Raw genomic sequence first — 72089 nt, 5'->3', positions numbered from 1 at the left:
AGATGCTTATATCTTTCCTTTTCTCCTTTGCTTTTTGCTTCTCTTCTTTTCACAGCTATTTGTAAGGCCTCCCCAGACAGCCATTTGGCTTTTTTGCATTTCTTTTCCAATGGGATGGTCTTGATCCCTGTCTCCTGTACAATGTCACGAACCTCTGTCCATAATTCACCAGGCACTCTGTCTATCAGATCTAGTCCCTTAAATCTATTTCTCACTTCCACTGTTTAATCATAAGGGATTTGATTTAGGTCATACCTGAATGGTCTAGTGGTTTTCCCTACTTTCAATTTCAGTCTGTATTTGGCAAAAAGGAGTTCATGATCTGAGCCACAGTCAGCTCCTGGTCTTGTTTTTGTTGACTGTATAGAGCTTCTCCATCTTTGGCTGCAAAGAATATAATCAATCTGATTTCGGTGTTGACCATCTGCTGATGTCCATGTGTAGAGTCTTCTCTTGTGTTGTTGGAAGAGGGTGTTTGTTATGACCAGTGCATTTTCTTGGCAAAACTCTATTAGTCTTTGCCCTGCTTCATTCCGTATTCCAAGGCCAAATTTGCCTGTTACTCGAGCCGTTTCTTGACTTCCTACTTTTGCATTCCAGTCCCCTATAATGAAAAGGACATCTTTTGGGGGTGTTAGGTCTAAAAGGTCTTGTAAGTCTTCAAAGAACCATTCAACTTCAGCTTCTTCAGCGTTACTGGTTGGGGCATAGACTTGGATTACTGTGATATTGAATGGTTTGCCTTGGAAACAAACAGAAATCATTCTGTCGTTTTTGAGATTGCATCCAAGTACTGCATTTCAGACTCTTTTGTTGACCATGATGGCTACTTCATTTCTTCTGAGGGATTCCTGCCCCCAGTAGTAGATATAATGGTCATCTGAGTTAAATTCACCCATTCCATTCCATTTTAGTTCGCTGATTGCTAGAATGTCGACGTTCACTCTTGCCATCTCCTATTTGACCACTTCCAATTTGCCTTAATTCATGGACCTGACATTACAGGTTCCTATGCAATATTGCTCTTTACAGCATCGGACCTTGCTTCTATCACCAGTCACATCCACAACTGGGTATTGTTTTTGCTTTGGCTCCATCCCTTCATTCTTTCTGGAGTTCTTTCTCCACTGATCTCCAGTAGCATATTGGGCACCTACTGACCTGGGGCATTCCTCCTCTTTCAGTATCCTATCATTTTGCCTTTTCATACTGTTTATGGGGTTCTCAAGGCAAGAATACTGAAGTGGTTTGCCATTCCCTTCTCCGGTGGACCACATTTTGTCATGTTTAAATATGCATATTTATAATTCAAGCTAACAGAATTTTCTATGCTCTATCCTTCTATATGGACAAAAATAACTTCAGAACCACATAACTGAAAAATATGTAAAAGGAGCATAGGAATGATGAGTGTGTGATTTCTATTTTTTTTTTTTGATTCAACAGAAACTCAAGATATACTTCTCACAGAGAACAAAAAATATACAATATTGTAAAGTAATTAACCCCCAATTAAAATAAATAAATTTATATTAAAAATAAAAAAATAAAACAAACAAACAAAAATAGACATTAATTGTGTTATTTAAATTTTACAAGTGACCACTGAATATACACACATACAAAAGTTTATGTGTGTCTGTGTGTGTATAGATAAGAATCAAATAAGAAGAAGTAGGGCTGCTATTTTCCTCAGGATTTTTATTGATAATCCTCAGTTATCAGTAAGAAATTTAAAAGAGAGTATCTATAAAAAATAATATAAGCATATTTTTGATAGTTGCTTTTGGAACCACCAGAAAGCCACAAACAGTACTTTAACTTCATCCTTTTATTTCTTAGTGAGAAGATTTATTTTAAACACCCTTTATTACATTAACAAATATTTTGAAAATTCTTTTTTTAAGGCAAAACAAATCATCAGCCTTTTAGATATCTTATAAGTAAACAGCAGTCTTTCTGTTGGTGCATTTTGTATTGTGAAAGGTTGGAAGTTGCCATTCCAACATAAGCCAACCCAGAGAGAATGGCATGGGATTATTCACTAATAATAAAGTACAAAGCAGAGACCCTCAAGGTCAACAGGAAGACCCCCAAATAGGCTAAATATATTTAAATTCTCTAGCAGATAGAGGTTAAAGAAAACTATGTGTGTGAATTATTGAAGAAAAATAACGTAGCTCTAAAGAAGCTTGGATATAGGTGTGAAATCAATGCTTACTGAGAATCTGTAATGTAGAAAACAGCCTCACCATCTTTGTTTCTGGATATCCCACGACCATATTCCCCAGGTGCAAAAGTAGAGTCACTGGTTTAATGTTACCCCAGAAACTGAAGTGCATCAAATAATCTGCATTTTTAAAGTATGACCAGATAATGACAGCATTCTCACAAGTTACCAGGCCCTAGTAGTATTGATACATATGAGTATTTTGTTGTCTCTGTCAGGTTTAAGAAAAACAACAATGGTGATTGCAAGGCAAAAGGTGGGGTGCTTTAATACAAGTCCCCAACCTCCAGGATCTAATGCCTGGTGATGTGAAGAGCTGATGTAGCTGATGTTGAGCTGATGTAATAACAATAGAAATAAAAGTACACAATACATGTAATGTTCTTGAATCATCTCGAAACCAATCCCCACCCTCCGCCCCCATTCATGAAAAAATTGTCTTCCAGGAAACCTGTTCCTATTGCCTAAAGGGTTGGGGGTTTAAGAGAAATGTAAATAAGACTGTGAGGGAACACATAAGGGGAATTCAGTTCAGTTGCTCAGTCGTGTCTGACTCTCTGTGACCCCATGAATCCCAGCACGCCAGGCCTCCCTGTCTATCACCAACTCCCGGATTCCACCCAAACCCATGTCCATAGAGTTAGTGATGCCATCCAACCATCTCATCCTCTGTTGTCCCCTTCTCCTCCCCTCAATCTTTCCCAGCACCAAGGTCTTTTCAAATGAGTCAGCTCTTTGCATCAGGTGGCCAAAGTACTGGAGTTTCAGCTTCAGCATTAGTCCCTCCAATGAACACCCAGGACTGATCTCCTTTAGGATGGACTGGTTGATCTCCCTGTGGTCCAAGGGACTCTCAGGAGTCTTCTCCAACACCACAGTTCAAAAGAATCAAGTCTTCGGCACTCAGCTTTCATTATAGTCCAACTCTCACATCCATACATGACCACTGTAAAAACCATAGCCTTGCCTAGATGGACCTTTGTTGACAAAGTAATGTCTCTGTTGTTTAATATGCTGTCTAGGTTGGTCATAACTTTCCTTCCAAGGAGTAAGCATCTTTTAATTTCATGGCTGCAATCATCATCTGCAGTGATTTTGGAGCCCCAAAAAATAAAGTCAGCCACTGTTTCCACTGTTTCCCCATCTATTTCCCATGAAGTGATGGGACCGGATGCCATGATCTTGGTTTTCTGAATGTTGAGCTTTTTTTTTTTTTTTTTAATTTTTATTTTTTTTTAATTTTATTTTATTTTTAAACTTTACATAATTGTATTACTTTTGCCAAATATCAAAATGAATCCACCACAGGTATACATGTGTTCCCCATCCTGAACCCTCTTCCCTCCTCCCTCCCCATACCATCCCTCTGGATCGTCCCAGTGCACTAGCCCCAAGCATCCAGTATCGTGCATCGAACCTGGACTGGCATCTCGTTTCATACATGATATTTTACATGTTTCAATGCCATTCTCCCAAATCTTCCCACCCTCTCCCTCTCCCACAGAGTCCATAAGACTGTTCTATACATCAGTGTCTCTTTTGCTGTCTCGTACACAGGGTTATTGTTAGCATCTTTCTAAATTCCATATATATGCGTTAGTATACTGTATTGGTGTTTTTCCTTCTGGCTTACTTCACTCTGTATAATAGGCTTCAGTTTCATCCACCTCATTAGGACTGATTCAAATGTATTCTTTTTAATGGCTGAGTAATACTCCATTGTGTATATGTACCACTGCTTTCTTATCCATTCATCTGCTGATGGGCATCTAGGTTGCTTCCATGTCCTGGCTATTATAAACAGTGCTGCGGTGAACATTGGGGTACACGTGTCTCTTTCCCTTCTGGTTTCCTCAGTGTGTGTGCCCAGCAGTGCGATTGTGGGATCATAAGGCAGTTCTATTTTCAGTTTTTTAAGGAATCTCCACACTGTTCTCCATAGTGGCTGTACTAGTTTGCCTTCCCACCAACAGTGTAAGAGGGTTCCCTTTTCTCCACACCCTCTCCAGCATTTATTATTTGTAGACTTTTGGATCGCAGCCATTCTGACTGGTGTGAAATGGTACCTCATAGTGGTTTTGATTTGCATTTCTCTGATAATGAGTGATGCTGAGCATCTTTTCATGTGTCTGTTAGCCATTTGTATGTCTTCTTTGGAGAAATGTCTATTTAGTTCTTTGGCCCATTTTTTGATTGGGTCATTTATTTTTCTGGAGTTGAGCTGTAGGAGTTGCTTGTATATTTTTGAGATTAGTTGTTTGTCAGTTGCTTCATTTGCTATTATTTTCTCCCATTCTGAAGGCTGTCTTTTCACCTTGCTAATAGTTTCCTTTGATGTGCAGAAGCTTTTAAGGTTAATTAGGTCCCATTTGTTTATTTTTGCTTTTATTTCCAATATTCTGGGAGGTGGGTCAGAGCTTTAAGCCAACTTTTTCATTCTTCTTTTTCACTTTTATCAAGAGGCTCTTTAGTTCTTCACTTTCTGCCATAAGGGTGGTGTCATTTGCATATCTGAAGTTATTGATATTTCTCCCGGCAATCTTGATTCCAGCTTGTGCTTCTTCCAGTCCAGCATTTCTCATGATGTACTCTGCATAGAAGTTAAATAAACAGGGTGACAATATACAGCCTTGACAACTCCTTTTCCTATTTGGAACCAGTCTGTTGTTCCATGTCCAGTCTAACTGTTGCTTCCTGACCTGTATATAGGTTTCTCAAGAGGCAGATCAGGTGGTCTGGTATTCCCATCTCTTTCAGAATTTTCCACAGTTTATTGTGATCCACACAGTCAAAGGCTTTGGCATAGTCAATAAAGCAGAAATAGATGTTTTTCTGGACCACTTTTGCTTTTTTGATGATCCGGTGGATGTTGGCAATTTGATCTCTGGTTCCTCTACCTTTTCTAAAATCAGCTTGGACATCTGGAAGTTCACAGTTTACATATTGCTGAAGCCTGGCTTGGAGAATTTTAAGCATCACTTTACTAGCATGTGAGATGAGTGCAATTGTGCAGTAGTTTGAGCATTCTTTGGCATTTCCTTTCTTTGGTATTGGAATGAAAACCGACCTTTTCCAATCCTGTGGCCATTGCTGAGTTTTCCAAGTTTGCTGACATATTGAGTGCAGCACTTTCACAGCATCATCTTTTAGCATCACTGCAGACTCATATGCCCACTCCGCAGCCAGTGTACTTTTTAAAATATCATTTTATTTAACAACTTTTGTAACAGAATGATGAAGTCATGTGTTTAAATTGGGAAAGGCATGTTTTTTGTTGTCTTGAGAACCCCATGAACAGTATGAAAAGGCAAAATGATAGGATACTGAAAGAGGAGGAACTCCCCAGATCAGTAGGTGCCCAATATGCTACTGAAGATCAGTGGAGAAATAACTCCAGAAAGAATGAAGGGATGGAGTCAAAGCAAAAACAATACCCAGCAGTGGATGTGACTGGTGATAGAAGAAAGGTCCAATGCTATAAAGAGCAATATTGCATAGGAACCTGGAATTTCAGGTCCATGAATCAAGGTAAGTTGGATGTGGTCAAACAGGAGATGGCAAGAGTGAACGTCGATGTTCTAGGAATCAGCAAACTGAAATGGACTGGAATGGGTGAATTTAACTCAGATGACCATTATATCTACTACTGGGGGCAGGAATCCCTCAGAAGAAATGGAGTAGCCATCATGGTCAACAGAAGAGTCTGAAATGCAGTACTTGGATGCAATCTCAAAAACGACAGAATGATCTCTGTTCGTTTCCAAGGCAAACCATTCAATATCACAGTAATCCAAGTCTATGCCCCAACAAGTAATGCTGAAGAAGCTGAAGTTGAATGGTTCTATGAAGACCTACAAGACCTTTTAGACCTAACACCCAAAAAAGATGTCCTTTTCATTATAGGGAACTGGAATGCAGAAGTAGGAAGTCAAGAAACAGCTGGAGTAACGCAAATTTGGCTTTGGAATATGGAATGAAGCAGGGCAAAGACTAATAGTGCTTTGCCAAGAAAATGCACTGGTCATAACAAACACCCTCTTCCAACAACACAACAGAAGACTCTATACATGGACATCAGCAGATGGTCAACGCCAAAATCAGATTGATTATATTCTTTGCAGCCAAAGATGGAGAAGCTCGATACAGTCAGCAAAAACAAGACCAGGAGCTGACTATGGCTCAGACCGTGAACTCCTTTTTGCCAAATTCAGACTGAAACTGAAGAAAGTGGAGAAAACCACTAAACCATTCAGGTATGACCTAAATCAAATCCCTTATGATTATACAGTGCAAGTGAGAAATAGATTTAAAGGACTAGATCTGATACACAGAGTGCCTGATGAGCTATGGAATGAGGTTCATGACACTGTACAGGAGAACAGGGATCAAGACCATCTCTATGGAAAAGAAATGCAGAAAAGCAAAATGGCTGTCTGGGGAGGCCTTACAAATAGCTGTGAAAAGAAGAGAAGCGAAAAGCAAAGGAGAAAAGGAAAGATATAAGCATCTGAATGCAGAGTTCCAAAGAATAGCAAGAAGAGATAAGAAAGCCTTCTTCAGCGATCAATGCAAAGAAATAGAGGAAAACAACAGAATGGGGAAAACTAGAGATCTCTGCAAGAAAATTAGAGATACCAACGGAACATTTCATACAAAAATGGGCTCGATAAAGAACAGAAATGTTATGGACCTAACAGAAGCAGAAGATATTAAGAAGTGACAAGAATACACACAAGAACTGTACAAAAAAGATCTTCACGACCCAGATAATCATGATGGTGTGATCACTGACCTAGAGCCAGACATCCTGGAATGTAAAGTCAAGTGGGCCTTAGAAAGCATGACTATCAACAAAGCTAGTGGAGGTGATAGAATTCCAGTTGAGCTATTCCAAATCCTGAAAGATGATGCTGTGAAAGTGCTGCACTCAATATGCCAGCAAATTTGGAAAACTCAGCAGTGGCCACAGGACTGGAAAAGGTTAGTTTTCATTCCAATCCCAAAGAAAGGCAATGCCAAAGAATGCTCAAACTACTGCACAATTGCACTCATCTCACACGCTAGTAAAGTAATGCTTAAAATTCTCCAAGCCAGGCTTCAGCAATATGTGAACCGTGAACTTCCTGATGTGCAAGCTGGTTTTCAAAAAGGCAGAGGAACCAGAGACCAAATTGCCAACATCCGCTGGATCATGGAAAAAGCAAGAGAGTTCCAGAAAAACATCTATTTCTGCTTTATTGACTATGCCAAAGCCTTTGACTGTGTGGATCACAATAAACTGTGGAGAATTCTGAAAGAGATGGGAATACCAGACCACCCGATCTGCCTCTTGAGAAATTCGTATGCAGGTCAGGAAGCAACAGTTAGACTGGACATGGAACAACAGACTGGTTCCAAATAGGAAAAGGAGTATGTCAAGGCTGTATATTGTCATCCTGTTTATTAACTTCTACGCAGAGTATATCATGAGAAATGCTGGACTGGAAGAAACACAAGCTGGAATCAAGATTTCCAGGAGAAATATCAATAACCTCAGATATGCAGATGACACCACCCTTATGGCAGAAAGTGAAGAGGAACTAAAAAGCCTCTTCATGAAGGTGAAAGTGGAGAGTGAAAAAGTTGGCTTAAAGCTCAACATTCTGAAAACCAAGATCATGGCATCCGGTCCCATCAATTCACGGGAAATAGATGGGGAAACAGTGGAAACAGTGTTAGACTTTATTTTTCTGGGCTCCAAAATCACTGCAGATGGTGACTGCAGCCATGAAATTAAAAGATGCTTACTCCTTGGAAGGAAAGTTATGACCAACCTGGATAGCATATTCAAAGGCAGAGACATTACTTTGCCAACAAAGGTTCATCTAGTCAAGGCTATGGTTTTTCCAGTAGTTATGTATGGATGTGAGAGTTGGACTGTGAAGAAAGCTGAGCGCCGAAGAATTGATGCTTTTGAACTGTGGTGTTGGAGAAGACTCTTGAGAGTCCCTTGGACTGCAAGAAGATCCTCCAGTCCATTCTAAAGGAGATCAGCCCTGGAATTTCTTTGGAAGGAATGATGCTGAAGCTGAAACTCCAGTACTTTGGCCACCTCATGTGAAGAGTTGACTCATTGGAGAAGACTCTGATGCTGGGAGGGATTGGGGGTAGGAGGAGAAGGGAACGACAGAGGATGAGATGGCTGGATGGCATCACCGACTCGATGGACATGAGTCTGAGTGAACTCCCGGAATTGGTGATGGACAGGGAGGCCTGGCATCCTGCGATTCATGGGGTTGCGAAGAGTTGGACATGACTGAGCGTCTGATCTGATCTGATATTTTTCTAGAGGAGCAGTGAAATAACACAATGAAAAGAGTTCATGTAACTTTCCAGAAGTCAAAAAAAATAGCAATTTAAACCCAAAATTAGAATCAGATTGATCCAATTCCATAAGTGGCTGCTTCCAAAAATTCACCAGACATGGACCAACCACAGTGAAGTTACCCAAGCCTCTAGCAAGATTGAGTAAAACTTAGGGGATGGTCATTGATCCTTGTATATAAGCTTCTCAATTCCACAGAAATGAAAGAGTACTGGCTCTACAAAGCAAATAAAAGGTATGCACAGATTTTTGGTTGTCATAATTGCAGGTATTTCAATACATTAAAACCTAGAGAGTAATGCTGACCACCAACAAAAGTGAATCAGTGATCTAACAAAGGACATGAAGATGTAACTTTCTTTAAACATAATATAGCTTCATACATAAAATTATTCACAAAGAATTGCTTTATTTTAGGTCACATAAATGCTGGGGTTCAAAAGCAGATTCCAAAGTAACACAAAATATACCAGAATATATGTGTACAGATAGATAGGAGAGAGAGAGAAATATGTTTGACATAAATGCCAGGTATGGACATTCTGAGCTTTGTCCATATAGTGTCTCATCTGATCGTTGTATCATTTTTACAAGATTAGTACAATTTTCCTCTCAATTTTACAAAACAGACAACTGAGAAAGAGCATTTAGGTAACTTGCTCAAAGTTACACAAATAATAAATGTGTTTGAATCTATACAGACAATGTCTGTGTATAATTATTATTAATGATTGGTGTATAGGTTTTCTATAAAAATGAAAAGTGAGAGACCACTTCAAAAATAGCATGAAGTGCTATACAAGATAAATACTACTTTCTATGTGCTCCACTCAAGATGTTTTTCTTGTTAGAGAACAAAAAGTTGTCACTCATTTCATGATGTTCCTTGCCTGTGGATGAGTCAATTTTCTGATTTCTTTTCTGAACTAACAAGTTTGTCTACATTTATATTTGATTTAAACCAGTAGTGAAAGTTTATTTGGATTGCAAGAGCCTATTTTGATCATCAGTTGTTTCCATTCTATCTTGTTAGTCAAGCCCAGTGTTTTTTTTATAAGTGATGTATACAAGGATCTTGGTTTCCTCCTATTGATCTGGATTAGTTTACCACCTTTTCTATTATTATTCTGGAGCTATATATTGACAGGCATGACAACTGGATACACATGACAGTTAAGTTGCATAGAATGAATGAGAATAAAAGGAAGAGAAATAAAAATCAAATACAAGACAGCCTCAAAATGCTAACTTTCTTACTTGGGAGGAAAACTGCTAAAGGAAGTGAGGTATGGTAGGGGTGAAAGTACTGCTGCAAAGTAGCAGAAGGTTTGGGAGAATATGCAGAGTTTTATATCTGCAAGAGAGGGCATACATAAGCTTGTGTGTATATAAAGATACTCGGAGTTGAATTTTGTGGCATGCGTATTATATTCCAATACAAAAGATTTTTTAAATGTGCTTTTACAGAAATGAAAGAGGTTGTTTACTACAGTTTTGCCCCATCCTGTAATCAAGATATTTTTCCCCCGATTCAACTGGCACAGCCCGAGAATGGGTGGAAATAGCTAATGTCTGGCTAAAGTGAATGAAGTTGTTTTTAAATGACTGATCTTAACTCTGGTTGACGTCAAGAATCATTAGGCATCTAGCAGCTTCTGTTGTTTCCTCCTTACCACCTTAAAATCATGGAAAATATAAATAGAAGTAAAGAGGAGGGTAGGAGGGAGTCTCAAGAGGGAGAGGATATATGTATATATTTGACTGATTCATGATATTGTACAGCAGAAACTAATGTAACGTTGTACTCCAATTATATTCCAATTTAAAAAAAAAAAGAAATAGAAGTAGAGAAAGTCTGAAGGTGGCTTAAGGATGCATAATGAGACCTAAAAGTGCTTTTAAAGAAGTATAAGGATCGAATGAACCTAACAAAGTTGTAGTTAGTGCCTGAAATACGAACAAACAAGTGACAACAGCAAGGCACAAAAACAGAACAAAACAAAACCCCACCAGGCACAACAATTCATAGGGTTTATGTTAGACAAAATGAGTGAATTGTGTGCCAAAGGACTGGAATAGGCAACCTATAAAACTTCAAGATAAAGACAGTAAAGGGAAAAATTAAGCGTTTGATATGAATTGCAGATAACAATTGAAACCACTGATAAAAATTCCAATGCTGGCTACTCGATAACTCTCTTAATAAATAAATCTGATCATCTTAAAAGTTAAAGAGACTTCAGCAGTCACTTAACAAAACTTCTTGTCTAATGTGGTATTCCCAACTACAGCATTCCTAGCAGCCTGTATTAGAAGACCTTCAGTGATGAGAATATTTCTGCCTTTCAAGGCTGTCTATCTCAATTTTGACAAATTTTAACTAGAAGTGTCTTTCTTTAGTGAATGGATATAATGTCACTCATGATTTATTTAAAAGTGGATAAAATGCTTACACATATGCATAGAGTAGCCTTAGATCTCCAAAAGAGTTTCCAGCATTTCCTCATGGAATGTTCTCTAAGCTATGAACTAGCAGAAATTAAATTCAAACGAGAAGAATACAAAAGAAGTGGGACAGGAAAAGAGCTCGAGAGCAAAAGGACAAAAAATATTGAGTGTACATAAGTGCTTTTTATAATTTTAAACTGACCTTGCTGCTGCTGCTGCTGCTAAGTCACTTCAGTCGTGTCCGACTCTGTGCGACCCCTGAGACAGCAGCCCACCAGGCTCCCCCGTCCCTGGGATTCTCCAGGCAAGAACACTGGAGTGGGTTGCCATTTCCTTTTCCAATGCATGAAAGTGAAAAGTGAAAGTGAAGTCGCTCAGTCGTGTCTGACTCTTAGCGACCCCATGGACTGCAGCCTACCAGGCTCTTCCATCCATGGGATTTTCCAGGCAAGAGTACTGGAGTGGGGTGCCATTGCCTTCTCTGAAAGTGACCTTAGATGACCTTAAATATTATCTCTCTGAGCATTTGTTTCTGCATTTATAATATGAAGATAATTAATCCTGTGTTCTAGCTATTGTTATAAGGAATAAATAGGACAGAATCTATGAAGACATTTTATTTCATTGCCAGATTAACACGGAATTCTTGGTAAAGGGTAACTACACACATGTTTACACACACCTGTGTTTTGGGTGTGCATGTGAATGGACAGATGGATGGATAGATGGGTGTGTACATGACAGATAGAAAGGTACAAATAGATTACAGTAATAAATGCAAAAAAGTGAGAATCAGAAGCTTTATTAATATGTCTACATTCACATCATTAGAGGTTCCCTTTCACCACTGGTAACCAATAGTGTGTTTCCTATCTGTGAATCTGCTTCTTCTTTTTTCAAATTAATTAATTTGTCTTAATTTTGCATCAGGTCTTAGTTGCAGCAGGCAGAATCTTGTTGTCTTTTATGGGATCTTTGTAGTACATGAATTGTCTAGTTGTGAAGTGTGAGCTTAGTTGCTCCATGGCATGTGAGGTCTTAGCTCCCTGACCAGGAGTCAAATCCACGTCCCCTGCATTGCAAGGCGGTTCTTTTTTTTCTTTTTTTTTTGTAATTTTAATTTTATTTTATTTTTAAACTTTACATAATTGTATTAGTTTTGCCAAATATCAAAATGAATCCATCACAGGTATACATGTGCTCCCCATCCTGAACCCTCCTCCCTCCTCCCTCCCCATACCATCCCTCTGGGTCGTCCCAGTGCACTAGCCCCAAGCATCCAGTATCGTGCATTGAACCTGGACTGGCATCTCGTTTCATACATGGTATTTTACATGTTTCAATGCCATTCTCCCAAATCTTCCCACCCTCTCCCTCTCCCACAGAGTCCATTTGAATCAGTTCTAATGAGGTGGATGAAACTGGAGCCTATTATACAGAGTGAAGTAAGCCAGAAGGAAAAACACCAATACAGTATACTAACGCATATATATGGAATTTAGAAAGATGATAACAATAACCTTGTGTACAAGACAGCAAAAGTGACGCTGATGCAAGGCGGTTCTTAACCACTGGGCCACCAGGGAAGTCCTTGTGTCCTTTTTTGTGTCAAGATCCAGAAGACCCTGAGGTTGTTGCCTGCCCTCTAGTGGGTGAAACCAGGTCCTGGGGTTAGTGAAGAACTACCTTCAGGTAGAGCAGCCCTGGAGTCTGATTGCAGGGCCCAGGGATCCCAGATCTGGTGTCAGGCTGCTGGTGAGGGGGTGCTGGTTCCTGTCACGATTGGGTACACGGTCTGGCCTAGGGTGTCCTAAAGCTTGTGTTGGCCTGCTAGTGGTGAGGGCTGAGGTTAAGCTGATCCCAGGGCATGGTCTGGCCTGCTGTGAACAGGCTGTCTGACTATCATTTTCTCACCTCTGGTGTTTGCTCCCTAGTGGGTAAGGCTGACTCAGAGTCCAGAGTGGGCTCCTTGGAGAGCAAGATCACTGGTAGGTGAGCCTGGGTCCTGGGGCCCTCCTGTGGGCCAACCATGGCCATAGGCTACTGTGGGCTCGGAAGAACTTTATGCAGCCTATGGCCTGTCTTCTGTGGGTGGGGCTGGGTGGCCCCACCGAGCAAGGGGTGTGACCTGAAGCCTGCCATTACTGGCATCTACTTTCTATTGAGCAAGGTCAGGTCTTGGTGCCAAAGAGCTAGAGGGAAGATTCCAGGATGACTTCGTCCTACACCAGCATTTACCTGCCAGAAGAAGCTCCCAGTGTGGAAGCCGTTTGCTTCCACCAGTGTCCATGTCTCCACGATGAGATGCAGGCCCTCCCAGCCTCTACAGGAGATGTTCCAAGAGAAGCAGGTGGGTCTGGCTCAAGCTCCTATCAAATTTCTGCTTTTGCCCTGGGTCCTGAAGTGTGTGAGATTCTGTGTGTGCCTGCCGGGGTCTAGCCCTGGCTGATTCAGGGTATTCGAAGGGGAGACAGCTTCCGCAAGGATCAGGATACAATAGCTTCAATTATACATTAATTAGAGATGTAAAGAGTAATAGAATGTGGATAGCTCAGTAGGAAAATTCAGTGGAGAAAAGAGGCTGAGTAGCTTGATTTACGTGGGAGACCAATAAAACTTCAAGACAAGAAGCTTGCACCACTTACGTAGGCTGCAGGCGTCCTTCCATTCTCCCGAAGGAGAGGAGAAGGAGAGGAAACACTGAGGCCTCCCCGGTCGGATCTTAGAAGCCCAGGCATAATTAGTAAGCATGGCGGGTTCCACGCTCCAGATGGAGACTCAGCCAGAGTTTGAGAGAGAGAGAGAGAGACATGGGGAGACCAGTATTTCGAGGAACTGATCCCAATTCTTTATTTTCCAGAGTCTGTTTTTATACACTGAGATGTTATACAAAAGTCACCTGGGGACAGCAGTCCTGACTTTTATTAAAGTCAAGTGCTTCATACAAATGTATACAGAGGTCTTAGAGGTGTTACATCATCTTCTGGCCAGGGGGGCCTGCTGACAATTTTTGACCCTCTTCTTGTGACAGTGGTCAGTCAACCAGAACACTTTTTTCTCCAAGGGTGATTATTCTTAAAACAGACGCCACCCAAATAAAGTTACATTCCTACAGGGTGAGGGTGTAGTGGGTTTTGGTTAAGGAAAGAATTTACTTAGCCTAAGGTCTAATGTGATTTATATCAAAGATTAATACTTATTTCTTCTATATATTCATTAATGTGTGTAAGGGCAGGGGATGTGGAGTCTTAGCAACAAACATTGGCTCAACAAATGAAAAACCCTTCACCAATACAATTTCTAATCAGCCCACTATACTTATACTAATGGTTTTCTAAGGAACCTGTTTTTAGAAGATTTAAAGCATCTCGTGCCTCTCACGGTTGGGAGGCTGTGAGCAATCACATGTGGCCGGACAAGCCTGTCAGGTAGGCTAGAGAACCTTCAGAGGAGTTTGTAAGTTGAAACACTCCTGCCACGCCCAGGAATTATTATTAACTGGAGCTCTAAGTTAACTCCTTCTCCGAAAGAGGTGATGGGGGACAGCCCCCCGTAAAGTCAGAGGTGTAGGGTAGAGCACAAAGTAGTAAAGTAAGCAGGCTCTGGTTATGGGGGTAGATGCTCGAGAATTTCCAGGGGAACTCCTGAGGCTCGATCCCGCCTTTGCGTATGTCGAGCCTCCTTCCTCATGACCTTTGCCATGGGCGGAGTGCCTCATGCCGGCCCCCAACATGTGCCCTTTAAGAGTGACGGTTCTATTTCCCCAGTCCTATGAGACTCCTAAAATTAAACCCCGCTGAACTTCAGAGCCAAATGCCCTGTGTGCCCATCCTTCAGGTGCGGAATCCCTAGGCTGAGGGATCTGAGGAGCCTAAGGAACTCTCACATCTGTGGGAGAACCTCTACAATATAATTACTCTCCAGTTTGTGAATCACCCGCATGGGGCATACGGGACTTGACTAAACTGTGAGTTCACCCCTCTTACCCATCTCTTTATGGCTCTTTATTTATATCCTTAGTTATAGAAGATATTTTCTGGTAGGTTTCAGTCTTTTTCATTGATGGTTGTTCAGCAGGTAGCTGTGATTTTGATGTGCCTGTGAGTTGAGGTGACCCCAGGGTGTTCCTACTCCGACATCTTCACCCATCTCTCTTTTATATGTTAAGTTTATGCAGCATTTTTATGATGTTCAGTAATGAAATGTTATAGATTTAGGATTAAGAACAAGAAAAGGTGCTCACTCTTGTACCCTTCAACCTAGTGGAGTTCTAGCTGTTGTCAGTGATACAAGAAAATTAAAGGAAATAAAAGTTGATTCTGTTGGTGTTTCTTTTTATGTAATCATACTGTCTGAAATCATTGCAGATACATCTCTTCCATTAGAATCCTTTACCCTTTTTATTGTGATAATGAAACTGAAGGAAACCGGAACATGTCACCTCAAAATTTGCCTTTTGATATAAAAATGACTTTGAGTTGAAGGCATGTAGAAACCAATAAACAGCAGGGAAAATTCATTGTGCCTGCCTTTGTTTCTGCCCAAAGACAGGATACAAATTCTCTCAATTACTCTATTAATTTCTCCCTAAATATTTGCCTTCTCACAGTTGGCCACCCATAAAAGTCAAAAACTGCTTTTTCTGTCCTCTCATTTTTTCTAGAAATGTATTGTCCTTTGTGGAAGATGCTCCATTAGTTGGGGTTCTAAGCTATTGCTTTTAATTATTCTTCATTTAGGTTTTTCCCAAGTGGTGTGCACCATGGTCATTAATAAATTGTTTTTCTCTTATTAATCTGTCTTTTTGTTTAAAAAAAAAAAAGCCAGCTGAAAACCCAAGATGTGTATAGTTAAAGTTTTGCCTCCCCTACAAAACCTAAAAACTTCACTTTCAACCACTAAGTCTGTGATACAACTCTGAATAGAGACAGAGTGTATGACATCTTTTTTATTTTTTTCTTCAAATTTTTCTTTTTCTGGTATTAAATGTGTGTGTGCCTGTGTGTACACAATCTTCCCAGATTGTTTTTATATCTGCTAATGGTATGACAGAGGATGAAATGGTTGGATGGAGTCACCGACTCAATGGACATGAGTTTGAGAAAGCTCTGGGAGTTGGTGATGGGCAAGGAAGCCTGATGTGTTGCAGTCCATGGGGTCACAAAGAGTCAGACATGATTGAATGACTGAACTGAATAATGTGTCAGACATGGCGATCTTAGTCATTAATAGAATTATTACTGTTTGTTCCTAATGTCCTAACATTTCCACAAGTGCTAAATTCCTTCTCCTTTGTAATTTATTCTGCTCAGTACAAATTGCTGTTTTTAGCTTAACATGCTTTTGCTCAAAGAAATTAAACTTCTGCCCTCTGTTGCTTACCAAATTAAAAAAAAAAACAATTTATCTTACATTTCAATTCTTCTGTCATACATACTTATGACTTTCTTTTCTTCCCTATCTTTGTTTTGGTTGATTCATATTTCCTTTGTAGCCATTTGTCTGATTATAGCCCTTTTGTTGATTATGATGCTTTCTTGACTCTAATCTTTCATTCACACTATTTCCACCTTAGGGATAACCTTGTTTTTCTTTCTTCCTTCCATCAAATCTAAGTACTCTCCTCACTCCCCACTGCCAATCTGAGCAGTTACAGCAGTCACTGGGGCTTATCTTCCTTGTATTAGTACTTTGTAAGGCCAGTATATCCTTTATTAATTTAAAATGTAGATGCTTTTAGTGAGAGTTTCTTGATTGATTATTATGGCAGAGGAATAAATGAATAATCAGTTCCCAGTCAGAATTTCTCTGGAAATTTTACAATAATTTTTTTTTTTCATTTTACAGTTTGCAAGTTGAAAAAAGACTGGTGTAAGGAAAATAAATTTCTTATACTTGCCCTGATTTTTATAGCTGTCCTTGTAGTAGTAACAGGTGGGTGACTTGTGAATTTTCTTTGGTTCTTTATGCAGCAGGCTATGCATTTATACCTCATGCTTAGTCCCAAATCTCTCAACTCTGCAGTAATAAAAGGACTGTAGAGACAACCTCAGGTTCCTACTAGCTTGGCAGCTTTTGCCACCTTCCTTGGGGCTTTCCAGTAGTTCCACTGTGAAGAATATGCCTACAATGCAGGAGACGCAGGTTTGGTCCCTGGGTCGGGAAGATCCTCTGGAGGAGGACATGGCTGCCCACTGCAGTATTCTTGCTGGGAAAATCCCATGAACAGAGAAAGCTGACTATGTACGGTTCTTTGGGGTCACAAAGAATCAGACATGACTGAGGCGACTGAGCACACATATACCACCTTCCTTGCCTCTCTTAAAAATACTCTGAGAACTTAGTCATCTTCTTGACTTCGTAAGAGTTCTTGATCTTTGACTAAAATAATCATAAATTCTCAGATAACCCTCAGACAGCAACAGCAATTACTGTTTAATTGAGAGTATTTTGTGTGAACTAATAAATAATAATTTATTAATTTATTAATTAATAATTTAATAATGTTAAATATACTATATTTATTATTATATTTTTTATATTTAATCTACACAAGACTATGAAATAGTTACGAAATCCATTCACACCCAAAGAAATAGCAATCAGAGTGAGTTAGTCGCTTTTTACAAATAATAAATTCCAGGGCCAACCAGAATTGAGATTCTTTTCTGCTGGCTAAATTCCAGTTCTCTAATTTCTGATATTTTAACTACCATACAACACTGTCCCCATAATTGCATTATTTCTTTAATTTCTTTTGGATCAAGAGTGAGTTATATTACTAATAGTTGCTCTATGAAAATATTTGCTTATTTCTATTATGTTAAAAGAAAAAAGGAAAATATGGAACTAGGGATTTACTTCAAGATTTTCTCTGTTGGAGTAAATTTTCAAAGATGAAGAAGTTTACATTTTTTTCTGGATATCATGGGTCTATTTTGTGAAAAATACCCAAAGGTAGATTTTAATTTATGACTTGTAGCCTAATAGTCTCCAGAATTTGATTTTCCATCTGCAAGTTTTGCTGAATTTAGCTCTGAAATTAAATTAACAGTTAACATTCTTGAGTCTCGTTTTCTTTCTTTCTTTTGGTCATTCACAAAAGTTCTGATATTATTCCTGCTTATAGGCTCTTCTGTCATTATAAAGTTCTGAGAGCACAATACTAATTATATTTAAACATCTGTAAATTAAATATTTAGAGGGAAGAGTTTCTCTAAGACATATTTTCATTCATTTATTCACTAAAAAGGTAAAATTGAAACGATGTATTTTATTACCTGTTTGTGGTAGTCTGGATCCAGTTCTGAGTATTACAGAAGAGAAAAAGTCAGGAGTTAGGAGTTGGCTCTACATTTAAATGTTTACTTGACACTGTACCCGTTAATTAGCTTTAAACATTTGGAGGGCCAGGACTTTATCTAACCTAATTACTCAGCACCTCACTAAAATCCAGAAACAGTAAATTCTCAAAACAACGTACAGAGAAATAAAGTCATCATTATTCCAGCTTCTTTGGCACTAAATATTGGTTACATAGAACCAATATTTGATTAATTCAGATTTCAATGATTCATTGTCCTTTATGATGAATTTCACTTCCTTAGCTCATATGTCCTCTCCTGTCTTTAACCTTTACATTTCTTTGAGGTAAAAATAAGCCTTTATTTCTTACATTGGTCCTTGACACTATATTATATTTATGTCTCTTCCTTGGTTGCTAAATCTGCAGCATAATTTTTGGTAGGATGTCAGTATAGACCATGAGAGATTTGCAGTTCCACTTCTCAAAATAGAAGCCAGGAAAATAAAATAAAGTCTAGACTTCTCAACCACTAAATGGTCTTCGTTATGGACAACAGAGGAATTGAATTCATCCATCATTCCATGAGTGAAGCTAGTTTTCAGGTTTCAAACCATGGTAGTGAAAAATAAAATTGATTCACCAGAATGAGTACAAACACTTTGTAATTGTTTTTATTCATTTCTTTTTTTTTTTTTTTTTTCAGTATTATGTTTGATATCTTCAGAAAGTGCCAAAGCTATGGAATGTTCAGAGGAGTGGATTGGTGTAAGAAGGAAGTGCTTCTATTTTTCGGATGATACCAGAAATTGGACAGCCAGTAAAAGATTTTGCAATTCACAGGGATCAGAACTTGCTCAGATTGATACACCAGAGGATATGGTAAGAAAAGGGAAAAGTTTTCAATTATTTCAAAGCTAAATTTTGTACAAAGGGAAAAAAAAATGATAAAAGCTAATACTTCATGATTATGTCAGAGAGGGGAAAAAATTCCCCTACCCTTCTATGTTCTTCTGGCTGATCTAAGAATTCAACTGACATGAGACAGATTAACAGGAGAAAACCAAATTAATTATGTACATATGAGGGCTTTATAAGAAATGACTCTCATGGACAAGTTAGGCAATTGAGGCTTATATGTCATCTGAGAGAAGAAGAAAGGAGTAAGGGTTTGGAACATCAAAGTGAAAGAAAGCAATTCACATGAGATGGAAATACAAATTATTTATTTTTAATTAGCTTTTATTGTAGTATAATTGCTTTATAATGTTGTGTTAGTTTCTACAGTACAGCAAATTGAATAGGCTATATGTATACATATATCCCCTTTTTAAAAAAATTTTCTTCCCATTTAGGTCACCACAGAGCACTGATTCTGAGGTTCACATAAGCTATCTATTATATGCATATTATCAAAAGTGTGTATATGTCAATCCCAATTTTCCAATTCATTCCTCCTCTCCTCTTCCCACCTTGGTATCCATATGTTTGATCTCTATGTTGAAAGGCAAATGTTTGGTGGAGCGGTTTGTTTATTTATGAAGAAAAACTATAGGTTTGTGGTTCAGTAGCAAGGAATCAGTAGGAGAGACTGTGGAATATATTTTATTAGAAGAAATCATATTCTCCCAGAAATTAGATTTCTGATTATAGGAGACAATGTGCAATGGAAATTACATTGTCTCTTCTAGTTTTACTGAGATATAATTGTATAAGTTTAAGGTATACAGCATAATGATTTGACTTACATACACCCATCATGAAATGATTATCACAATAAATTTAGTGAACATCCATCATCTCCTGTAGATATAAAATTAAAGAAATAGAAAATAGTTTTTTTCTTGTGTTGAGAACTCTGAGCATCTCTCTCTCAACAAATTCTATACATAACATACAATATGTTAATTATATGTATCATGTTGTACATGACATTCCTGGCACTTATTTGTATCTGGAAGTTTTTACCTTTTGACCACCTTCATCCATTCCCCCCTCCTCCCACCCCACCTCTAGTAACCACAAATCCCATCTCTTTTTCTATGAGTTTTTTCATTTGTTTGTTTTTGAAGTTTAATTGACCTGTAACATATGTTAGTTCCTGTTACACACAATAGTGATTTGATATTTCAATACTTTTCAAAATGACCACCAGGATAATTCTAGTTATGATATGTCACCATATGATATATATCCCCAGATGCTATCAAGCATTTATAGATTATATTCCCCACTTTGTACATTTCATACCCATGACTCATTATTTTGCAACTGGAAGTTCAAAGCTCTTTCAACTATTTCTTTTCTCTCCCCACCCATCTCTGCACTGACAACCACCTATTTGTTTTCTGTATCTGAGACTCTGTTTCTGTCTTCTTGTGTTTGATCATTTGTTTTGTTGTTTAGATTCCACATATAAGTGAAATCATACAGCAATGACATTATTATTCTGGTATCTGTTGTTATTCAGTCACTAAGTCATGTCTGACTTTTTGCAACTCCATGGACTATAGTACACCAGACTCCTCTGTCCTCCACTATCTCCCAGAGTTTACTCGAATTCATGTCCACTGAGTGGATGATGCTATCTCACCACCTCATCCTCTGGCGCCCCCTTTTCTTTTGCCTTCAAACTTGCCCAGCATCAGAGTCTTTTCCAATGAGTTATGTCTTTTCATCAAGTGGCCAAAGTATTGGAGCTTCAGCTTCAGCAGCAGTAGCCACTGGTATCTATTCAAAGTAGTTTCTGAGTTTTCCTATTTTAACAGTACTTATACTTTCCTTTAAACACCCTCACCTCTCTATAATTTGGGAGAGAAGATCTGTGCACAGAATAAGACATGTGTTAGTCTTCTGCCACCCTTAAGAAACATGATATGCCTGTTCTTATAGAAATACTCAGCTCCTGAATTTGTCAGCCAGACATAACATCCTGTCAGTTTAGAGTCTCTGTCCTTTACTCTGTGAGAAACATACTGGTGTTTTATGCAGTAGAACTTGTAGGAAAGGAAGTCAAATATGATTTTTTCATCAGTTTCTCATTTGAGAGAGAGAAGTTATCCTTAATGGTAATTCAAGACATAGTAGCTCAAAGAGCTTTGATGACTTGTTAGAAGTCACTCTACTACTTAGATATATTTAAGAAGTAAAAGAGCAAAGTGAAAATTATTCTCATAAAGCTAACCTGAACATCACCATCTGTGTTGTTTGTTGCTATGGAAGCATTAGGGCACACAAATTAGGATGTAAATCATAAAATGGGATGTTCCAGTGAGAAGTATGTTAGCTATAATGCTATAAAATATCGAGTAATGGATAATTCTCTGATTTGTGTGAAAGAAATTTTTGAAGAAGCATGCAGGAACTTCTATGTACTGGATTGGATTAAGCAGAAAACTAGGAGAGTCTTGGAAATGGACAAATGGCACTACATTCAATGCTGGGTGAGTTTCAAATTTACTAGGAAAGGTTCTATTCTGGTGCTGTATAAAAACTTTAAATCAGTTTGAGTTGCATTATTGTAAATAAGTCTCCCTGTTTTCTATGTGTAATTGTCTTTCTCAGTTTCTACCCTGTGACATGTGTCTTCTTAGATTGAAACATACCCTAGACCAACCCACCTTCCTTCTAATTTTGTTATATGGCATGCAGTGAAATTTTCCATTTTTATTTTTGTTCCTTGTTTCATTTTATTTTTATTGTCAAGCTCTTGCTAATAAACCCTCCTATTGCTAACTGAAATTCAACTCTTCTGCAAATTCAAAGTCAATGCACATGTATTGTACTTTTAAAATTTTTGTAAGATCTCTTTTTTTTTTCTTTAAAGTGTTAGAGACCATATGGAAATAACCATATTTCCAAGTTAGAAGTCTTTAACTCTCCAAGATTTCTTGGAGGAATATCAGCAACCTCAGATATGTGGATGATACCACTTTAATGGCAGAAAGCAAAGAAGAACTAAAGAACATCTTGTTGAGGGTGAAGGAGGAGAGTGAAAAAGCTGGCTTAAAACTCAGTATTAGAAAAAACTAAGATCATGGCATCTGGTCCCATCACTCCATGGAAAATAGAAGGGGAAAAGGTGGGAGCAGTGACAGATTTCTTCTTCTCGGGCTCTAAAATCACAGTGGATGGTGACTGCAGCCATGAAATTAGAAGAAGATTGCCTCTTGGCAGGAAAACTATGACGAATTTAGACAGTATGTTAAAAAGAGAAGACATCACTTTGCTGACAAAGACCTGTGTAGTAAAGGCTATGATCTTTCCAGTGGACATGTATGGATGTGAGAACTGGACCTTAAAGAAGGCAGAGCACAGAAGAATTGATGCTTTCAAATTGGTGCTGGAGAAAACTCTTGGGAGTCCCTTGGACAACAAGGACATCAAACCAGTCAGTCTTAAAAGAAATCAACCATGAATACTCATTGGAAAGCCTGATGCTGGAGCTGAAGCTCCAGTAGTTTGGCCACCTGATATGAACAGCCAACTCACTGTAAATAAATTTTATCAATTTGCTTAGTTGATAATCAATCTTTTTCTTTTTATGCAATGAGTATAATCTTTCATCTTTCCATAGTTCTAAATTGGTTTCCATTTTTCTATTTAACAATTAATAATATTAAGGCAGGAAGACATGGATACAAAGTCAGGAAACAACATTCCCTCAAGAAATAGTTATATAAATAAATAATATTGCTTTTGTTGTTGTTCAGTTGCCAAGTCATGTCTGACTCTTCTTGACTCCATAGACTGCAGCATGCCAGGCCTCTCCGTCCCTCACCATCTCCTGGAGTTTGCCTAAGTTCATGTCCATTGAATTGGTGATGCAAATTGATAAAAATTATTATAATTAGTCTCCTTGGTTTCCATATCAGTATATTTCAAAAGTGCCAAATGAATATAAATCTTGTTCCTTACTTTCAAAACTGAACATTGGCTAAAAATATACCAGGTAATATGCTAGGGAACTGCTTTTAAAAAATTCCATATATCACTTGATTTAGAAACACTTTCTCTCTCTCGAAAGAAATAAATATAGTTAGATAAAGTTAGATAAATGGAGATAGATATAAGTTTTTATTTATATCTATTATTTCTCTTTGTCTATTTGTATCTCTGTCTTTCTACCTATTGCCCTAAATAAGTTGACAGATTATGCTAATAATAATAGTAATATTAAATACCTACATTGCTTTAAAAAAACAGATATTTGGGGAGTAGAGTATTGTGATAGGTGAGTAAAGCTCAGTGTTTTGTATAAAATGCTTCAAATTGCTCTATTCTTAATTATATTTTTGATTATAGCTGAAAATGGTCCCAAACTGATTTTTATTGTTTCTTTTCAGGTTTGAAATCAGTGGGAATGGACCCTTTGCTTTTTTGAATTCTGATGGAGTCCACAGTTCCAGGGGATTTGTTGATATCAAGTGGATTTGCAGCAAACCAATATCTAAAACATAGAATAAATTGAGAAATCAATAAAGAATTTTGTAAGTTTTTTTTTTTTTTAATCGAAGTGTAGTTGGTTTACAAATGTTAGTTTCTGGCATACAATAAAATTTTTCAAGAATTAAAGGAACTTAAAGTTATTGAATGAATGAATGATTATATATAGAATCTTATTAATTCAAGGCACATAATTGCCCATCATGAGCACAAGTCAGGAAACTTCTGTTAAATAGGACCAAACAAAGTTACAGTATACAATTAGATGACATTTACTGCATTAGTAGTTACGATAAATTTAAAGGGATTTATATTGATAGGTCAGCCAAGACCTACTGCTTAAAAGTTAGAGAAATATATGTGCTTAATATGTGTAAATATTACAAACCACTAACCATAGCAACTTTGGTTTAAATAAATGTTACAAGAGAGTCATCTATGAACAAACATGTACTTAAATAATATCTTACAAATAAGGGAAAGGAAGGACCCTAACTCTATAAGTATAACACAGATACATTATCAGAGTTCTATATTAAAATTACAAAGCTTAGATTACAGAAGATAAACTAGAAAAATAACATTAAAAGTTAATAGAGAATAGATTATTGAAAAATATTTCCCTTTTCCAAGTAAGAACAAGGAAATATGATAGGATGCAACCCTAGATGTGTCATAAAATTCAAACTCTGTAGGGTGTGGGGAAAATTATATTAAGCCCTTCTTTGTTACATTTGTTTGAGTTAACTTCCTGCCTAGGTAACTGTAACCTCTCAGTACAAGAAGGAAGGAGAGTGTAGGAGAATACATAGACACTTAGGATGGAGAAGCTGGAGAAAAAGAAAGAGTCTAGGTTACAGGATAAACATACAGAAACACACAGACTAATCTTTCTTCCATATCTTTTTTTTTTTTTTAAACTTTACATAATTGTATTACCTTTGCCAAATCAAAATGAATCCGCCAATGGAGGCTCACTCCTAAATTAGTTTCAGATGAAACTTTCTGATAAATGAAAAGGAGATTCTTGTGAGTCCCACCCATAAATGTTGTTCCTGGCACTACATGTGAATGCAAATACTTGGAAAATATCAGCATGTAAGCAAGCACAGGCATATTGTATCTATTCATCATTTGTCACCAAGAAAACTTGAAAATATGAAATTTAGCCAAAATTACATTTTGGCACAGATTAAGTTCAAATTTTGCTTGATTTATAATGTGTTTTATTTTTGTTGTTGGTTCATGATTACAAATTAATTTTAACTGCTTAATGGTTTAAAGTAATTCACTCCTTGTTTTCCTTTAAGTCATACCTATCAGGGTGAATCAATTCCTGATGGCTCAGCATGAACTACAGAGAACTTTCTGATGATGTTATGTCATACCTCCTCACCTACTTAGGGCACACAAACTGTTGAATTTACTTTGAAATATGAGTGCATTTTGGATAAATGAGAGAAAAAATAAGGTACTTTGTATAAAATTTCAGTTAGAAAACTAAGGGAGTGAGACAATTCTCAATATAACAATGTTTAAATGCAAATTTGATTAAAGGGAAATGAATTGTAAAATCACATTAAATACAAGATTGTATATTACTTCAGAAAGCCACTCATAATTACAATGGCTGAGTACTTTATTACCAGTTGAAAGTTTGATTTCTTTTTGATAAAAACTGAAAGTAATTAAGGACAAAGCCCACCATGAAGAAAAAAAATGTTGTATAACCACATCTATGCACTGGTCTATTATTTCATCAAATGCACAGGAAGAGTTAGAACCTAAGAAATAGAGAATAAGCAGGATTAGAAAATTAAATTTCATATTTTTTAGACACTGCAGCAACAGGGATAAATAAGAATGTCAAAGACTGAAGTCAGAAATCAACATTCTTCCCCAACCAAAACATGTTTTGTTTTGTGTTAGGAAATTGTCAAACATATTTAAAAGTAGAGAAAATAATACAGTAAGTCGCATATACTCATTATTCAGTTTTAAGTTATTAACTCATTGTCAATCTTGTAACCAGTCAATCTTAAAGGAAATCAACCCTGAATACTCATTGGAAGAACTAATGCTGAAGCTGAAGCTCCAATACTTTGGTTACCTGATGTGAACAGCTGACTCATTGAAAAAGACCCTGATTCCAGGAAAGATTGAAGGCAAAAGGAGAAGAGTGTGTCAGAGGATGTGATGGCTGGATGGCATCACTGATGCAATGGACATGAACTTGGGGAAACTCCAGGAGATAGTGAGGGACAGGGAGGCCTGGCATGCTGCTGTCCACGGGGTCAAGAAGAGTCAGATACGACTGGGTGACTGAACAACAACAACAACAATCTTGTATCATTTATAAATTAAGCAAATTCTAGACATAATATCGTGAATGTTTTCCTATCTGTCTGTACAACATAACCACAATACAATTACCACATTTAAAAGTAATTTATAATAATCTCTAATAGCATTATAAAAAAAATAGGGAATTATGTTTTCTAGTTTAAAAATAAGTTATTCCATTTTCTAATTTTGGAGTGTTGTATCTGTACAGAATACATGAAAATTTTTTGTTTGTATTAAAAAATAAGTTTGTATTCCAAAAAAAGATAGGCACTGTTAACATCCATATATTTCTCTTCCAATTATTTAAATGCACAGATTTGCTTTCGTTGTTCAGACAGCATCTCTCTGGCAAATGCCATTAAATTTGGAGTCACAGTCTTCGGAATACACCTGATTTCTTGTTATGACAGCACAGCTCATGTTATCAATGGGTCCAATCACCGAGAAACTAGAAGACACAAGGCAGACTTTAGAGCATTTATCTTAAAATAATGGTTATACTTCTTAAAGTTTCCCCCAGCCAAGTTGTGCAGGTAATTTTTTTTTTTTCCAGCAGTCAAAATGTTGCAGAGATTTTAGAAAAGACTCTTCTTTTGTTGCCAGGGACAACAAAAGATTTAGAATAACAACAACAGATTTGTTATAACAAATCTGTTATATTATTATAACAACAACAACAAAAGATTTTAGAATACATTCTTTTGTTGCCAGTGAGGCACTCTTGATTTGCTTATCCTACACCCTCTCCCTTCTGGGATGGCTCTTATTTGAGTATCAATACTATGGGAGTGCAAGTCTGAAGACTAGGCGCATTCCTGACTGTTCCTGCCCTCTTAACCCTCGAATTACATGCATCAGCAAGTCCTGGGCATCCCATCTCAAAATTAGTCCTGACATCCATTTACTTCTCTCCCAAGCTACCATTACCTCTCTTTCTCCCTGGTCATAGCCTTGTGATTGAAAGTCCATTTCCATGTCACTTTCCATCTACTCATTTTTCACATAGCAGCATAAATAATGTCCTTTCGAGACAGCTAAATGCTAAAATGAAAGTTTTTGATAAAGGTTATGTGGTGACAGATATTCTACATACCAGTGGGAGTTTCAGGAGTTTTGAAGTTGGAAACTAGGGATATTTTCAAGTTAAAACTGTTTAAATAACTGCTAATTCTTCAGTGGTATGATAGGGTTAGGAATAGGTGTGAATAGAATAATTTTTGAGAGAGCTATTTCCTTAACTATTTTTTCTAGTCATTGATTGCGTGTTTGTTAGTCACTCAGTCGTGTCCAACTCTTTGCAACCCCATGGACTGTAGCCTGCCATGTTCCTCTGTCAATGGTATTCTCCAGGCAAGAATACTAGAATGGGTTGCTATACCCTTCTCCAGAGGATCTTTCTGACTCAGGGATTTATCTGGCATCTCCTGCAACTCTTGCATTGGCAAGTGGATTCTTTACCACTGAGACATCTGAGAAGCCCCATCTGCATACCATTTTTTCTTAAATAATTAAATGAAAGCTTTTAAAATGAAATATGTTACTCGGTTATCTACTCTCCTTCTACAATAAATTTCTCTTTTGGCTACAGGATTAAAAGAGAGAGAGAGAGAGAGAGATGCTGCCGTAACAATATTCTGCTTTCCAAATAAAAGAATAAAAAAAGAGCCTAGTTATTTCTAACTAAATTTTGTCAAGTTTGCAACCAAAGCAGGTCCAAAGAATGAATACTACTTTATATTTTAGTTTAATGTTTGTGAAAGACAAGAATGAGTGGCGAATAGCAATCAGATCAGATCAGTGGCTCAGTCGTGTCCGACTCTTTGCGACCCCATGAATCACAGCATGCCAGGCCTCCCTGTCCATCACCAACTCCCGGAGTTCACTCAGATTCATGTCCATGGAGTCAGTGATGCCATCCAGCCATCTCATCCTCTGTCGTCCCCTTCTGCTCTTGCCCCCAATCCCTCCCAGCATCAGAGTCTTTTCCAATGAGTCAAATCCGCATGAGGTGGCCAAAGTACTGGAGTTTCAGCTCCAGCATCATTCCTTCCAAAGAAATCCCAGGGCTGATCTCCTTCAGAATGAACTGGTTGGATCTCCTTGTAGTCCAAGGGACTCTCAAGAGTCTTCTCCAACACCACAGTTCAAAAGCATCAATTCTTCAGCGCTCAGCCTTCTTCACAGTCCAACTCTCACATCCATACATGACCACAGGAAAAACCATAGCCTTGACTAGACGAACCTTTGTTGGCAAAGTAATGTCTCTGCTTTTGAATATGCTATCTAGGTTGGTCATAACTTTCCTTCCAAGGAGTAAGCGTCTTTTAATTTCATGGCTGCAGTCACCATCTGCAGTGATTTTGGAGCCCAGAAAAATAAAGTCTGACACTGTTTCCACTGTTTCCCCATCTATTTGCCATGAAGTGATGGGACCAGAGGCCATGATCTTCGTTTTCTGAATGTTAAGCTTTAAGCCAACTTTTTCACTCTCCACTTTCACCTTCATCAAGAGGCTTTTGAGTTCCTCTTCACTTTCTGCCATAAGGGTGGTGTCATCTGCATATCTGAGGTGATTGATATTTCTCCTGGAAATCTTGATTCCAGCTTGTGTTTCTTCCAGTCCAGCATTTCTCATGATGTACTCTGCATATAAGGCAAATAAGCAAGGTGACAATATACAGCCTTGACATACTCCTTTTCCTATTTGGAACCAGTCTGTTGTTCCATGTCCAGTACTAACTGTTGCTTGCTGCCCTGCATACAGATTTCTCAAGAGGCAGGTCAGGTGGTCTGGTATTCCCATCTCTTTCAGAATTTTCCACAGTTCATTGTGATCCACATAGTCAAAGGCTTTGGCATAGTCGATAAAGCAGAAATAGATGTTTTTCTGGAACTCTCTTGCTTTTTCCATGATCCAGCAGATGTCGGCAATTTGATCTCTGGTTCCTCTGCCTTTTCAAAAACCAGCTTGAACATCAGGAAGTTCATGGTTCACATACTGCTGAAGCCTGGCTTGGAGAATTTTGAGCATTACTTTACTAGCATGTGAGATGAGTGCAATTGTGTGGTAGTTTGAGCATTCTTTGGCATTGCCTTTCTTTGGGATTGGAATGAAAACTAACCTTTTCTAGTCCTGTGGCCACTGCTGAGTTTTCCAAATTTGCTGGCATATTGAGTGCAGCCCTTTCACAGCATCATCTTTCAGGATTTGGAATAGCTCAACTGGAATTCCATTACCTCCACTAGCTTTGTTCATAGTGATGCTTTCTAAGGCCCACGTGACTTCACATTCCAGGATGTCTGGCTCTAGGTCAGTGATCACACCATCATGATTATCTGGGTCGTGAAGATCTTTTTTGTACCGTTCTTCTGTGTATTCTTGCCATCTCTTCTTAATTTCTTCTGCTTCTGCTAGGTCCATTTCTGTCCTTTATCGAGCCCATCTTTGCATGAAATGTTCCCTTGGTATCTCTGATTTTCTTGAAGAGATCTCTAGTCTTTCCCATTCTGTTGTTTTCCTCTATTTCTTTGCACTGATCGCTGAAGAAGGCTTTCTTATCTCTTCTTGCTATTCTTTGGAACTCTGCATTCAGATGTTTATATCTTTCCTTTTCTCCTTTGCTTTTTGCTTCTCTTCTTTTCACAGCTATTTGTAAGGCCTCCCCAGACAGCCATTTGGCTTTTTTGCATTTCTTTTCCATGGGGATGGTCTTGATCCCTGTCTCCTGTACAATGTCACGAACCTCATTCCATAGCTCATCAGGCACTCTATCTATCAGATCTAGGCCCTTAAATCTATTTCTCACTTCCACTGTATAATCATAAGGGATTTGATTTAGGTCATACCTGAATGGTCTAGTGGTTTTCCCTACTTTCTTCAATTTAAGTCTGAATTCGGCAATATCTAGGACTAAATAAACAGATTGAAATGAACTGACATTTCATGGTCTTTGTCCCAAACTTGCCAAATCTCAGGTGCTCTAGCATGTTAGAATGTTAAGAAAATCAAAGCACAGAGAATATGCAAACATCTGTGACACCTAAGAATCTTAAAGCCTCTTACATAACGTAACATGTATTACGTTATAGTGTTCACACAAGAATATTGTGGGAAAAGCTTCATTTTCTTTTCATACATACAAAAAACATATTTTTTTCCTACATGCAAAAAAAATTATTCAATGAGATTGAAATAATTTTCTAAGGGCAAGATTGCAAATTCTCACTTTCTGATATCAGCTCAAGAGATGTTTGTATATATTTCAGGTGTTTTTCATTTATAAGTAAAATTTACCTTTGCATTTTGTATATGGAAAATATTTGCTTGGTAATATTTTAAAGGAGATTTAAATCAGTTTAACAATTTAAAAGTAACTATCATTTTTTGCAATTAATAATTTACATGTTCCATAATGAATACCTTCTATTCCCTTTGCATGCTCAGTCACTCAGTCATCTCTGAATCCTTGCAGTCCCACAGACTAGCCCACCAAGCTCCTCTGTCCATCAGATTTTACCAGCAAGAATACTGGAGCAGACTGCCACCTCCTCCTCAAGGGAGTCTTCCCAACCCAGGGATCAAACCTGTGTCTCCTGCATTGGCAAGCTGATTCTTTACCACTGAGCACCTGGAGACCCCCTCTATTCTCTTCAGTAAATGTTAAAAGGAGAAGGAGAGGAAGGAAAGAAAAGAGAGTAAAGGAAGAAAGAAAAAAGAAAGAAAGTAAAAAAAAAAAGGAAAGAAAATGTTTTTCAAAAGAAATGATAAAAGAAAGAAGAAAAAGACCAGAAAGCAAAGAAGCTTAAATACAAATACTTTTCTATAAATAAAACATCAATACCTCTACCATCTCTGCCCCGCAAATAAGTACTTACATTTCTTGTTCCACAAAAAGGTGTTCATTTATCCATACCCATTGTTTTCCTGGGGATGTAATACATAGTCCAAGCCAACTAGGTTGTCCAGATTTCAAACTCTTCTGTATGAACTTCTATAGGAAAAATAGTATATTCATTCGTTCAAAAAAAATGGGGATGTGAGGGCAATAGGGTTGTGACATCTGTCATCACATTGATCACCAGGGTTGATTCAGCTGATCTGGCTGGCTAGATGGGTGTCCCTTCCTCCCTTGCCACTCCGAGTGTGTCCCTCCAGAAGTTGCGAGTTCCATCAAAGAAGATGATCATCGCAATAGAGGAGGACTTGTCTGCTGTCAAGAGTATACAAGTAAATGTACTCCCCTGCTAGAACCTCCAAACAAGCTCTCAAAAATTTTTTTGATGCCTTTTATACAGTAAGGCACTGAGCCAGGCATTAATGAAATGATAAATAACCATTTCTTTCAGAATAATAGGGTTTTAAAAAATAAACAATAGTAATTGTAGGCCCCCCGGGGGGGCCAGAGGGAGCACAGAGACCAGGGTGCCCTTTACTCCTCCATGTCCTCCAAATTTGGCTCCAGCCTCTCCCACAACCCTTCCCAGTCACTCCAGCAGGGCCTTTGTCTGACCCCAGGCTGCTTGTTGACCAACACCCAGTGGCCAGTGAAGGTTTTACAAGGCTCAAAAGAGGACCAGCAGTGGGACAGCCAGGACACCAGGCATGTCATCCAACTACGTGGAGCAGCTGAAGGGCATGTCCCTGCTAGTTAGGGCCAGACAAAATGTGGTTCCCTGGAGAAGGAAGTGGCAAACCACTTTAGTATTCTTGCCTTGAGAACCTCATGAATGGTATGCTGGTTAAGGAATGTTCAAAAGCAATAACTATGAACCACCCACACTTAGAATTGTACCTAGTGATTCACCCTTGAACACTTAAAAACTGTTTTTGACTCCTCACCAGCTCTTTTGAATTTTGAATCACAGGTAAATGTGCCTGTAGCTTTAAACAATCACGTTGACTTTCATTCCAAGTTTTAGAAAAAGTTGAAAACCTGTAACATTTTCCTTGATTTAGTAGCCAGTCACTTGGGCACACATAATTATTTCCTGAAGGAAAATACAGGGGAAAGAAATCAGTTAAACTACAGTCATTAGAGAAAGTGTGAATAGTATCAAACATGATTGAGTGGAAAATAGATTTTTGCCAACTCACTTTTTGTAATTAAAAAGTACCTCATTAGCAGAAGGAGAATGAAATTAATTCAGAATCTGTATATTTCCTGGAAGGGAGGCATTGTTCGAGGCTATGGGTTGCAGAGAGCAAAGCTTATGAATTCTGACCTCATAATTAGGAGAGACAAATATATAATATTTTTAAGTGTTTATAACTAATCAAAAATTAAAAACCTGTTGTTTGATTCTTTCCCCTGTTTCTAATTTCTTTTCCTTGAAATTGTCCTTATAACCTGCACTTCCTTCCTGTGAGATTACTTTCATCATAGTTTCTTACCTTATTGTGTTGATTGCTTTTCAATCACACTGTTTCCGTAGTCTTGAATAGCCTTCCCTTCCTCTTCATCCTCTAAATTATGTGTATCTTTTAATGATCAACTGCATTTCTGAGGTACGAGATAGGTCCCTGAGCCAAACAGCTGCTGTTTGTTAAGTGTACTAAAATTGAAGTTTCCTTCTCACCCAGACCCTCCAAGGACAAAGCTAGTGGCAGAAGCTGAGCACTACTAAAGTAAAGAGATAAGATGACCACTTCTGAGGTCAAGGAAAACTCCCCTGTCTGCATGTATACAGGAAGACTCTTTGGGGGTCAAAATGGAGGGTGCACCATCCCATAATAAGTGTGGACGTGTACCCACAGGCCTCTGCTGTGCGATCCATCTCAGCAAAATGTTTTTGTGCACCCACGTTGGGGAGGGTCCAGGACTAGTCAAGTGTGGGAAAAGAACTGAGATAATTGGCCAAAGGTAAACAAAGACCCAGAAGAACTGTCCTATACCAGTGATGTAAATTGCCTCTTTACTGTGCTCTGCCTCATTAGCAAGGACGCCCACTCTCTTCCTCTATGGGTGTGTATCTCTGCCTTGATTGGGTCTTAAATAAACAAACTGCTTCTCTGGGTGCTTTCCCACTTTTTACACTGTTTCTAATAATAAACTTTGTGCATGTGTTTACAGTTTTTGCTTCCTTGAAACATTCTTGCTTTCAAATGAGGGAAAGAGCCAGGGCTGCTTTTCTTGGAGTTTGTAACCCCTGGTGGACTAGGGGCTAGGATTCCTGATTATCATCGAGGCTACCTAGGTTCGGTTTTTGAGGAGGGGAATAAGATCGCTCTTTAGGACTGCTCACTGCTATCTCTCAGCGATCATTTTTCACGTCAGGAACAAAGTTTTCAAACAGTCATAATTTCTGCCACCTCTAAGAATCAGAACACCCAGGTGCCACTTAACTAGGGATGAATTGTCCATGTCATTGTCACCTGTGAATGACTCCATAACTTTTATCTGATTGGAAGGTTCTTCAGGTAACTGACATACTCATCATTGAATCTCCTATCATACATCACTTTAATTATAGTGCCTGAAGGTTGATTGTTGAATGATTGAATTAAATATCCATAAGTTACAGCATGTCACACTTTTCATGGCTAATATTTTAGTCTGTCATCTATAAGCCTAAATTTTTAAAAAATTCATTTTAGGAAATTGAATTAAAGATATCTAGCTATGATGGGAAAACAAAGTTACATCAGCAGACATGACTTGAAGAAGACTATCATGGACTAATTTTCAATATATAAAACATCAAATATATCTTTAACTACTTTCTACTAGGGCAAGAGTTGACAATTCTGAATAATTTTAATCTTCCAAAATTATATGATGTATGGCAAAACCAATACAATATTGTAAAGTAATTAACCTCCAATTAAAATAAATAAATTTATATTTTAAAAAAATTTAAAAAAAAGCAAAAACGAAAACAACAACAACAAAAAAAGTATGTGATGACTCAGGGTAATTGGATTCTAATCTCAGCTATAGAAGTATATACATGCCTGTGTGTGAAGTCACTTCAGTCGTGTCTGAGTCTGTGCGACCCCATGGACTATATAGCCTGCCTGGTTCCTCTGTCCATGGGATTCTCCAGGCAAGAATACTGGAATGGGTTGCCATTCCCTTCTCCAGGGGACTTTCCTGACCCAGGGATTGAACTCACGTCTCTTATGTCTCCTGCATTGGCAGGCGGGTTCTTTACCACTGAGGCCACCTGGGAAGCCTGTACAAGTACATAGTCATGTGCTAAAATGACCTTAAATACACGTCTCAATATATGATTGGAGAGATGCTATTTATTCACTAGTGAAAAGGAGTCATTTGGACAAACTAATTCTATTACATGGATTCTGATAGACTAGTCAGTAAAGTACAGGTCTAGAGCTGCAAAACACACTGAAAGTACTCCAAATGATCAATGTAATATGTTAAAACGACAAAAAAATGCAAAATGTGGACACTTATTGTCCAGAAGAGTTATAAGAGTTAATTCAGTTTCAAGTACCACGTTCTACAATAAGGAGAAATATCATGAGGATGAGGATGGAGAAAAATACTTATTGAGCAACACTTTGTATCAATTCCTATCTCAGATGGTTTGCATAATAATAACTAACACAAAATGTCATTACTGTGGGCCAAGCAGGTTTCTAAGCACTTAACATATATTTATTTTTAAAAACAACTTTATAAAATAGATACATTCAATGAAGCAATAGAGATAGACACAGTAAAATCCAGAACATGAGAAATTAGACACAACCATAATCCATTTTTTTAACATTAAATAAATGTCTAAGAAGGAAACAAAAGGAAGTAAGGAAAATGCACAGATTTAGAGACTCAAGAGACATTTTAGCTGATGTAACTGGTCTTTGCTCTGATTCTAACAAATAAAATGGAAACAAAAATCTAATGCTGATGGAATAGTAGATGATATTAGGAGGTTATTGTCAACTTGGTTTTAGGAATTGTGGTAGAATTCTAAAATGGGCCCAAGGAGACAGCAAATCGTGCAGTTGTTTGGAAAACAGTGGCAGTTCCTCCAAATATTCAAGCAAAGAATTGCTATGTAACTCAATAATTCTACTCCTAGGCATTACCATATATGAAATGAAAACACACCCACACTCACGTCAAGAAAGAAATGGTAACTATGTGATGTGATGGAGATAGAAATCATCTTGCAATATATGTATATTAAATCAGCCCATTGTACACTGTAAACAAACACAGGACTTATAGTGACATTGTGATTATGTTAAACCCTTAACTGTCAGAATCACATACTAAAATATTTAAATATTAAATGGCATGATAGCTGGTAATTGCTTTAATAAAACCTAGTATGAGAGTGTGATGGAGGCGGAGATATAGATGAGATAATCTTCATTACATATTAATAAGTGTTGATACCAAATGAAAGGCACATGGAGATTTATTATATAATCCTTTCCACTTTTAGTTATATTTTGCATAATACAAATCTGTTGTTTAGTGCTAAGTTGTGTCCAATTCATTTGTGACCCCTTGGACTGTAGCCCACCAGGCTCCTCTGTCCATGGGATTTCCCAGCCAAGAATACTGGAGTGGGTTGCCATTTCCTCCTCTAGGGGATCTTCCCCACCCAGGGATTGAACCCATGTCTCCAGCATTGGCAGGTGGTTTCTTACCACTGAACCACCAGGGAAACGTAATAGAAATACAAGAATATAATAAAACAAAACCTTATGAAGTAGATATTATTATGCTCAATTTACAGATGAGAAAGTGAGTCACACAGACATTATCACTTTCCCAAAGTCATACAGCAGATAAATATTAAAGCTGAAGTTTCAACCCAGTTACTTTGGTTCCATAACCCACGTTACTAATCACTGAATCATGCCATCCTGCCCAATGCTAATTGGTATGTTAGGGTTCTTCAGAGAAATAGAACTAACAGAATTTTGTGTCTGTGTGTGCATGTTTAAAGAGAGAGAAAGAAAGAATCAGAATGAAAGGAGAGAGATTTTAAGGACCTGGCTCATGTGATCATTAAGGCTAGCAAGTCTAAAATGTTCAGGCTAGCAGGTTGGAGACCCAGGGAAAAGTTGGTGTTGCAGCCCAAATCTGAAGGTATTCTAGAGTCTCAATTTCCTCTTCCCTTGAAAACGTCAGTGTTTGTCTCTTAGGGCTCTCAACTGATTGGGTGAAGCCCACCCACATTCTGGAAGGTGATTTGCTTTACTCAAAATCTATTGACTTACATATTAACATAACCTAAAAAGTACTTTCACAGCAACATTTAAACAAGTGTTTGATCAAATATCTGGGTATTGTGCACTACCTAATCAAGTCCACACATATAATTTGAACAGTTATAATTGGTTCAATCTACACTAAAAGTTCTATGATGTTAGTTACTACATTCTTCCTTTGCAAGTTTTCAAAACTAATGTTTAATTTTCCTAAATTCATGTGACCAGTTGATTGAAATCTTTGATTCAAACAGAACAGCACATTACAGACAGATGATTACCTGCGAGGCTGGTGATATTAGCTTTCTGAAGGAAATCCATTTCTCTATCTGCATTCAATGCAAAGGGGAAGATATAAAGAGAAACTTAAAATGGATAGAAGTCTAGGTATATGAAAATAAGTATGCTAGCACAAAATAAAAACATACAAATAAAAATTCAAAATCTCTCTTTTCTGCTATGCCTCTATTCCTCTCTGTCCTGAGAGTTAACTACTTTTTACCATATCTACTTTTACTGCTCTAAGTACTAATCAAAATTCCAAATATTCTGTGCATTCTTAAAATTCATTTCTTTTACTTTTTTGTGTATTATGTTCTTCACTGAACTTTTTAATTGATATTATTTCATCTTGTTGCAGGCATACACTCAAGAATCTTATTAAGTTCCTTCAGCTTCTTATTTGCATTATCCATAGATTTTTTTAACACAGAGTGAATTAATTGCTTTCCAGAACACAGAACAGCTGATAATCTGAAAGGTCTTTAGATTACATTCCCAGGCTAGTTTCACTCTATCTAAAATTAGCCTCACCCCCTTATTTGTTCCAAAAGAATGCATAAAAACTTACATTAAAATCAAGTTGTTCATAATTTTTAGAACATTGCTACAGTGGTATAATTTTATGTACATTTGAAAATGCAAGGCCAATTTGCCTTTGAGAGGAAATGAATTCTTCATGTAAACATTTAGGATTGTGTCTTTGTCTATGGTGTTCTGAAATACAAATGAATCTATTCTGTCTGTCTATCTAATTGCTTTAGGAGCATTTTCATTTGTTTTTGATATGATATGATGGGAAATGCCACTATAAGCAGAGTAAGAGGCTGTCAAGACACCAGTCTAAAGAGCATTCCGTAAAGTCTTCCCATTAATAACTTTGCTTCTGCACTCTTATCTCTGAAATTGGGCTCCTCTTCAGGTTTCGCTGTGAGGAACCGCTTCATCTAGATTGAAGCCATCTATTAACGGTTTTCTTTTTTTTTTTTAATTAATTTTATTTTATTTTTAAACTTTACAATATTGTATTAGTTTTGCCAAATATCGAAATGAATCCGCCACAGGTATACATGTGTTCTCCATCCTGAACCCTCCTCCCTCCTCCCTCCCCATACTGTGGTTCCCTCCCTTGATTTATCAAATAATATTAACCCATCCACTTTTCATTTTCTTTAAAATTTTCTTCATTTACCCTTTTGTGTTTCTATTCATTATTCTACTTTTTTTTTTTTTTACTATTCTAATATAAAATCTTGGGAAAGAGTGTAAGTAAATATTTATGGTCAACACTTTGTTTTGAACTAGAAGCATGGAAAGTATTTTTAAACTGGTCAAAGTATAAGCACACATCTAAAAGAAATATCAATATTAAAATTGTCACTAATTTATTAAAAAAATATATATAAATAGTAAAGAATATTATCCCCACTAATATTTTAATTAATGTATTAAATTTTATCGGTTTCCTTGAGCCCTATATTTTCAAGAACTACAGTTTCAAGAAAAAGTTATAGAAACCATGAATTAGTCTTGTTACTTCAAAAAGAACAACTACAGAATATGCACATTAACTACTACTTCAGAAAAAAAAAAGTGTGTAGATACTTTTAAATCACTGTCCTGTCTCTCAAGGTGATGCCAATGAGCACATACTTTTAATAAAAATACAGTACTAATTCTTTAATAAAATGGTGCCAATCTTTTACTGGAGGTTCTTCATAAGAAGAGATATGGAGTAAGTGTTAATTTTATACTTGAGTGTTTCCTAATTTTTCTTAATTTAAAAATAATTTTGTTATATGAAATATATAACTGGTCAGCTTACCAATATTGAGCTACAGTGTGGAGGTTATCTTGATAGTAAAAGGAATTAAAGATCAACTATTATTTTTGAAAGTGAAAATATAAATTATAATTCCATACTCACTCCAAAAGTTCAAGCCAATTACTGCCATCATGAAAATAAGGATGCCAATGCATCCAAGTACTAGCATGAGACAGTAACACTGTAGATACAGGGCGAAATCTGAAATATTGAAATTAAAAAAAAAAGTTTTAGCAGTCTGTGACTATTTACTTTGTATACATTTTTCTGTTTTGTTTTTATTACAGAGAAAATCTGTTCATTTTAGATACAGCATTAGAATCTATGATTAATTTATGTATAAGCTTTTCACTTTAATTTATTTTTATTTAATCTTTAGTTTATAATTTTAATTTATACCCAAATTATGACAAAAAGTATGATTAATTGAAATTTCAAAATACAATACAAAAACAAAGAGATGCTATGGTTATTGAATGTGTTGGATTATGCTGAAATTGTCTTGCTTTGATTGTTTGGTGACTTTTGATGACTTACAATGACATTAAATTATCTCTGCATGAATAAATATAATGTATATATATATATGAATAATATATCATGTATATAATGTGCAGTAACATATTAAGGAGTTTGAGAGAGAATGGATTCAGATTTATGTACGGCTGAGTCCCTTTGCTGTTCACCTGAAACTACCACAGCATTATTAATAAGCTATACCCCAATACAAAATAAAAAGTTTAAAAAATTAAAAAAATTTAAAAATATAAAATAAGAGGAGATGCAAAAGTAATATATTAAAGACATGAAGCATTAGTGTATAAAATACAAAATATATAATTTATATTCTATATGTAGAATAATATATATATATCAGCTATTGTCATGTATATTATTTATTTTAATGACTCACTATAATAAATAAAAGAACATTTATTGAAGTTCTATTAATGTACCAGCCACTGTGCTGGAAATATTTCCATGTTATTCCACTTTTACATATGCTATACTGTATTTTCCTGGCTTTGATATTTTGGACAGAAATCAACATCAGACTAAACAGCATAGATCTCTGATTAGTGAAGCTTGTCTAGAATTTATGCCCTAGTACTCCTCTGGCTCAGATTTGGCAGGAATGGTCCCTTTACAGAGGAGAAAACAGGGAACTTCCAAATATCTTAAATAGGGATACTATGTTAAGATCCTCTTTTAATTTTAATCTATTTTTGGTTACATACAAAAGTAGAAAAACCTCTGAAAAAGTGAAAGTGAAGTTGTATCTGACTCTTTGCAACCCCATGGACTATACAGTCCATGGAATTCTCCAGGCCAGAGTACAGGAGTGGGTGGATAGTCTTTCCCTTCTCCAGGGGATCTTCCCAACCCGGGGATTGAAACCAGGTCTCCTGCATTGCAGGTGGATTCTTTACCAGCTGACCCACCAGGGAAGCCCAAGAATACTGAAGTGGGTAGCCTCTCCCTTCTCCAGGGGATCTTCCTGACCTGGGAGTTGAACCGGGGTCTCCTGCATTACAGGCAGATTCTTTACCAGCTGAACTACCAGGGAAGCACCAAAGATCTCTGCTGCTGCTAAGTCACTTCAGTCGTGTCTGACTTCAGTCGTGTCCGACTCTGTGCGACCCCATACGGCAGCCCACCAGGCTCCCCCGTCCCTGGGATTCTCCAGGCAAGAACACTGGAGTGGGTTGCCATTTCTTTCTCTACTTCACCAAAAATCCTCATAATACATTTTCTCAAGTTTATGACCACATAGATCTGCAGTTAATAGATTCCATACTTGCCAGAGAGGGAAATTTTAAGCTTAATGCCAAATACTATTATAGGTATAAATTAAAAGCCAATGTTCTTTTACATAAGCCACAACTTATATGTATCAAGCCAGATACCTGAAGTGCATTGTACTGGTCCATTCTATACCCACTTAACTGTTTGCCATTAGCCTAAATGGTTCAATATTAAGAAACTGCTCTTTGAATTCCATTATAATCACTCCTGCAAGATTATTAGTGCTGTTATTCATATCTGCTTTATGTTGGGAAATTTTCCTTGCCTGGTGGACTACAGTCCATGGGGTCGCAAAGAGTCGGTCACAACTGAGCAGTTAACACTTACTAGCTTACTTACTTACTTATGCAATAAGTGTAACTTTATTTTACAGTATGAGTCAAATAACTGGGCAGATTTTCTTTTCACTCATCAATAATAAGCAAGCTTAGAATCCAATTTATCAAACACAAACATGTTTAATATGTAATTTCTGCTGAATTACAAACTTAATATGGGAGAAGGCAATGGCACCCCACTCCAGTACTGTTGCCTGGAAAATCCTATGGATGGAGGAGCCTGGTAGGCTGCAGTCCATGGGGTCGCACAGAGTCGGACATGACTGAAGCGACGCAGCAGCAGCATAAGCATAATATATGTTGCCAGTACTTTTCATCTTTCACTCATAATTTAAATGGATATTATCTTACATTCTATGTATCTATACTAAGATTTCATATGTCTCTACTCCCTTGTCTATTACAAGATGGTTTATACATTAAAGAAGAAATAGCCAATAATTTAGTTTCATTTACTGTAATGTCTACATTAAAAAAATCACAATATAGGGACATCCCTGGCAGTTCAGAGGTTAAGACTTCACACTCCCAATTCCGGGGGCACAGGTTTGATTCCTGGTCGGGGAACTAAAATCCTGCGTGCTGCATGCTGCTGCTGCTAAGTCGCCTCATTCGTGTCCGACTCTATGTGACCCCATAGACGTCACACGGTAGCCCACCAGGGTCCTCTGTCCCTGGGATTCTCCAGGCAAGAATACTGGAGTGGGTTGCCATTTCCTCCTCCAATGCACGAAAGTGAAAAGTGAAAGTGAAGATGGCACAGCCTAAAAAATAAATTAAAAATAAAATAAAATAACAAGAAGAAATGTCCATAAAAAATAAGGGAGCATAAAATGAAAGTAGATATTTAAACAAACATTAAGAAGAGAGAGAAAAAAATCAGTATATATATTTGCTTTATTATAAATAAAAGAATTGAGATTTAAAATAAAAAAGAAATTGTCAAAGGTCAGTCACTTTGTGGGGCTTAGGGTCAAATTCAGTCAATTTGACTCAATTTGACTCTCATTCCCAATGGATTATTCTGCCAATTCCATGGATCTTTTGTGGACATTGAAAATAGATATGTATAAAAATGACTTTAAGGCTGTAAAACACTATATACCACTGCTACTCCCACCGTCAGTACTAGCTCTTTACTTTTGAAGTATAATAGATGTCTTCATGTACATAACACATCCAAATTGTCGCTTATGTTTTGTAAAAAAAAAAATGATTTATGCAAAATACTGTTTTTGACCTTTTAGTTGAAAGTTGCATTCTTATTCTCATATTGCTACTTTGAAGGGATTATACATTATCCTATTAGCATTTCTCTGTACCCATGGCTGCAAAAATCATCTTTTTATGGTTGATGCTTATAGAAGTCTGAACAATTTATCTTAGACGATTTATGATCATCTTTTAAAATCCCAGAATATGGTTAATTTTAAAACATTAGGGATAATTTTGCTTCTAAAAGAATAATGCAGTTTTAAACTGGAGTCTAAATAAAGGGGAATAATATTCTTACCTTTAGATTTTTTTCTTGATTCAAAGCGATTCTTGATTTTCAGCGTCATATAGCCATCTTCATTCTCCATTTCCTTAAACGTTTTCATATAATATTACCCAGAAAATAGGAAAAATAAAACAGAGAATAGCCTCAGCCTTGAATATTTCTCCCAAGCACGATATACCAAAAGCTAAAAGGAAGTCCAAAAATAATCAAAATTCACTCTGGCAGGGCTATCTAAAACCACACAGGATATGTTGGTGAATGAAAATGAAAAGACATGTTGATTTCTAGATAAAATTCTGTGTGTTGCAAGGTAAGAGTGGCTATTTTATTTGACTCTTTTCTAATACCCTGTTATAAATAGACAAATAACTTGGCTGAGTTAGGTTCTGGTGTTATGGAAGGTAGAAATTGTGAGAAGTGAAATTGAATATTTTGCTAAGGAGATGTATAAGCAAAGTGTTGAAGGTTCTTCCAGGGTGTCCTTACTATTTATAGTAATATGTAAGAGGAGAGAGATAAATTAAGGAATCATTAAGCAAAAAAGAAACCAGAAATTGAAGATTTGGAAAATTCTCAGCCTACCCATATAAAGGAAGTAAAAAAGGCATGCTCTGCAGAAAAGACCAAAAGTATGGCCAGACAATCATTCCATAAAGAGACTATGCATAATTTTAATTAGCCATATCATCAGCCCACTAGGGGTTGCAGTGGTAGAGAATCTGCCTGCCAATGCAACAGATGTGGGTTCAATCCTCGGTGGGTAGATCCCCTGGAATAGGATATGTCAACCTGCACCTGCATTCTTGCCTGGGAAATTCCATGGACAGAGGAGACTTGTGGGCTAGAGTCCATGAGATCGAAAAGAGTCGAACACAACTGAATGACTGAGCACACACACACAAACACACATCATCACCATCATCAGAAGCCATGAGTAAAGGTAGAAATATACCAACAGAGACATTGCAAGTTTGAAATAAATGGTGCAGAGGTAAGCTAATATAAAGGACGGTTTTCAGACTTCTGGAGCTATCCAGCTGTGAACATGATTTATCCTTCAAGAAAGAATGGTCCTGAAGACCATTTGGGAATCATCACGGTTACTACTCCCACCATAAGCCTAGAGCATGCAGAAACAGGCAGGGGTGAGGAATGGTGACAAGACTATTTCCTCCTGGATTTCTGAATGTGGGGCCACCTCGTCAGCTTCAGCAGACAAGGCCGCCCCCATTCAGAACCTCAGGGACAAGGCCGTCACTCAGATCAGAGGAGGCAGGGCCTCCAACTAAGACCTTGGAGATGACACTGCTGCTCCAGTAGACCCAGAAAGCAGAACATCCAGTCAAAGAGGATAATTCTTGAGCCTTCAGGGCCAGTGGAATTTGCCTCTCCAGGATTTGGACTGGCATGGAACCCATGACTACTTTATTCTTTCTGATTTCTCCCTTTTGGAGAGGGAGTATCTGCCTTGAGCCTGCCTGATCCTGTATTATAGAAGCACATAACTTGGATGGTTTCACAGCTACAGAGGCATTTTGCCTTGGGATGAATCACACCTGGAGTCTCACCATCTCTGATTTAGATGAGACTGTACACTTGGAATTGATGGATGGGTTGAGATTCTTGAGACTGTTGGGTTAAATGTATTTAACATATTAGAAAGACATGACTTTTGGGAGCCAGAAGATGGAAAATTATGGGCTAAGTTTTGTCCCTCAAAGTTCAGACATTGACGCCCTAACTTCAAATGTGACTGTATTTGGAAACAGGGCCTTGATTGAGATAATTAAAGTCGAATAAAGACACTGGGTGGAGCCCTAATCTGATTAAGATTGGTGCCCCTGTTAAAAGGGATGAGACTCCAGAGAGTGCTCTCTCTTCTTGCACACAGGGGAAAAAAAAAGGTAACATGAGGACACAGTGAAAAGACAGCCATCTGTAAACCAGGAAGAAAGATCTCAGCAGCCATCTGCCTTCTGGCACCTTGATCTTGGATTTTCAGTCTCCAGAACTGTGAGAAAATAAATTTCTATTGTTTAAGCCACCACGTATTTTTTTTTTTACAGTGACCTGAGAAGTTGCCATAACAAAAGTCACTTTGAGGGTGGACTCGGCATTTATTAGGATTTATACTAGTCGTGGTATTGAAGAGAACTTCCTTCTGAGGACCTGCTTTCTCTTTCAATAACTGAAGTCCAATCATTAAATAGAATCATTATTGAAAATTACATTATCTAAACTTAAATAACTCATATTAAATGCAAAGTATCTACACTACTATGTATAAAATAAATAACTAATGAGAACCCACTGTATAGCCCAGGGAACCCTACTCAATGTTCTGTGGTGACCTAAATGGAAAGGAAATCCATAAACGAGGGGTTATGTGTATATGTATAGCTAACTCACTTTGGTTTACAACAGGAATTAGCACGAAGTTGTAAACACTATGATCCAGTAAACTTTTTTTAAAAAAACAAAGGTGATTAAAAACACACAAAAATTCAAAGCAGTGGTTTCTCTAGCAGTCATGTATGGATGTGAGAGTTGGACCATGAAGAAAGCTGAGCACCAAAGAATTGATGCTTTAGAACTGTGGTGTTGGAGAAGCCTTTTGAGAGTCCCTTGGACTGCAGGGAGATCAAACCTGTCAATCATGTAGGAAATCAGTCCTGAAGATTCTTTGGAAGGACTGATGTTGAAGCTGAAGCTCCAAACTTTTGCCACCTGATGCAAAGAACTGACTCATTAGAAAAGATCCTGATGCTGGGAAAGATTGAAGGCAGGAGGAAATGGGGAAGGCAGAGGATGAGATGGTTGGATGGCATCATTGATTCAAAGGACATGAGTTTGAGCAAGCTCCAGGAATTGGTGATGGACAGGAAGCCTGGTGTGCTACAGTCCATGGGGTCGCAAACAGTCAGACATGACTGAGCGACTGAACTGAACTGAATAAAAACACAGAAGTCACCAGTTTTTTTATTAGTAGTAGTAGTATGAAGCTATTTATATCTATTATATCTATATAATAGAAATACTGTGTATTTATACACAGATCTGCTACTGCACATCTCTATTAAATTCTGGTATTCAGTAATGTCACAAAGGTAGCTTGCAATCAGCCACATTGGGCATAATTGCATCATAGAAACCACTGAATTATTACAATAAAGAGACTGACCATATCAAAAGTTGCCATTGATGTGAAATCACTGGAACCATTCTACATTAATGATGGGCATAGTACAATTTCTTTGGAAAATGTTATATTTTTATAAGCTGTTTTAAACATATTTTCATCTAATAAGAAAATAGCTTGAGGTAAAATTTATAACCAAAATGTTTGTATTTAATGCATGCAATCTGAAGAGTGTGGACATAAGCCAATGATAACTTCAGCACAACTAAGATGGTAGACATACCCATCACCTTCCATATCACAACTGGAGGGTTCTTATCACAAAAGAGAGGGAAAAGACAAAAATACATATTTTGTATGTGACCTAGCAATTCTACTCCCAGGTATTTCCTCAAAAGATAAGAAAATAAATGTCCACAGAAAGACTTTAACAGAAATATTGATGCCAGTTTTATATGTAGTAGCAAAAAGTCAGAAACAACTCAATGGGCTAATGATAAGCAAAACTTTATAAATCCACACAATGAAATACCATGTAGCAATAATAAAGAATGAACCATTTGTCTATGCAACCATATGGATGAAACTCAAAAGCCTTATGCCGAGTAAAAGACACTAGACTTACAAAGAATTTATACTGTGTGTTTCCATTTATACAAAATTCTAAAACCAGCAAAATTTATCTCCATTAATAAGAGGTTAGTGGCTGCCTGCTTCCACAGGGTAGGGAAATGAATTGCAATGATACATCAGGGAACATTTTGAATAAATGAAAATGTTTTATATTTTGAGTCAAATTTTATATCTTGACCTTCCTTTGGAACAAAAGTAGATTTCACTCAACCATGATATTGTGGTTTTGGTTTCAGACCACCACAATAAAGTTAAGATTGCCATAAAGCAAGTCGCACAAATGTTTTGGTTTTCCAATGCATATAAACTTTATATTTATATGATATTATAGCCTGCTGCTGCTGCTGCTAAGTCACTTCAGTCATGTCTGACTCTGTGAGACCCCAAAGACGGCAGCCCACAAGGCTTCCCCGTCCCTGGGGTTCTCCAGGCAAGAACACTGGAGTGGGTTGCCATTTCCTTCTCCAATGCATGAAAGTGAAAAGTGTGAAATAGTTATGTCTAAAAAATGCACATAGTTTAATTTTTAAATATTTTATTGCTGAAAAATGCTCACCATCTCTGACACACTCAGATCAGATCAGTCCCTCAGTCGTGTCCGACTCTTTGCGACCCCATGAATCGCAGCACTCCAGGCCTCTCTGTCCATCACCAACTTCCAGAGTTCACTCAGACTCACGTCCACAGAGTCAGTGATGCCATCCAGCCATCTCATCCTCTGTCGTCCCCTTCTCCTCCTGCCCCCAACCCCTCCCAGCATCAGAGTCTTTTCCAATGAGTCAACTCTTTGCATGAGGTGGCCAAAGTACTGGAGTTTCAGCTTCAGCATCATTCCTTCCAAAGAAATTCCAGGGCTGATCTCCTTCAGAATGGACTGGTTGGATCTCCTTGCAGTCCAAGGGACTCTCAAGAGTCTTCACCAACACCACAGTTCAAAAGCATCAATTCTTCGGCACTCAGCCTTCTTCACAGTCCAACTCTCACATCCATACATGACCACAGGAAAAACCATAGCCTTGACTAGACAAACCTTTGTTGGCAAAGTAATGTCTCTGCTTTTGAATATGCTATCTAGGTTGGTTATAACCTTCCTTCCAAGGAGTAAGAGTCTTTTAATTTCATGGCTGCAGTCACCATCTGTAGTGATTTTGGAGCCCAGAAAAATAAAGTCTGACACTGTTTCCACTGTTTCCCCATCTATTTCCCATGAATTGATGGGACCAGATGCCATGATCTTCGTTTTCTGAATGTTGAGCTTTAAGCCAACTTTTTCACTCTCCACTTTCCCTTTCATCAAGAGGCTTTTTAGTTCCTCTTCACTTTCTGCCATAAGGGTGGTGTCATCTGCATATCTGAGCTTATTGATATTTCTCCCGGCAATCTTGATTCCAGTTTGTGTTTCTTCCAGTCCAGCATTTCTCATGATGTACTCTGCATATAAGTTAAATAAACAGGGTGACAATATACAGCCTTGACGAACTCCTTTTCCTATTTGGAACCAGTCTGTTGTTCCATGTCTAGTTCTAACTGTTGCTTCCTGACCTGCATACAGATTTCTCAAGAAGCAGATCAGGTGGTCCGGTATTCCCATCTCTTTCAGAATTCTCCACAGTTTATTGTGATCCACATAGTCAAAGGCTTTGGCATAGTCAATAAAGCAGAAATAGATGTTTTTCTGGAACTCTCTTGCTTTTTCCATGATCCAGCAGATGTTGGCAATTTGATCTCTGGTTCCTCTGCCTTTTCTAAAACCAGCTTGAACATCAGGAAGTTCATGGTTCACATATTGCTGGAGCCTGGCTTGGAGAATTTTGAGCATTACTTTACTAGCGTGTGAGATGAGTGCAATTGTGTGGTAGTTTGAGCATTCTTTGGCATTGCCTTTCTTTGGGATTGGAATGAAAACGGACCTTTTCCAGTCCTGTGGCCACTGCTGAGTTTTCCAAATTTGCTGGCATATTGAGTGCAGCACTTTCACAGCATCATCTTTCAGGATTTGGAATAGCTCAACTGGAATTCCATTACCTCCACTAGCTTTGTTCATAGTGATGCTTTCTAAGGCCCACTTGACTTCACATTCCAGGATGTCTGGCTCTAGGTCAGTGATCACACCATCGTGATTATTTGGGTCGTGGAGATCTTTTTTGTACAGTTCTTCTGTGTATTCTTGCCATCTCTTCTTAATATCTTCTGCTTCTGTTAGGTCCATACCATTTCTGTCCTTTATCAAGCTCATCTTTGCATGAAATGTTCCTTTGGTATCCCTGATTTTCTTGAGGAGATCCTTAGTCTTTCCCATTCTGTTATTTTCCTCTATTTCTTTGCATTGATCGCTGAAGAAGGCTTTCATATCTCTTCTTGCTATTCTTTGGAACTCTGCATTCAGATGCTTATATCTTTCCTTTTCTCCTTTGCTTTTTGCTTGTCTTCTTTTCACAGCTATTTGTAAGGCCTCCCCAGACAGCCATTTTGCTTTTTTGCATTTCTTTTCCATGGGGATGGTCTTGATCCCTGTCTCCTGTACAATGTCATAAACCTCATTCCATAGTTCATCAGGCACTCTATCTATCAGATCTAGGCCCTTAAATCTATTTGGTACAAACCTTCAACCTGTAAAAAATGCTGTATTCAAAAAGCACTAAAATACAAAGTGGTCTGTATTTTCTTGTATGCGTTCCTAATAGTCCTATGGATAGAATGATTTGGTGATGGCATAAGTAGAATATGTTCATCTTCCCTCAAACATTCTGTCTTCTTTCTGTCCCCAAATGGAAACTGTGGAATCCTATACCAAGGTCACAAGTGAGAGGCCTTGTACGAAGGCCACGGACAAGGAACCCACACCAAAGTCATCTCCAGAACTTACTGAGCTCCATAGCAACTGTTGCCATGAACCCCCCTAATCTAAACTGGCCAGCTCCCTGATATCATATTAGGTAAATACTAACCAGTCACCTAATAACTTCCTTCCACAGGAATTTTGTTTGTCTTGAGGCTATAAAAATTGGCTACTAGCCCAGGAAAGTGTCAGCTCTTCCTTGAACTGGACGGCTGTTCCAAGAGTGTCTACCATCCTAATGAACTCTATTCTTCTCTCATTCGGTCTCATGTCTGGAAATTTTTTTCCAACCCATGCAAAGACCATGGAAAAAACAGTTTTATCTGTCCTTCCTTCTGCATTTTACCTTGCATAATTTCACTTCAGATGGTGACAGAACTGACCAGCAGAATATCTTTGAGACCACCTGGAAGAGTTTAAGCCTTTACTTCTTATTTTCATCACACTTTCTTACTCTACTTTCCTTTCTGTTCTAATTTCCTTCCCCTGCCTCGGTGTCCCTGTCAGACAAATGTAGTGTTGATCGCAAAGCAGTCACTGGGACACCAGCTGCTTTTCTTTAGTCTTCTGCCTCCTCTTTAATTTTTTAATACATTTTATTTATTTATTTTGGTTGTGCTGTGTTTTTGTTGCTGCGCCAGCTTTTCTCTAGTTACAGCGAGTGGGGACCTCTCTCTAGTTTCTGTGTGCAGGCTTTTCATTGTGGTGGCTTCTTTTGTTGCCCATATGGGTTCTAGGGCACTCAGGCTTCATTAGTTATGGATCCCGGGCTCTAGAGCACAGGCTCAGTAACTGTGGTGCTCGGGCTTAGTTGCTCCCCTGTGTGTGGGATCTTCCCAGATCTGGGATCAAACTACGTCTTCCACATTGGCTGCTGCTGCTTAGTCGCTTCAGTCGTGTCCAACTCTGTGCGACCCTATGGACTACAGTCTGCCAGGCTCCTCTGTTCAGGGATTCTCCAGGCAAGAATACTTGAGTGGGTTGTCATGCCTTCCTCCAGGAGGTTTTCCCAACCCAGGGATCAAACCCAGGTCTCTTTCAGACCAATTCTTTACCACTGAGCCACCAGGATTGGCAGGCAGATTCTTTACCAGTGAGCCACCAGGGAAGCCCTAGTATTCTTCTTAATGTAAATACATTTGACCCTTCATATTAGCAGCTTTTACACTGGGGAGTCAATCATGGATGGGGAACTCAGGGTAAACAGGGCACGTGGGAGAGCAGACTGTAAGGAACCTGAGTGTGCTCAGATTCTGGTATCTGTGGCATCCATAGCAGGGAGAGGAGGATCTGGGCCAAATTCCCCACAAATACCAAGAGTCAACTATATTTAGATGTATTGAGGGGAAACAGGAAATCACGTCAAAGTGCTGATGGGGAAAGATGTGAAAAGGAAACAAGAGCCCTGATAATATTGCAGCAAAAATAGAAGTGAGCCTTTTCTTAAACAAAAATAAGACTTTTCTGATAAGAAAAATAAGGAAACAATGAACAGGTGGGGAAATGACAGAAACAGGCCTGAGAGAGTTAAAGCAATCTTGATTACTCTTTAGCTGTTACTACTAACAAACACTTGTAGCTGTACTTGTCCTTCCCAAAGGTAAACAAAGTCAATTACTCTCTGACTCTGTATGAATTATACTCTGTATCTGGCATTCTTTTCCTCTTGTAACATTTTTCATTTCAGAAAGAAGGCCATAGGCGATAACTTCTGAAAAGACAAGCCCCAGATATCCAGTTGCCTGATGCCAGCTCTGGCTGTTTTGAAATTTTGCAAAAGAAAAAAAAAAAGGAAGACCTTCCTTAGGATACAAAACCTCTCCCTATTTCCCAGAGGCAGAGCAGTTTTTGAGGCGCTAGCCTCCTGAGTTTTGCATTTTGCCTGCCAAAGAGTAAAGCTCTTTTCTGTTTCTCCAAAACTCTGTCTCTGTAATTTTTTGCACATCAGTATACAGAGAAGGCAATGGCACCCCACTCCAGTACTCTTGCCTGGAAAATCCCATGGGCGGAGGAGCCTGGTGGGCTGCAGTCCATGGGGTCGCTAAGAGTCAGACACGACTGAGCAACTTCGCTTTCACTTTTCACTTTCATGCATTGGAGAAGGAAATGACAACCCACTCCAGTATTCTTGCCTGGAGAATCCCAGGGACGGGGGAGCCTGGTGGGCTGCCATCTGTGGGGTCGCACAGAGTCGGACATGACTGAAGCGACTTAGCAGCAGCATACAGAGAGTCCGGAGAGGGCAATGGCACCCCACTGCAGTACTCTTGCCTGGAAAATCCCACGGATGGAGGAATCTGGTAAGCTGCAGTCCATGGGGTTGCTAAGAATCGGATACGACTGAGCGAATTCACTTCCACTTTTCACTTTCATGCATTGGAGAAGGAAATGGAAACCCACTCCAGTGCTCTTGCCTGGAGAATCCCAGGGACGGGGGAGCCTGGTGGGCTGCAGTCTCTGGAGTCGTGCAGAGTCGGACACGACTGAAGTGACTTAGCAGCAGTAGCAGTAGCATACAGAGAGTCAAGATTTTTGGCATCAATAACACTAGCATAATAACATTATCATCTTGAATATTCATGTAACATTCTGAGTACTTTTTAAACTTTCTTTTTCTCTTTTTCCGTGTGTGTGAGTGTGCACGCATGCGAATATGCACACACACGCTTTTGTACACTTCAGCTCAGGATGTTTCTGTTTGAAACAGAAACTGCTTTTATTTCAGTTTCAGTAGCCATTTTAAAGCATACCTCTCTTCTCTTTAATTTCATCACCTTTGAGATGGCCTTTCTTAACACTTGATAATGAAACCATAACGTCCTAAAACTTGCCTTTTAATGAATCAAAGAGAGTCGTGTGTCACTAGTTACGTGTCACTTTCTTGAGAATTTAAGTGCCATTTGAAGGTTTTTTCTTTGTGGATCAGGTGATGATTCTTTGTTATGTAAAGAATATATGCATTTCTCTTCACTATTTACCATAACTTCCTTCCTTTCCAGTAATTGTTTTGTGTTTGTTTTCCAGGGAGCAAACTATATAGATAATTGTATGACTCAGTCTTCATCACATGATTTCTTTCCTTTTGAGACATCTACTTAAATAAACTGTGTTTTACTTCAGAGTAGCTTAACTCTAGTTTGGAGCTGTGTTGTAAAAACGTTGTTTTTGTTTTTGTTTTTTACATTAAAATTAAAACTTTGAAGAAAGGAGTCATCAAGTATGCAGTCAGCTTACAAAGATGCGAGCAAACAAGAAGCTGATGAAAAGAAGCGAGGTAAGAACATTTTCAGTTGTTCAAAATGAAAGCTATTTATTGAAATTATGAATCATAACTTCAAAACAAAAATTTTGAAAGGCCTGAATAGGGTTTTGTAGTTTTTTCCATCAAGGAAAAAAAAAAAAAAGAAAAAAATCCCTTTTTTCTGTTAAATTAAAATCGGTAATTGATTATTTTGTCCTTGTAATTCAGATTCACTTTATCTTAATTGATCATGGAGGAAGATTATCCATACTGTAAAATTGTTCAAGATTAGGTTTCACTTTTACTAAATATTCAGTTAAATCTGTACTTCAAGAGAGGTTAAATATGAACCATAGCCATTCAATGTCTAGAATACATATGTGATATGAAATAATTGGCAAATATTTGTAATATTTTAAAAGATTGTTTATGGGCCATGAGTAGAGTCAAAATAAACTACTCTTTAGAGGTACTTAATAGCAGGGTGATTATCTCCTTCTTCTATTCTTATCTAAGCAATTGCTGGTACCCTAATATTTTGAGATGTCTCTGGCAATTTTTAAATGGAGAAGGAAAGAAAATGTACTAAAACAACAACACAAAGCTTAGAAAACTATTTATAATAGCCAGGACATGGAAGCAACCTAGATGCCCATCAGCAGATGAATGGATAAGAAAGCTGTGGTACATATACACAATGGAGTATTACTCAGGCTTTAAAAAGAATCCATTTCAATCTGTTCTAATGAGATGGATGAAACTGGAACCTGTTATACAGAGTGAAGTAAGCCAGAAAGAAAAACACCCATACAGTATACTAACGTATATATATGGAATTTAGAAAGATGCTAACAATAACCCTGTATACGAGACAGCAAAAGAGATACTGATGTATAGATCAGTCTTATGGACTCTGTGGGAGAGGGAGAAGGTGGGGAGATTTGGGAGAATGGCATTGAAACATGTATAATATCATGTATGAAATGAGTCACCAGTCCAGGTTCGATGCACGATACTGGATGCTTGGGGCTGGTACACTGGGACGACCCAGAAGGAGGGTATGGGGAGGGAGGAGGGAGGAGGGTTCAGGATGGGGAACACATGTATACCTGTGGCAGATTCATTTTGATATTTGGCAAAACTAATACAATTATGTAAAGTTTAAAAATAAAATAAAAATTTTAAAAAATATTTAAAAAAAAGAAGTTCCAGCCTAAAAAAAAAAGAAAAGAAAACAATTTGGTAACATTGGGTGTTTTAAATAGAAAGTTCAGAGTAGGTAAGATCCAAATTCTAAATCTATTAGTAACAGGACAATCTTTCAAAGTTTTTTGAACAGGAGTCCTTAAATAGGTAGAAGCAGAGTTGAGGAAATGAAGCTAACATGCATTAAAGAAAGCAATCTGTGACTTAGTGATGGTGGTGAGTTTTAAAATTTGCCATTTATTTTTGTTTTAGTCTACCAGTGTTATGGGCTTCCCAGAGGATGCAGTGGTAAAGAATCTGCCTGCCAATGCAGGAGATGCGAGAGACTTGGGTTCAGTTTCTGGGTCAGCCAGATCCCGTGGAGGAGGAAATGGCAACCCACTCCAATATTTTTGCCTGGAAAATTCCACGAGCCTGGAGGGCTACAGTTCAGGAGCTCACAAAGAGTCAGACACAACTGAACACAAAAACATATACACCAGCATTATGCAACAGTCAAAAATATTGTTGCAGTTCATATTAGCATGTATAAATGCTTTATTCCTCATTTTTTTCACAATTTAATAATTCTAAAGTTAGATCAAAGAAGGTTAGGGACAATGGTATCAAATATTAGATAACATGAAAATATCTAAAATAAAGTTTTAAGAGTGTTTTCTACCCACTCATAAGACCAGTGTTAGTTTTTGCCTTATATATCAATAAACAGTATAAATTTATATATTTTATCTATAAATTTATATGTATCACATAAATATATAAATTAAATTTTATGTGGTATATATAATATCTATATCATGTATATGTATTTTGACATTTTAAACACCATTGAAATAGTAATAACTTAGTGTCATGTAATTCATTTCTAAACGCTTAATATTTTTAAACATTTTATTTTCTCTTATTCTTTCTGCATATTGGTATTTTGTGATTTTTTTCTATAGCTGTAAACTCGGAAAAAGGGGATTTTATCTGGTTTTAAATTCATTGGTCACCCTGGATCTTTTCTCATATCTCCTTGGAGAAGATCAGAGTCAGAAACAGAGAAATTAGTTGCCAGTAAAGCTTCTCTATGGGAAAAATAATTGGAACATTTAGCTATTTATAACAGCGATGAATGTAGAACTATTTTAGTTACATTGTTAATAAAATATATTTTTATTAAGCTGCCCTGGACTTTTTTTTTTTTTTTTCATTCCTTCATTGTACACACTGGGATTCCCCAGTGACTCAGCAATAAAGAATCTGCCTGCAATGCAGGAGACTCAGGAGATGTGGGTTCGACACTGGGTCAGAAAGATTCCCCTGGAGGAGGGCATGGCAACCCACTCCAATATGCTTGTCTGGAGAATCCCCAGGACAATCTTTCAAAGTTTTTTGAACAGGAGTCCTTAAATAGGTAGAAACAGAGTTGAGGAAATGAAGCTAACGTGCATTAAAGAAAGCAATCTGTGACTTAGTGATGGTGGTGAGTTTTAAAATTTGCCATTTAATTTTGTTTTAGTCTACCAGTGTTACAGGCTTCCCAGAGGATGCAGTGGTAAAGAATCTGCCTGCCAATGCAGGATCCCGTGAACAGAGGAGCCTTCGGGCTACAGTCCATGGGATTGCAAAGAGCCAGACACGACTAAAGTGACTGAACATACATTCATTGTACACACTATGACCAACTTCTTTGAAATTCATCTTTCAATACCAACTTCATACTGAGAGACCAACATTTTCTGTTGCTTTTGTTTTTTGGATATTTTTGCAAGTTGCAGGTATTGAGGATTGAGTAAAATAGTAGAAACAAGGAATTTTAAAGATGAAAACTAACTATACTGAGTGTGCAAAACTAGATTTTTAGGCTTAGGGAGTAGGCAGATTAAATAGAGAATAATTGTGTAGCAGATTAAAGTATGCACCTGCATATTCAGAAGTGAAATAAATTTCCAATTCTTTAGAGCTTTAAATCAAACTAAATATCACTCCAAGTTCCTACATCACTGAGCTGACAATATATTTAATCTTGGTGATTTTCCTACAGGGTTATATGAACTTTCCCAAATTTTGTAAGACATTGAATTTGAGGTTGAGGGTTTTTACTTATCTCTTTTCACTGATTACTTTGTTCTTTAGTCAAGAAATCTTGGGGGATTTTCCAGATAAGAATACTGGAGTGGGTTGCTATTTAGTATTTCCTTCTCCAGGGGATCTTCCCCACCCAGGGATCAAACCTGAGTATCCTGCATTGGCAGGCAGATTCTTTACCACTGAGCCATCAGGGAGGTATTTATATCAACATTCATAACCCCTTTGGTTCTAGTTCTGCTATTTCTGTGCTAATATAACAAAAGCCACTCTGTTTGCCACACTCATGACATGCATCTTTGTTGAGACTGGTTTTTCTGCAGGTAGGATATCTCCATATGCTCCACAAAGTTGAATGATTTAGTATTTTGCCAACTTTGAGTTATAAATGACTTATATCACTAGTACCTGGAGCATTTCTCATATTAGCAGGATGTGCACCATCTTCTTGTGGCTTATAAGTACTTCCTCTTTTTAAAGCCCTTTATGATTCTCAAAATATTCCCTTTAATAAACTAGAATTTTCTTTTCTTTTTTTTTAAATGAAGGAGTCACTAATTTCAATAATCATTCTGGAGAAAAGGATGGCAAATAGCTGAAGACCTCCTTGAAACAATGAATAGGAAAATGATTTTAAAATAATTCTGCTTAATAGAGCAATAATTAACCTTCAACTCCTACTCATATGGTAATTAAAATATGGAAATATGGGAGAGCTAACACAGGAAAGTTAATAAAAGTTTTGACTATCCCTTCTCCAGCAGATCTTCCCCACCTGCTGGAGAGGGGATAGTCAAATACTCACTCTGGTATTCTTGGGCTTCTCTTGTGGCTCAGCTGGTAAAGAATCTGCCTGCAATGCAGGAGACCTGGGTTCGATACCCGGGTTGAGAAGATCCCCTGGAGAAGGGAAAGGCTACCCACTCCAGTATTCTGACCTGGAGAATTCCATGGACTATACAGTCCATGGGGTCACAAATAGTCGGACACAACTGAACGACTTTCACTTTCTTTTATTTAATTCCTGTTATAAGCCAGATCTGAAAACATAGTACATAATATATCCTTTAACTTTAAAAAAGAGAGATGTTAATGGTCGAAGTCTCTTAAGGTCTATGTTCTGAAGTCCCAGAGTGTCACTTGTACCACATTCTATTGGTCAAAGGGAGACACAAGACCAATTCATATTCAAGTGTTGGGAAATGCAGTATATACCTCGTGGTAGGAGAAATAGCATGATTGTGTACCAAAGGGGCGGTGGACATAGAAAGGCATGATTCTTTGGGGGCCATTTTAACAATTTGTTACAGATAGGCAGAACAACAAAATGTTAACTGAAAATATTAGAATATAAAACAGTGGGCAAATGATGATCGTACTCGTTTAAAATTACCAGTATTTGGGAGGGAGGTTATATATGTAAAAATGGATTTGAAAGATCTATGTGTGGAGGGATCTTAACACAAATGATAACACTGGCTATTTCTAAAGAGGGTAAATTTAGATTTATTTTAAATTTAATTTCTTAGGAGGACTTCCCTGGCAGTTCAGTGGTTTAGACTCCAGGCTCCCAAGGCAGGGGGTTCAGATTCAATCCCTGGCCAAGGAACTAAGATCCCATGTGCCACATGGTACAGCCAAAAAAAAAAAAAAATTCATGATTGAAAATAATTATTTCTTTTATATATCCACTAAGGAAAAAATTTATCCAACAAAAAAAGCAACTAGTTCTTCACTAAGTAAAAAAAGACAAGGAGAATCAATTTTGTCAATAATTTTATTGTCCATCTTAAAGTATCTGCTATAATTTTTTACATTTCATGAAATTTTACATTAAGGATAAATATTTTATAATCACATGAAATAATAAAAAGTTTCATTTCAAGAAACTTGCATACCAATTTTATTTTTTCCTAAATGACCACTAACAAAAGAAAAACAATTCCTCACAAAGATTTGTTCTGTTCTACTGAATTTGTAGATCAGGACATACAGAACTAGAAAACAAAGTGACTCATCCAAGTTCCTTTGTTAGTGGTGAAAATCTCAATTCTAAATTATTTGATTGTTTATTGATAATTATTACTGATTATTATTATTATTATTGATTATTCCGTGGTCTTTCAAATATACTATACTGTCTATCCTTTAAAATTAAACTTTTTATTAGTTATAAAGTAGATTTTCTTAGAAATATTCAAGAATTGTTAGGATGTGCTAATATTTCACCATAGAAGGTTGTTGAAGGTCTGGAGGTGGCTTCAGACTTGAGGAAACCCTACCAGAAAAGTCATATGTTTTATCCCTTGGGCTGTGGCAGTAAAGTTCATAGTAACATCTGGATTTGATAAAAGGTTCTCCTGAGAAATTTCAGCCAAAAGGAAAAATTATGTTTCTTTTTTTTCCCATATGACAAACAGAGAAAGTACGTTTTGTGTCATCTCCTTGTGAAATATTGGCGTAAAGAAGTTTGTCAGGTATGGTTTTGAATGCAAATTAGGTCTTTCTTTTACCTGTTTCTTAATCTAAGTGGTGTTTTGTTTTGTTTTGTTTCAGATGTTAAAGACACACAGTGCAAGTGGTGTACAATGGGACTTATTTCTGCATTAGCAATATCTGTAGTTATTAATGTTTTAACAAGTATATATTTTTCAGGTGAGTAAATTACATCCTTTTATTTCTTCAATTTTATTTTTTGTTTTCAGAGCTTCCTACTGTATGATACTTTTCCTTTCTGCCTCAGTCATTATCTTTTCTCATTATTCTCACTCCCTTCCCATTATCCATGATATATATAGTGGGTATCAATGAATGAATGTTTATGAATTATGCAATCTACATTAAGGCACAGGGAGATGTAAAGATGATTACGACAAAATCTTTCACCCTGATAGTCTGAGCGACTGAACTGAACTGATGCATAGGTCAGTTTTTGTAGATAATACCACAGATAGGCCAACAGAAAGAGTATGCAAATGTCTGTTGCTCAAGAATTTTGTCAATGATTTGTTGTCAGCTTTACCCAGTTTAGTCATTCTTTCTTTCTTTTTTTTTAATTTTATTCATTTATTTGTTGGCTGTGCGGGGTCTTCATTGCTGTATGTTGGTTTTCTCTAGTTGCAGTGAGCAGGAGCTACTCTCTGGTTGCATGTGGGAGCTTCTCATTGTGGTGGCTTCTCTTGTGACAAACTACGGACTCAGTAGTTGTGGTACACAGGCTTACTTGCCTCGAGGCATGTGGAATTTTTCTGGGTCAGGGATCAAACCCGTATTCCCTGCATTGGTAGGTGGATTCTTAACCACTGGATCACCAGGGAAGTCCCATTTTAGCCATTCCGATGAGTGTGTGTTGGTATGTTTGTTGGTACCTATTGCAACTTTAATCGACATTCTCTTGATGACCAATACTGTTAAGCTCCTTTTCACATTTTGGTGCTCAGTCACTCAGTTATGTCCAACTCTTTGCGACCCCATGGATTACAGCACGCCAGGCTTCCCTGTCCTTTATCATCTCCCGGAGCTTGCTCAAACTCATGTCCATTGAGTCGGTGATGCCATCCAACCAACTTCATCCTCTGTTGTCCCCATCTCTTCCTGCCTTCAACCTTTCCCTGCATCAGGGTCATTTCCAATGAGTCAGTTCTTTGCATCAGGTGGCCAAAGTATTGGTGCTTCAGCCACAGCATCAGTCCCTCCAATGAATATTCAGGATTGTTTTCCTTTAGAAAATTCTTTTCACAGTTACTGCTCATTTAACTGCAATATTTTGTGAAGGGGTATCCTTACCCTGATTCTAGAGGGGAAAACCTCCAATTTTTCACTATTAAATAAGAAATTAGCTGTAGGGTAGTTTTGTTTGTTTGTTTGGTAAATTGTCTATCAGATTGGCATAGCTCCCCTCTATTCCTACTTTACTGAGAATTTTTGCTGTGAATGAGTGTTAAATTTTTCAGATGCACATATTGGTATGATCGTGTGATTTTTCTTTTTTAGCCTATTGATAAGATGGATTATATTAATGGATTTTCAAATGTTGAATCATCTTTGCAGACCTGGGATAAATCCTACTTTTTCATAGTGTATAATTCTCTTTGTACACTGTTAGATTTGTCTTACCAATATTTTGATAAGAATTTTTGGACCTATTCCCATGAGAGATATTGTCTATAGTTTTCTCTTCTTTTTGAATGTCTTTGGTTTTGTGGTTAAGATAATGCTGGCCTCATGTAATGAGTTAAGATGCATTCCCTCTGATTTTATACTTTAAAAGAGGTTGTCGTCAATTGCTGTTTTCTTCCTCAGTTGTTCGGTAGTGGACACATCTGAGCCTGTTGCTTACTGTGTTTTAGGACATTACTGATTATTAATTCAGTTTCTTTAATAGATATGAGCCTATTTACATTGTTTATTTCTTCTTTTGTGAGTTTTGGAAGATTGCATCTTTCAAGGAATCGGTCCATTTTACATAAGTCATTAAGCTTGTGGGCATTAACTTGTTCGTAGTATTCCTTTATTATCTTTTGTGGCATGTGTAGTGATGTTGTCTCTTCTATTTCTGATATGATTAATTTATCTCTCCTTTATTTTCTAAGTTAACTTGGCTAGAGGCTGACTGATTTTATTGTTCTTTGCAAAGAAAGGGCTTTTTGCTTTTGTTGACTTTCTCTATTAATTCCCTGTTTTCAGTTTAATTGTTTTTTTGCTCTGTGATTCTTATTATTTCTGCTCTGTTTTTCTTGGGTTTAATTTTCACCTCTTTTCCTAGTTTCCTAAGAAAGGAATGTAGATTGATGATTTTAAAACTTTCTTGTTTTCTAACGTATGAATTCAGTGCTATTTATTTTTTTCTAAGGACTGCTTTTGCTTCTTCCCATCAATTTTGAAGAGTTGTGTTTTCATGTTTGTTTAATTCAAATTGCTTTTAAAATTCTCTGTATTTCCTTTTTGACCCATGTGTTATTTAATAGTGTATTCTTTCATCTCTACATACTTTAGGGATTTCCAATTATCTCTCTGTTCTTTATTTCTATTTTAATTTCACTGTGATCAGAAAACATAATTAATTTTTCTTTAGATTTTGTTAGTGTTAATAGTTATGTTAACTATTAATTTTAATATTTTATCTTCATTTTCATTTGTATGTTTATGTAAGCATTCAGATTATCTGCAAATAATAGTGATTTTATTTATTGTATTGAAATACTTATATCTTTTTATATATTTATATTGCCTCATTTCACTGGCTAATACTTCCAATAAAAGGTTGAGAACTAGTGAGAACTTGCATCTTTATCTCATTCTTAATATACATAATAAAGTTTTAAATATTTCTCTACTAAGAATGATTATTTATGGATATTCTTAATCAAATAAAGATTATTTGATTATTCCTAATTAAATAATTCCTAGATAGCCAAAGAGTTTTATTCTAAAAGGACATAGAATGTTATCAAGTACTATTGAGAAATGCTTAGTTTGTCTCTTCTTTCTGTTAATGTGTTGAGTTACACAGAGTTTTACAAAATGTTAAAGTAAACCTTCCTATCTGGAGTAAACTCAATTTGATCATAAAATATTAACCTTTGTAACATTCTTGAGTTAACCTGGCTAATATTTTGTTTATAATAATATGTGCATATGCTCATGCAAGGCTGAACTATAATTTCCCATTTGATAATAGTGTTGTCAGCAATATTGAAATTATGTGAAAGTGTTAAGTGCTCAGTCATGTCAGATTCTTTCCAACCTCATGGACTGTAGCCCACCAGGCTACTCTGTCCCTGGGCTTCTCCAGGCCAGAATACTGGAGTGGGTTGCCATTCCCTTCTCCAGGGGATTTTCCCAAAACAGGGATCAAACCCAGGTCTCCCACACTGCAGGCAGATTCTTTACCATCTGAGCCACCAAGATTATGCTAGCCTCTAAAACTGAGCTGTTAAAGATTCCTTCCCACTCTATTTTCTGAAAAAGATTGGGTGACATTGCTACGTCTTACCTAAATAATTAGATGTGTTCACATCTGAAGCCACCTGGACTGGGAGATTTCTTTGTGTGGGATTTTTTTCATTAAAAGTTTAATTTCTTCACTACATAGAGTATTTATTCACATTTACCTTTCCTTTGTCAGTTTTTCTGTGTTGTTCAGAAATTTCTCTTTTATTCCTAGTATTGCTAATTTGTCTACTTCCCTTTAAAAAGGTGTTTTTCTTTTTTCAGCTAATGTTCTGTCTATTCTAGATTATTCAAAAAGCCAACAATGAGTTTCTTGACTTTTTAGCTTTATATTAGTTTCTATTCAATTGTTTTCTGGTCTTATTTTTTTAATGGAGTCTTTCTACTTTTTACTTTTAATTTATCACTCCAATTGTTTGAGAGAGCTAATTAAAAAAAAAACATAAATTTAAACCAATAAATTTTCCTCTAAGATTAAAGGAAATGTACTGTGTGGTTCAGTGGTTAGGATGCCTTGCTTTCATTGCTGAGAGTCTGGGTTCTATCCCTTGTCAGGGAACTAAGCTCCCACAAGCCAAATGGCATGGCCAAAAACAAAAGAGAAAGACCCACAAGCTTAGTTATATCCATAATTTTTAATACGATATATATCACATATATAAAAAGATATGTAATTACCTTTCATTTAAAACACATTTTATTTCCCAAGATTTCTTTCTTTTTTTTTTTCCCCTTTGATTCATGAACTATTTAGCATTGAGTTTCTTAATTTACAGCCTTTGGTGATTAAAAAAAAAATATTTTTATTGGTATATGGCTCAATTCCACTACAGTCAGGTGGCACACTGTTAATGTTTTCAACCTTTTAAAATCTGTAGTTAAAACTTTATTGTCCCACACTTTAGTAAATGTTTTGCGTGCTTTTTTGGGAATGCATATTCTGTAGTTACTGCTTTTAGCTCTCCTTTATGTCAACTCAATTTTGTTACTTATGGTGTTCAAATGTTATTATTCTTAGACATTTAGACATGGGCTTCCCTGATAGCTCAGTTGGTTAAGAATCTGCCTGCAATCCAAGAGGCCCCAGTTGAATTCCTGGATCAGGAAAATCCGCTGGGGAAGGGATAGGCTAACCACTGCAAAATTCTTGATCTTCCCTTATGGCTCAGCTGGTTAAAAATCCACCCACAATGCGGGAGACCTGGGTTCGATCCGTGGACTGGGAAGATTTCCCTGGAGAAGGGAATGGCTACCCACTCCAGTATTCTGGCCTAGAGAAATCCATGGCCTGTATAGACCACAGGATCGCAAAGAGTCCGACACAACTGAGCGACTTTCACTTTCACTTAGACGTTTGGACCGTTGTTTTATCAACATTTAAGAGAAGGGCGCTAAAATGTTTACCATCTACAGGTACCTGGTATGAGGTGTTTAGGAGTGATAATTAACTAATAGTTTTACCTCTATGCACCATAGATCACCAGCATCCCATTTACAACTGGTGACTGGGTAAATGCCTTTAATGCAGATCACATTGGAAAACCAATAGCATATCTCATCCTTAAGGTTCTGTTCCCTTAGAACCACTTTTGATACCAAAAACTGATTGTCTGGGAGTGTTCAGAAAAGTTGATGGCATAAATATTACAAGAATACAACTTTATTTTATTTTATTTCTACCATTTCTATATATTTCAAAATGATCACCACGATAAAACTAGTTACCATAGAAAAGACTTTAATATAAGAACTATGCATGACACAACTGGAAGGAACTGTGAAGAGATGATGTGGAAGGCTAAAGAGGAAATAGTCACTAATGATTTTGGCTTAAAGCACTAGTATGTTTGGAGATCCCCCAGGTGAGGAAAGTCTAGAAACATCTAACTGCAGCGACTACAAAAGGAAACTCATGAAAAGGCTTGTGAACTTCCTATGCACAATGCCTCCAACTACAATGAATTCTGCTTTATTTTCATCTTCTAAATTTCACATGAGTTCTTTCTGTTGATTAACCTAGAACCACACAATGATGGTGGTGTCTAGTTACAACTGGAAACCGAGTACATGTCTTGTTAGTTATATAGTGTTTTGTTATTTTCATTGCTTTTTTAGAGATTAAAATCTGTCCTAGATTTATAACAGTCTAAAATAAATCAGTATTTTTAGTACCACCTGATTTTGTTATATTTTATTTACCTGGAAATGACAAAAGTGACTTAACATGTGTGAAATCACATTAACTGCTCTAGGAAGGCCTATGAATCACTGAATTTGGAGTTGAGACCAACGTGAGTGTCCTGTCACATTCTGGACGGTTCTCGTTTAACCTAACATGAAGTCTGTTTTCAACTTGTTATGGGATAGACATGCAATTCTGGCCATGAGCATCATCTTTTTTGTCACAATCCCGTCCTTCTTCAATGATCTCAAAACACAGTGACATATTATTTCATCTGATTCTTAAAATACGTATTTATCTCCGCCCTAGCTAAAGAAGATAGGGGTGCTCAGTATTTCTGCCCAGATAATTGGATTGGCTTCCAAGATAAATGCTATTATTTTTCTGAAGAAGAAAAAGATTGGAATTCAAGCAGATACGACTGTTTGTCTCAAAATGCTAGCCTAGTTATGATTGCCACTACAAAAGAAAAAGTAAGTAATTTAATATGCATTCCTTATCAATTGCATTAATTAGAGGTACTGGAAGTATTCAAATTCCGTTATGGTCTTCAAAGCATTTCAAACATGCCTGTTTATATATGCAAAATGTCGCAGAAGTTTAGAACATGCCATAGAAGATACAATTGAAAAAGCTAGTGATATTTTGTTTGGATAGTTTAAGACTCTGATCAAGTTCTAGACTTGGTAGCTAGCTTTTCCATTTTAAGGAATATGAATAGAAGAGCTTAACACTATTTGGAAAACTTTTAAAACCATCGAAGAGGAAGGATGGCATTCTCCATTTCACTTCCTTGGTGAAAATTTCCTCTAGCTACTCAATCTTGCTTCCCCGTGTTTCTCTGAGATATCATGGCAGCCTTCTGTCAGAGTGCTCACTATCAACATTGCAATAGGTATAATTGAAAGTTTCCCTGTAGGCTGAAGTTATGAGTTTCCAGTGGCCAGATCACCACCATATTTTATCTGAAATTATATCCATTGCTGTAGCATATCAGTTCAGTCAGTTCAGTCGCTCAGTCGTGTCCGACTCTTTGCCACCCCATGAATAGCAGCACGCCAAGCCTCCCTGTCCATCACCAACTCTCAGAGTTCACTGAGACTCACGTCCATCGAGTCAGTGATGCCATCCAGCCATCTCATCCTCTGTCGTCCCCTTCTCCTCCTGCCCCCAACCCCTCCCAGCATCAGAGTCTTTTCCAATGAGTCAACTCTTTGCATGAGGTGGCCAAAGTACTGGAGTTTCAGCTTTAGCATCATTCCTTCCAAAGAAATCCCAGGGCTGGTCTCCTTCAGAATGGACTGGTTGGATCTCCTTGCAGTCCAAGGGACTCTCAAGAGTCTTCTCCAACACCACAGTTCAAAAGCATCAATTCTTTGGCGCCCAGCTTTCTTCACAGTCCAGCTCTCACATCCATACATGACCACAGGAAAAACCATAGCCTTGACTAGACGAACCTTTGTTGGCAAAGTAATGTCTCTGCTTTTGAATATGCTATCTAGGTTGGTCATAACTTTCCTTCCAAGGAGTAAGCGTCTTTTAATTTCATGGCTGCAGTCACCATCTGCAGTGATTTTGGAGCCCAGAAAAATAAAGTCTGACACTGTTTCCACTGTTTCCCCATCTGTTTCCCATGAAGTGATGGGACCAGATGCATGATCTTCGTTTTCTGAATGTTGAGCTTTAAGCCAACTTTTTCACTCTCCTCTTTCACTTTCATGAAGAGGCTTTTTAGTTCCTCTTCACTTTCTGCCATAAGGGTGGTGTCATCTGAATATCTGAGGTTATTGATATTTCTCCCAGCAATCTTGATTCCAGCTTGTGTTTCTTCCAGTCCAGCGTTTCTCATGATGTACTCTGCATATGATTTAAATAAGCAGGGTGACAATATACAGCCTTTACGTACTCCTTTTCCTATTTGGAACCAGTCTGTTGTTCCATGTCCAGTTCTAACTGTTGCTACAGGTTTCTCATAGGCAGGTACAAATTAAAAGGTTAATAAATCTTTGTTCAAAAAACATTGATGGAAACATGCAATAAATAAAGAGACTCTCCAAGAGCTTTAACAAGCAGGAGACTTTGTACCTCTGCACTTATGAAATCTGTTCTTTCCCTGGGTGACTTACGTGGCAAGTATATTTTTTACTTTTGTTTCGTTTCTTTTAAAGTAAAAGGTTAATTTAAAAGGTAATTAACTTCTTTAAAATTGTGGTGTTTTGTTGGTGGTCAACAAAGTGGTCAACATTGTTAAAAGTGGTCAACATTGTTAAAAGTGGTCATTTAAAGGTGGTCATTTTTAAATGACATTTAAACATTTAAAAGTGGTCAACATTGTTAAAAGAACTGTGTATTACTTTCAGGGTAAACAATGTATAGTTATGCAATCTACCTGATTGGTTCAAGTTTAAGTAGCTACAAACTGCTGCTGCTGCTGCGGCTAAGTCGCTTCAGTCCTGTCCGACTCATAGCGACCCCATGGACTGCAGCCTACCAGGCTCCTCCATCCATGGGATTTTCCAGGCAAGAGTACTGGAGTGGGGTGCCATTGCCTTCTCCGAGATACAAACTAGGCTGGGGTAATTTATAGATCAGTGTAAGGAAACTAAACCATTTTGGAAGCAAGAAAAGACAGAGAAACCTGAATAAAATGTGAAAAACTAGATATGTTAAGAGTAGATATACCAAGTCAAAAAGTAAGATGCAGGCTTAATTTAATACAAAGAACTTCTGTAGCAAATGGTTTCACTGCTGAATTTAACAAGACTCTTGATATGAACATTCTGAGAAATCCTTAAACAGTCCTTACAGTTCCTTTTGTGGAAAAAAGGCTAACTTGGCAGTAAGATGGAAAAAAAAAAATAACAAGTGACAAACAGAATGAGGTTGTTATTGCATATGGTATCTGTGAAGAAGTAATGAAAGTAATGTATAAAAGAATTTTAAAAGGCCATTTTTAAATAGTTTAATTAAAATATTACAAATGTTTATTTAAATTGCAAAGTATTTTCTTAGTTAAAATGAGATGAAGCTTGCTTCGTGAAAATTTTCCCCTATTTATTTGCACCTATTTAGAATTACCTTGTCTTTTTAACAAGCAGCTCCATGAGCTACTCTTTATTAAGCAAATAATGTTCAATATTTTTCATAGGACACTTCCCTGTACCTTGTCACTTCCCAGTTCCCTGTCATCAAAAGCTCAGCTCCACATCTTCATCCAATTTTTCCAGCTATTCAGTGCAATATATCCTGTTGTTTTCCAATACATACATCCTGTCTTGCTTGTTTTTTCTGCCTTAAAACAAGCTCTTTCCTAAGCCTAGAACATGAATTGTCCTTTTCTCCCTGGATTCTGTATTTGTCATGGAATCTTTTACTCTTTCCAGATATGCCTCTTACAGTGCATCCTGTGTGATGGTCTCCTGTAAAGACTGGGACACTTCTTCTATAAACTAAAATTTCACTCTGTATTTATTATACTCATAATCTTCCCATTTAGTAGAATGTTTTCTAAGTTTGCATGGATTTGCTCACTCTACAGGAAACTCTGTGAATCCAGGGACACTGTTTTCTTAATAGATTCCTTTGTAAACCCATAGCTTGGCTCAGCAAATTGGATTTTTTTTTTCAAATAAATTCATGAAATGCTATAGAAGATGGTATATTAAAATGCCAAGGTTATTGGCATCACTGTTACCAGGTAGGAATGGACCACAGTGTTGTGATCTGTCATAATTCCTTTGCATTTATATAAAACTGAAATGTAGAGTGATACAAAGTCAAGTTTATGGTTTTGCAACTATTTTGGGGGCAGGTAGACTCAGTGACTTTCTGTGTAGAACATAATTTTATGGCATGAAAGGCTCTAAGGTAGGAAAAATTTTCAACATCAAATGAATAAGGAGAAATATCAGAAAAAAATAAAAATTTCCCCCCAAATTATGTCTTTAGAAATGTAAATATTTGGTAAAAAAAAAAATTGAAATTTGGGAATTAGGTTCTTCTAAAGGAACTGGATACATGAAAGATGTGTGTGTATGGGTGTGCAAACATGATAGTTGAAAGAAATGTTGAAGTAAAATATTACATTAAATTCAATATACTAGTATTTACTGGGAAGTGAAAAAAACATTATAATACATATCTGATGATTAGGAAGTCTATGTAAGAACTCCGTTGAAAAGTCTAGCTTTCTAGGAGTTCACAGACTAAAAATCTTGGAGGAATAGAGTTTCAACATATTTATATTGAATATTTATCAATTTGGAATCGAAAGTGTCTTAAAGAAAATTTCTCTGACAAATTTCTCTCTTTGTTTCATAAATGAGAAAATTGAGAGTCAGAAGGTAAAATACTTTTTCACAATCACATAGCTATTTTCCAGTGAAACTAGGATTTGAAGCTTTGTCACCTTTTTCCTCACAACCTGCAAAGCAAGAGGGACACAGTAAGTTGTAGTGAAAACTGCCAAATAAAATTACTAATTTTATTTTGCCTCTAAAGCATTTTCTTAAGCGATTCAAGTGCACTTCTGATCACTGGATTTGGAGAGACATGACAGAAGATCTAACAGGACAATGGGTGGATGAAAACATACATAACAAAGGGTGAGTGTCTTTTTTCTGGGATTATTTAAGTGTAGATAGTACAGCTTTCTGGGCTTCTCTGGTAGCTCAGCTGAAAAAGAATTCACCTGCAATGCAGGTGACTCAGGTTCAATTCCTGGGTTGGAAAGTTCCCCTGGAGAAGAGATAAGCTACCCACTCCAGTGTTCTTGGGCTTTCCTGGCAGCTCAGTTGGTAAAGAATTTGCCTGCAATGCAGGAGACCTGGGTTTGATCCCTGGGTTGGGAAGATTCCCTGGAAGAGGGAATGGCAACCCAATCCAGTATTCTTGCCTGGAGAACTCCCATGGACAGAGGAGCCTAGTGGGCTACAGTCCATAGGGTTGCAGAGTCGGACACAACTGAGTGGCTAAGTGCACACACACAGTGCAGCCTTCTAGAACCTGTACATTAGTATATTTCTGTACAGTCCTTGATTTGTCTTCATGTTGGAAAAGTGGACTAAGGATTAGTGTATCATGTATTAAGACTGGTTTCAAGAGTCAACCAGAGAGGTTGGAAATCAAGATATAAGAGAAAAACAAATATTGTATGTTAACACATATATATGGAATCTAGACAAATGGTCCTGATGAATCTATCTGCAGGGCAGGAATAGGGGCACAGACATAGACAATGGACTTGTGAACATAGCAGTGGAAGAAAAGGGTGGGACAAATTGGGAGAGAAGCATTACGCATTACCCTCTGAGCCACAGTGGGCCTATATATACACAACCATGTGTAAAACAGATAGCTAGTGGGAAGCTGCTGTATAACATAGAGAGCTTAGCTCAGTCCTCTGTGATGACCTCGATGGATAGAATTGGAGGTGGGAGGGTGGCTAAAGAGGGAGGGAATATACGTATACATATAGTTGATTCATGATGCTATAAAGCAAAAAATAACACAGCATTGCAAAGCAATTATATTTCAATTTAAAAATGAAAAAAAAAGATACAAGGGAAAAGACTTCTTAGTTGGTTACTTTGAAGGTAAAGACCTGAGATTCACATACACAGTAAAAGTAGACTTTTTTCATGATTTTACCCTATTTTCTCTAATCTTATATCTCTTTCACAAGCTTCATGCTATCTGTTTGCTGACAAGTTTCACAGTTCAAGGTAAATTTGTTTATTTTAAGTGCTTTTATTTGCACTGATGGTTGCAATTTAACCTGGGCTTCATACCTTCTATTTTACAACATGGAGAATTGGACCTAAAAATTTGAGTTCACTGCATATATGACCCAGTGTAAACACCCCAAATTGTGACTGCCAGCCACTTAGGCATTTCGTCTATGCTGCTGCTGCTAAGTCGCTTCAGTCGTGTCCGACTCTGTGCAACCCCATAGACGGCAGCCCACTAGGCTCCTCTGTCCCTGAGATTCTCCAGGCAAGAATATTGGAGTGGGTTGCCATTTCCTTCTCCATTAGTCTATGCTAGAATTTCTCAATAGCAGAAAAAAGTGGACATTTTGGACCACATTGTTCTTTCCTGTGTGGAGGGAGCACTTTCTTGTGCACAATAGGATGTTGGCAACATCTCTGGCCTCTACTCATGAGACAGTAGCAATCCCCCCTGCCCCACTCCTCTTGAGGCAACCAAAAACGTCTTCAGATATTTCCAAGTGTCCCTTGCAAGGGCTGGTGGAAGGCAAACTCACCCCAGGGTTAAGAACCATTGGTTTTTACAAATTGACGACTCTACCTATAACATGTAACTTAGTTTAACAAATACAGATTCTTGGAAGGGAGACTCCTTTGGTCCAATTTGGTACAGACATCTTAACCCTAGCAAGAAAGGACTGTGTAGAAACATACTTTTTCACAGCTCTAGACATAATATTTTTTTAAAAAGTGTCATTGACCAAGAGAGAAGTCACAGGACTCCCTAATGCATAGTGTTTGATTCCTTTATTGTAGGACTAATATGAAAGGGAATGAAATATGTTTTTACCTTAATGAAGATGGTGTTGCAACAGCTAGATGCTACACAGAGAGGAAATGGATTTGCAGGAAAAAAGTGCACTGAATCAGTTTCCAACAGTGGACTTAACATCCAAGAGTAAGATGGTTTTAATATTTATCAACTTTTTCCCTTTCCTTTTGTTGAAAATTCAACATTTCACTGCTTTAATATTATAGCCTGATGACACAGTTGGCTGATTGTGAAAGCAATTTTCGTATTAGTTTTCTACTTTTTAAATGGTCTGGATCTTTGCTTATCTGTAGCAATTTTAAAAGAATCATGCAATTTCACAGAATCTTTAAGTTAATTTTGGGAGTGTTGTATTTATATATTATTTTCTTATTCATTTAAAACATATTTCTTGTATTGATTTTTGTCTTATATAACATAATTTTCAAAACAGTTCCTGCATAGTATTTATTATATGTGTTTCTATTATATATATCTATTGCTTTTGCAATTATATACTTTTATTATCTTTTAAAACAGTTGTTTTTATTAGCAAGGTAACTCTTTTAGGTATTCTTGTTCTGTTCAACATGCTTTCTGACAATTCATAATTTTCTAATAATTTGTGGGTTCATTTAAATACTAGAAAACACAGCATCTAGTAGTAACAATTTTATTTTTCCTATATTGTAAAAATTAGTTATTTTTTGTATAATTAAAATAGGTGGAATTTCCAGGACAATATTGATGGTAAAAAATTTGTTCCACATTTTAAAGAAAATGCTTCTGATATGTTAACATTAGTTGTGTTGTATCTAGTTTTTTCTATCTTTTTCTTAAAAGTTAGGTTGGTTCTTTTCTATTTCTATTTGCTAAGAGATTTTTTTTTTTTTTGTAGGAAGAGACTTCATTTTCTTGTATGCTTTTGTTTGCTGCATCTGTTTCAATGTTGTCATGGTTTCTATTCCTTTATCTTTTAATGTAGTGAATGACATTTTAAATTGTCTAATGTTAAGAGACTGCTTTACAATCCTAGGTAAAATTCAATTTGGTCATGATGTAATATCCTGTTTATTTTAGATATATTCATTTTGATATTTATTTTTTAACACTCTAGAGTGTGATTACCCTAAAATTTTCCTTAGGAAAGCAGGGATTATAGTTTGAGTAATTCAGTGATGACATGATTGAAAAATGTGCTGCTTTACAATTATGCTATAAAATTATGAATGATAAATTTCATATGTCTTGAGAATTCATTCCTGATTGCATTTTCTGCATATTTTTTTTTAGATATGCACTTGTGATTTTCAATGAAGAGCAGTAGCAGCCTTTGAAAAAGCTGCTAGAAAAGAGTACTCATGGACATCATGACATAGTGATGTCACCAATGTTGAATGCTGCTACTAGGGAGCTGCAGCCTCTAGAAGATTTATATTGTTTCAATGGAAAAAAATCTCATTTTCTCCTGATAGGAGAAATAAAATTAGAAAGGACACATTTGACAGTAACGAAGTCTGATATTATCCCTGGCTCTTAACAGGAAAGGGGCTTCCCAGGTGGCTCAGTGGAAAAAGAATCCACCTGCCAATCCAAGAGTTGCAGGAGACACGGGTTCAAACCCTGGGTCAGGAAGATCTTCTGGAGAAGGAAATAGCAACTCACTCCTGTATTCTTGACTGGAGAATCCCATGGACAGAGGAACTTGGTGTGCTCCAGTCCACAGGGTTGCAAAGAGTCAGACACAACTGAGCAACTGAGCACACATGCCCTGAACAGGAAGAAATAACATCTGAACACCATAAACAAACTGAATGCACCCTCACTGGATAAGCCAATATATAACCAATTCCCTTTTCCCACTGTTCTGAAGATTTTTTGCTAGATAATAATGCTCTTCATGGGCTTATGAGTTCTGTGATGCACAGAACTTTATGCAAAGTGTTTGTTTAAAGAAAGACCCTACCATACATGTTTGCCCTAGATCTCACACCCAGGGGGAACCTTTAAAAGACCAAATATCCAGTAATCAATAATTACACAGGATCTTTGCAGTTGAGGGTAACTTAATTTATGTAATATCTATGAATATTTAATATGAAAAACTACACAATCTATCCCATGGGATAGAATTAATTTTTGTAAACTTCTGAAAAGTGAAAGTGAAGTCCTTCAGTTGTGTCTGACTCTTTGTGATCCCTTGGACTATAAAGGCCTACCAGGCTCATCGG

At 37.3% G+C, this 72089-nt stretch overlaps 3 protein-coding genes across 5 annotated transcripts; 2 read left to right on the top strand and 1 right to left on the bottom strand.

Moving 5' to 3' along the window:
* Nucleotides 1-13253: 13253 nt before the first annotated feature.
* CLEC2A (C-type lectin domain family 2 member A) lies at nt 13254-24106 on the top strand. The gene is made up of 5 exons (XM_027543415.1): nt 13254-13392; nt 16890-16976; nt 19052-19227; nt 21685-21788; nt 23691-24106. The coding sequence occupies exons 1-5, from the start codon at nt 13254-13256 to the stop codon at nt 23803-23805; spliced, it is 621 nt and encodes a 206-aa protein (XP_027399216.1). The 3' UTR covers nt 23806-24106.
* Nucleotides 24107-26072: 1966 nt separating this feature from the next.
* KLRF2 (killer cell lectin like receptor F2) lies at nt 26073-42372 on the bottom strand. The gene is made up of 6 exons (XM_027541288.1): nt 42087-42372; nt 38532-38630; nt 36607-36654; nt 31976-32124; nt 31012-31127; nt 26073-26584 (listed from the first exon to the last, which is right to left on the bottom strand). Exons 1-6 carry the CDS (start codon nt 42172-42174, stop codon nt 26467-26469), a joined length of 618 nt encoding a protein of 205 aa, XP_027397089.1. The 5' UTR covers nt 42175-42372; the 3' UTR covers nt 26073-26466.
* An 8558-nt stretch (nt 42373-50930) lies between these two features.
* Nucleotides 50931-71356, top strand: LOC113892446 (C-type lectin domain family 2 member B-like). Of its 3 annotated transcripts, none has more exons than XM_027541285.1 (7): nt 50931-50985; nt 51889-51959; nt 57762-57860; nt 63649-63812; nt 67840-67943; nt 69864-70005; nt 71152-71356. In XM_027541285.1, exons 2-6 carry the CDS (start codon nt 51905-51907, stop codon nt 69970-69972), a joined length of 531 nt encoding a protein of 176 aa, XP_027397086.1. In that variant the 5' UTR covers nt 50931-50985; nt 51889-51904; the 3' UTR covers nt 69973-70005; nt 71152-71356. The 3 variants fall into 3 exon arrangements, with proteins under 3 accessions (XP_027397086.1, XP_027397087.1, XP_027397088.1); XM_027541286.1 differs by lacking the exon at nt 50931-50985 and adding an exon at nt 51180-51611; XM_027541287.1 differs by lacking the exons at nt 50931-50985; nt 51889-51959 and adding an exon at nt 57622-57682.
* The last annotated feature ends 733 nt before the right edge of the window (nt 71357-72089 follow it).

The sequence above is a fragment of the Bos indicus x Bos taurus genome, chromosome 5 (genome assembly GCF_003369695.1).
Source record: "Bos indicus x Bos taurus breed Angus x Brahman F1 hybrid chromosome 5, Bos_hybrid_MaternalHap_v2.0, whole genome shotgun sequence".
NCBI classification, from domain to species: Eukaryota; Metazoa; Chordata; class Mammalia; order Artiodactyla; family Bovidae; genus Bos; species Bos indicus x Bos taurus.
Note: the sequence above shows the minus strand (reverse complement) of the source record. Positions and strands in the feature narration are given on the sequence as shown.

Bases quoted from the DNA above. Each gene is read 5' to 3' on its own strand.
- KLRF2 (XM_027541288.1), bottom strand. From the start codon at position 42,174: ATGAAAACGTTTAAGGAAATGGAGAATGAAGATGGCTATATGACGCTG. The intron at 36,655-38,531 runs GTGAGTATGGAA...CATTGAATGCAG, and splicing joins AATTGGCTTGAACTTTTGGA to ATAGAGAAATGGATTTCCTT. The intron at 31,128-31,975 runs GTGAGGAGTCAA...TTTTTCCTATAG, and splicing joins TTCAAAATTCAAAAGAGCTG to AAGTTCATACAGAAGAGTTT.
- LOC113892446 (XM_027541285.1), top strand. From the start codon at position 51,905: ATGCAGTCAGCTTACAAAGATGCGAGCAAACAAGAAGCTGATGAAAAG. The intron at 51,960-57,761 runs GTAAGAACATTT...GTTTTGTTTCAG, and splicing joins AGCTGATGAAAAGAAGCGAG to ATGTTAAAGACACACAGTGC. The intron at 67,944-69,863 runs GTGAGTGTCTTT...CCTTTATTGTAG, and splicing joins GAAAACATACATAACAAAGG to GACTAATATGAAAGGGAATG.
- CLEC2A (XM_027543415.1), top strand. From the start codon at position 13,254: ATGACTTCGTCCTACACCAGCATTTACCTGCCAGAAGAAGCTCCCAGT. The intron at 13,393-16,889 runs GTGGGTCTGGCT...TTCATTTTACAG, and splicing joins AGATGTTCCAAGAGAAGCAG to TTTGCAAGTTGAAAAAAGAC. The intron at 21,789-23,690 runs GTGAGTTTCAAA...GTTTCTTTTCAG, and splicing joins GGCACTACATTCAATGCTGG to GTTTGAAATCAGTGGGAATG.